We start from the raw sequence: 72089 nt of genomic DNA on the forward strand, positions 1-72089 counted from the left end.
GCAAAGCACCCCCACAGCATGATGCTGCCACCCCCGTGCTTCACAGTTGGGATGGTGTTATTCGGCTTGCAAGTGTTCCCCTTTTTCCTCCAAACATAACGATGGTCATTATGGCCGAACTGTTCTATTTTTGTTTCATCAGACCAGAGGACAATTCTCCAAAAAGTACGATCTTTGTCCCCATGTGCAGTTGCAAACCGTAGTCTGGCATTTTTATGGCGGTTTTGGAGCAGTGGCTTCTTCCTTGCTGAGCGGCCTTTCAGGTTATGTCGATATAGGACTTGTTTTACTGTGGATATAGATACTTTTGTACCTGTTTCCTCCAGCATCTTCACAAGGTCCTTTGCTGTTGTTCTGGGATTGATTTGCACTTTTCGCACCAAAGTACGTTCATCTCTAGGAGACAGAACGCGTCGCCTTCCTGAGCGGTATGACGGCTGTGTGGTCCCATGATGTTTATACTTGCGTACTATTGTTTGTACAGATGAACGTGGTACCTTCAGGCGTTTGGAAATTGCTCCCAATAATGAACCAGACTTGTGGAGGTCTTGGCTGATTTCTTTTGATTTTCCAATGATGTCAAGCAAAGAGGCACTGTGTAATGTAAACTTCCAACTTCAACTGTATATCAACATGCTATTAAAGATGGTTTCAGTCTATTCACCATACTGGATGTCTCCTGTCTTCTGTTCTGCAGTATATCAACATGCTATTAATAATAATATGCAATTTAGCAGACGCTTTTATCCAAAGCGACTTACAGTCATGTGCGCACACATTTTTACGTATGGGCAGTCTCGGGGATCGAACCCACTACCCTGGCGTTACAAGCTCCATGCTCTACCAATTGAGCTACAGAGGACCACGACTATTAAAGATGGTTTCAGTCTATTCACCATAGTGGAGGTCTCCTGTTCTTTCCCTCTATTGCGCAGTATGTCTGGGTGTAGTACACACGACTTTCTATCACACTGTATCGGAATCTGTTAAGAGAATTTCTATCTCTAATTCAACCTAAGCTTGAATCATTACCAGAGGTTGTAAGGCTCTGGTTATAATCATAAATGATTCAAGGTCCACAACCAGCAAGAATGATCTGTATTTTTATTCATGGAGAGCTCTCGCGCCAAAACCCATACCCTCCTGTTTTATACCTCTTGACACACAAAGGCACTTTGCTCCGCCCACCTTTAGGAGGCTTTCTTAAACAGTTTCCACCTTTCTCCTTCACCCTGGAATGTTTAGTCCCGCCCCCCTCTGTTAGTGGGTTGATAATTCTAACACAGTTTACACATTTATACTGTATTTGGGGTGAAATCCTTTAGTCATTATTCTTAAAATACAAATTAATCTAACAGAATCAGAATCACCTTTATTCGCAAAGTACATTTACACATACCCAGAATGTGCCTTAGTGAGAAGGTGCTGCCAGCAATAGACAATATCCAAACTGAATACAGACACAAGATCACATAGTAGACATCATACAGAATATACAATATCGGAACAGTAAACCTAAAACTCTGGAGTATAGGCTGATTACATTGGGAATATACCATTTACAGAGGGGATATATCTATATAAGCAGAGGGAGGGATGCTGCCGTGGTGAATAAATACTGTGCATTTACCGTGTTGTGCAGAGGTGTGCATAGTTCAAATGCAGTATAGTGCAGATTAGTATTTTGAGGTCAATGATGACAAAGTGCAGTAATCGGCCCAATGCAAAGTCACTTAATCACTCTGAGCCCGATGGCCGGTTGGTGAGGGCCACAGCATGGGGGAAGAAACTGTTCTGGTGGGGGGCAGTTTTGGTCATGATTGACCTAAACCGTCTGCCAGAGGGGAGTCTTTGAAAGATGGGGTGTCCGGGGCGGGCAGGGTTGGCGATGATCTTACCTGCACTCTTCCTTGTCCTGAAGGCGTGCAGGTCCTTGATGGATAGCAGGTGACAGACAATGACCTTCTCCGATGCGCTGCAGTTTGCGCGTGCAGCGGTCAGACACAGACCCAAACCAGACGGGATAGAAGAGGTGAGGATGATGGATGTGTAGAACCGAACCAGAATTGTCAGATATAGTTTGAGTTTCCTCAGCTGCCGCAGTATGTGAGTAGGTATACTACACACAATTTCTATTCAACTGTATGTGAGTGACTATAATACACAAAATGTTCTAGTACTGTAAAATAAACCTCCAGTTCATTAGTTGAGTCTGAGAGATTTTCCTGACAACATGACCTGACCAGGAAAATCTAAGCAAATCAATTTTTATTTACATTTACATTTACATTCTAGTAATTTAGCAGACGCTCTTATCCAGAGCGACTTACAGTAAGTGAGTGCATACATTTTTTCATACTGGCCCCCCGTGGGAAACCTGCACAGGATCGGTACATCCGAACATCACACCTGCGGGACAGGTACAGGACCGGAGCTCTACTGGACCCCGGTGGAGCGGACTGCTCTGGCTCCAGAGTGGAGCCGCTGACCGGAGCTGGACTGGCACCGGTGGAGTGGACTGCTCAGGCGCCGGAGTGGAGCAACCGACCGGAGCTGGATCAGGCACCGGTGGAGCGGACTGCTCCGGCTCCGGAGTGGAGCCATTGACCGGAGCTGGACTGGGCACCGGTAGAGCGGACTGCTCTTGCTCCGGAGTGGAGCGGGCACGGGCCGTGCCGGACTGGAAACACGCACCACTGGTCTGGTGCGAGGAGCAGGAACGGGCCGGGCCGGACTGGGAACACGTACCACTGGCTTGGTGCGGGGAGCAGGTACGGGGCGTACCGGGCTGGCGACATACACCACTGGTTTGGTGCGAGGAGCAGGGACGGGCCGTACTGGGAACACGCACCACTTTTCTGGTGCGAGGAGCAGGAACGGGCCGGACTGGGAACACGCACCACTGGTCTGGTGCGAGGAGCAGGAAAGGGCCGGGCCGGACTGGGGACACGCACCACTGGCTTGGTGCGAGGAGCAGTCACGGATCTGGGAACTGACGCTGGAGGTCTACGACTGTTCCAGTCCTTTACTCTCCGCACCCAATCCTCCTCCAGTGAGGACTCCTCCGGGTGCGCCTACGAGTTAGGGAACAGAAACTCATCGTCGTCGTCTTCCTCCAACTCCTCAGTATAAAACTGTTCCCACTCTTGTTCCCTGTTGAGTCGTAGGGACTCAACCTGGAAACCAACCGGGTGCAGTGGTCGGGGCTCTTCTCTCTCGCTCCCCGACCACCCCTTTAGCCCCCCAAGTTTTTTTTCTTGGGGCTGCCTCTCGGGCTTCCTCCTCGGCCGGCGCCTTCTGTGTCGCCGTTGCTCCTCTCTAACCCGGGCCTCCACTGTCACCTCCCAAGGACGGCGATCCATCCCAGCCTGAATCTCCTCCCATGTCCAAGATCCCTTTCTGTCCAGGATCTCCTCCCATGTCCAGGATGTCTGCTCCTGGGCCCGCTGCTTGGTCCATTTTTGGGGGGATCTTCTGTCACGGTCGTTGAAGAACGGGTCAGACCAAGGCGCAGCGTGAAATGCATACATGTTTATTGAACTGAATAAACATACAAAACAACAAAAGGCAATGAAACGTGATGTCGGAAGGCTATACACTAACAAGCCCAAACTCACCGAACACAAACAAGATCCCCCAACACAGGCAGGAAAACTGGCTGCCTAAGTATGATCCCCAATCAGAGACAACGAGCGACAGCTGCCTCTGATTGGGAATAACACCCGGCCAAACATAGAAATGCAAACATAGAATGTCACCATAGAAAACACACACATGACTGTCACACCCTGACCTATAGGGCGGCAGGTAGCTTAGTGGGTAAGAGCGTTGTGCCAGTAACCGAAAGGTCGCTAGTTCTAATCCCTGAGCCAACTAGGTGAAAAATCTGTCGATGTGCCCTTGAGCAAGGCACTTAACCCTAATTGCTCCTGTAAGTCGCTCTGGATAAGAGCGTCTGCTAAATGACTAAAAAAAAAAAAAACTCTAGTTAGTTTGGTCAGGGTGTGTATATCATGTGTGTGTTTTCTATGGTGACATTCTATGTTCGCATTTCTATGTTTGGCCGGGTGTGATTCCCAATCAGAGGCAGCTGTCGCTCGTTGTCTCTGATTGGGGATCATACTTAGGCAGCCAGTTTTCCTGCCTGTGTTGGGGGATCTTGTTTGTGTTCTGTGTAGGCTTGTATGTGTATAGCCGGAGGACGTCACATCACGTTGTTTATTGTTTTGTTGTATGTTTATTGAGTAATAAACATGTACGCTTTTCACGCTGCACCTTGGTCTGACCCGTCTCTCAACGTTCGTGACAATTGGATTGAGGTGTGACTAGTTTCTGGTCTGGGGAACATCAAATGTTTTTATGAAACTTTGTGAAGAGCTTTGACCTGTCATATCAAATTACTAGGGTATTCAAACAGGCTCATACAATCTCACATTAAGTTCACAATGCAAAACACTGCATAATAGTAGTTAAAAATTGTAAACAAAATATTTTGTTACAGAATGAGCTATACCGAATTGAGCTATTCAAAATCAGTTAGAAATGTGACTATAATGCATTATCTTAATGATCCAAACATTATTTGGAACATTTGTCAAGGACAACAAAATGTCAGGGACAACATACATTAACCTCAGTTTAAAAACATGTAATGTCATATTAAAAGTAACAATCATGCACACAATACAATTATTCTTACATTGTTTTGTAACAGAGTGCTGAAGGGTAACAAGAGTAGCCTACCTTATTTTTCTCCAACTAGACATTCTAGACACAAGTTCAAAACTAAACTTAAAAATAACTTTATCCATAATACTGAGAGCAAACACTCAAAACACTTGGCTAAAACCAAACATTTTTTAAAAATGAACAGCAATAACAGAAAATGCCATGGGTTAGTTTATGATGGCATTTGCTTAAGTTAAAAGCAGGTCTGAAATGTTTCCTCCTGCCTTTCTTCTGCTATGTCAAGTCTTCATCGAAGCTTGTTTGCACATAAATGCACATTTCCAGTTTTCCTCCAATTACAATTGCACTTCACTCCAGCATGGAGTGCTTTTAGTGCAATACGAAGAGAATGGTCGTGTCTCAACCCAAGCCCTATATCTAAGACTGTGGACCTATGTGCCAAACACCATTATGTTCTGGTCGATTCAAGTACATATCTATAGCTGTGACATCATATGCACACGTGTCTTGGCCAATCCGGCATAAGATCCTGATCTTCTCCTACTGAAGCATTTTCAACATTGTCACTTCTTCAGTAGGAATTTCATCCCGAGTCCTTTGAGTCCCTTGAGGAACCCACTAGATTCAGGGTTTGAGGCCAGATATTCTGCAGCTCTAAATTCAAAAAGCCCTTTGCCCCCTCCCTTGCGCAGCTCCTTGTCGTGGATGAAGCCGGCGAACATCTGTGTGTCCATGAAGAGCTGCAGGAACAGGCGGGCCCCGCGGGAGGGGTGGGACTTGCGGAAGCTCTCCCTCTGCAGCTCCCGAGCCCGGCTGGCACTGCTCTCGCCAATGTGGAGGGAGTAGTGGCCCACCAGCTCCACAAAGAAATGCACAAAGGCCTCCGACACCAGGGAGCTCAGCCCACACTGCTGGCCTCCTGTGCAGTCTCCTTCATCTTGCCGCAGTATCTGCTCTCTCTCCTCCAGGATCTGCAGCAGTGCAGCCTGAAGCTTACTTGGCAAGATACAGTCCTCATCACCAAGCTGTTTGACAAACTTGTCCGTGCATAAATCCACAATAAGCACCTCCTCTATGGGCAGCTCCAGAAGCTCGGGCAGGCAGGGCGCCAGTGCCCCCATGAGGAAGGGAGTGGGAGAGCAGCTAATGTCCAGCATGCTAGCGGGCAGCACGGGCACAAATGTATGCTGCCAGGTGAACGGGTAGAGCAGTGCCAGCGCGGCATGGCCACAACGAGACAGCACGCTGAGTTTGTCAGCAATGAAGATGACCCTCCTCTCCAGTAGCAGAGAGGCAAACACCTGTAGGAGTCTCCCAACGCTCAGGCACTGCAGCAGGTCCACGTGCGCCAGCCTTGAGTCTACCGGCCGATACAGCGTCAGCACCTCATTTCCTGAGCCTGCGAGGAAGCTCTTGAGTGTGATGGTGCATCCAGGGGCGGGAAAAGGAGCCTCCATGACGCTATGCATGAAGGGGGACACTAGGGCTGGACAGATCTCCCTGCACCTCTCTACCTCCTCCAAGATCTTAGCAAACAGGTTGTAGCAGCCCATCCTGCTTACAATACAGTGAACTTCTTTTCCCCTTTCCGCTTGGCAGGATCTTACGACAGTAACAAAACCACCGGCTGCCATCCTCTCCCGTCAAGACAAAAGAGAAGGTTTCACTGTGAAGGTCTCCAGAAGGCCGCCAGTCCTGAGAGTCTGGGAAGCAGAACTTGGGAATGGCCTTCAGCCGGTCTTCTGCTTCACGGGAGTGACAAGAAGACTTCTCAAACTTGTTGGGAAACTGTTGCATGATCTCAGGGGAGTAGTTGTTTCCTGAGAAACTCTTTCAGAGTGACACCACCACAAAGAACTGGAAGAGCTGCTGTTGCTGGAGCTGGATCAGGTCCTTCTCCATGGAGCGGTAGCCTGGCCTCCGCTTTAGCGTGGACTGGACATAGACTGAGCGCCTGGACCCTCCTTTAGTGTTGTCCTGTGGGTCACTCTCAGTTCCACTGGTCTCCTCTCGAGCTGAACCTCCCTGGCTCTTCACTCTCTTCTTCCCTCGCTTGGTGTCAAAGATCAAATGAATCCTGTTGACATACTGAGGCAGTCTGTGTGTTTTATGGGTGGTTGTGGGATGCTTGGGTAAGGCAGGTCTAGGGGGGGGGGGCTTCTGTAGGGGAGGGTGGTGTCGCTGCCACCGAGGGTTCTGTCTCTGTGTCATGGTCCAGGGTTGGGGACGCCCGATGGGGAGACACATAGTAGGAGACGGCTTGACATCCTCATATGGGTTGTCTCTGGTCAGTGGTTCAGAGATAATGTCCTCATAAATGTTGTCGTCAGAGAAGGCGTGGTATAGGCCAGAGCGCTTGGCCTCACTTCCCAGTGTGTCCTGCTGCTCTGTCAACCGCACCACATCCTCAAACTCAAATGACTTCCTGCTATTTTTGTGTCTGGAAAACCCATTGCCACGGCTGACAGGACACAGGGGTGGTGGAGATCTAGGTGGGTGGGTTATGCCGTTGCTCTTGGTGTTGAACCCAGTGTGCTGGGGTGCTGTCTGCTCCTTGATACTGAAACGTCTGTTGTGGTTTCAGTGGCAGGTGAGTCACTGGACCAACAGCACTCTGAAGCTCTGCTGAGGTATTTCTTCCCTTCTCCCAGAACAACTAATCTCCCTCCAGCCTCCGCCAGAAGCCCCTTGAGGTGTAGAAATTCCCTGGGGGCAGGCTCTCTCCATGGTCATCCACTGACAGAGGTAGGGGTTTGGTCAACTTAACTTCCAACACACCACCCAACTTCAGTTCGCCATTGGTGGTGATGATCCTTTCTACTTGGAAGATGTTTGTAGTGTCTGTTGTAAGAGTTTGCGAAGGCGCTGTAAATGGCTTGGACTCTGATATTGCAGTTGAAGTCTTACTGAAACAGGAGTGATTCTGAGGGGGATCCGACTTTCTGCTGACGCCTGTGTGTATGCCCCGTGCTTGTAGGTTTTCCCTGAAATCTAAACCCAGGCTTTTGGCTTTAGAGAGGTTAGCTTTGCCGTGAGGTTCGCCTCTCCTACTGTCACTACATACTCCGTTACCCTGGAGATCCTCTGAAAGAGATCGGGATGCAACTGGTGCAAGTGCTTTGACCCTATCAGCCTTCCCACCGCTGTCTGGTTGACAGAGGCCTTCCCACTGAGAGATCTTCTGCTTGATGTTGAGGCCTGGTTTGTGGGTTAGAGGCCTCCCTGGGTCGTGGGTTAGAAGCCTCCCTTGGTCCTGGGTTAGAGGCCTCCCTTGGTCCTGGGTTAGAGGCCTCCCTGGGTCCTGGGTTAGAGGCCTCCCTGGGTCCTGGGTTAGAGGCCTCCCTGGGTCCTGGGTTAGAGGCCTCCCTGGGTCCTGGGTTAGAGGCCTCCCTGGGTCCTGGGTTAGAGGCCTCCCTGGGTCCTGGGTTAGAGGCCTCCCTGGGTCCTGGGTTAGAGGCCTCCCTGGGTCCTGGGTTAGAGGCCTCCCTGGGTCCTGGGTTAGAGGCCTCCCTGGGTCCTGGGTTAGAGGCCTCCCTTGGTCCTGGGTTAGAGGCGTCCCTGGGTCCTGGGTTAGAGGCCTCCCTGGGTCCTGGGTTAGAGGCCTCCCTGGGTCCTGGGTTAGAGGCCTCCCTGGGTCCTGGGTTAGAGGCCTCCCTGGGTCCTGGGTTAGAGGCCTCCCTGGGTCCTGGGTTAGAGGCCTCCTGGGTCCTGGGTTAGAGGCCTCCCTGGGTCCTGGGTTAGAGGCCTCCCTGGGTCCTGGGTTAGAGGCCTCCCTGGGTCCTGGGTTAGAGGCCTCCCTGGGTCCTGGGTTAGAGGCCTCCCTGGGTCCTGGGTTAGAGGCCTCCCTGGGTCCTGGGTTAGAGGCCTCCCTGGGTCCTGGGTTAGAGGCCTCCCTGAGGAGGGTGCCTGTCAGGCCACAGTAGCCTGGCCCCGTCGTTATTTGTCACATGTTCCAAACACAACAGGTGTAGACCTAACAGTGAAATGGTTACTTACAAGCCCTTAACCAACAATGCAGTTTGAAGAAAGAATACCCCAAAAAATCACACACAAAAATAAAAAATAAAATAATACGAAATAAAAGTAACAAATAATGAAAGAGCAGCAGTAAAAAAACAATAGCGAGGCGATATAAAGGGGGTACCGGTACCGAGTCAATGTGTTAGTCGATTTAATAATAGTAATAACAGTAGGGAGGCTATATACAGGGGGTACCGGTACCGAGTCAATGTGCGGGGGCACCGGTTAGTCCAGGTAATTGAGGTAAATGTACATGTAGTTAGAGTTATTAAAGTGACTATGCATAGATAATAAACAGAGAGTAGTGAACATTTGATTAGATGTTCAGGAGTCTTATGGCTTGGGGGTAGAAGCTGTTTAGAAGCCTCTTGGACCTAGACTTGGCGCTCCGGTACCGCTTGCCATGCGGTAGGAGAGAGAACAGTCTATGACTAAGGTGGCTGGAGTCTTTGACAATTTTTAGGGCCTAACACCGCCTGGTATAGAGGTCCAGGATGGAAGGAAGCTTGGCCCCAGTGATGTACTGGGCCGTACGCACTACCCTCTGTAGTGCCTTGCGGACGGAGGCCGAGCAGTTGCCATACCAGGAAGTGATGCAACCAGTCAGGATGCTCCCGATGGTGCAGCTGTAGAACCTTTTGAGGATCTGAGGACCCATGCCAAATCTTTGAGGGGGAAAGGCTTTGTCGTGCCCTCTTCACGACCCTCCTGGTGTGTTTGGACCATGATAGTTTGTTGGTGATGTGGACACCAATGAACTTGAAGCTCTCAACCTGTTCCACTACAGCCCCGTCGATGAGAATGGGGGCGTGCTCAGTCCTCTTTTTTTTCCTGTAGTCCACAATCATATCCTCTGTCTTGATCACGTTGAGGGAGAGGTTGTTATCCTGGCACCACATGGCCAGGTCTCTGACCTCCTCCCTATAGGCTGTCTCATCGTTATCGGTGATCAGGCCTACCACTGTTGTGTCGTCGGCAAACTTAATGATGGTGTTGGAGTCGTGCCTGGCCATGCAGTCATGGGTGAACAGGGAGTACAGGAGTGGACTGAGCACGCACCCCTGAGGGGCGCCCGTGTTGAGGATCAGTGTGGCAGATGTGTTGTTACCTACCTTTACCACCTGGGGGCGGCCCGTCAGGAAGTCCAGGATCCAGTTGCAGAGGGAGGTGTTTAGTCCCAGGGTCCTTAGCTTAGTGATGAGCTTTGAGGGCACTATGGTGTTGAACGCTGAGCTGTAGTCAATTAATATCATTCTCACATAGGTGTTCCTTTTGTCCAGGTGTGAAAGGGCAGTGTGGAGCGCAATAGAGATTGCATCATCTGTGGATCTGTTGGGGCGGTATGCTAATTATGGTGGGTCTAGGGTTTCTGGGATAATTGTGTTGATGTGAGCCATGACTAGCCTTTCAAAGCACTTCATGGCTACAGACGTGAGTGCTACGGGTCAGTATCCATTTAGGCAGGTTACCTTAGTGTTCTTGGGCAAAGGGACTATGGTAGTCTGCTTGAAACATGTTGGTATTACAGACTCAGACAGGGAGAGGTTGAAAATGTCAGTGAAGACACTTGCCAGTTGGTCAGCGCATGCTCGGAGTACACGTCCTGGTAATCCGTCTGGCCCTGCGGCCTTGTGAATGTTGACCTATTTAAAGGTCTTACTCACATCGTCTACAGAGAGCGTGATCACACAGTCGTCCAGAACAGCTGATGCTCTCATGCATGTTTCAGTGTTACTTACCTCAAAGCGAACATAGAAGTAATTTAGCTAGTCTGGTAGGCTCGTGTCACTGGGCAGCTCGCGGCTGTTCTTCCCTTTGTAGTCTGTAATGGTTTGCAAGCCCTGCCACATCCGACGAGCGTCAGAGCCGGTGTAGTACGATTAGATCATGTGACAGATCATGTGACACTAAGATTGCACACAGGTGGACTTTATTTAACTAATTATGTGACTTCTGAAGGTAATTGGTTGCACCAGATCTTATGTAGGGGCTTCATAGCATAACACACCACTTTTCCGTAATTTTTTGAAACAAGTTCTTTTTTTCATTTCACTTCACCAATTTTGACTATTTTGTGTATGTCCATTACATGAAATCCAAATAAAAATCCATTTAAATTACAGGTTGTAATGCAACAAAATAGGAAAAATGCCAAGGGGGATGAATACTTTTGCAAGGCACTATAGCCTATAACTAGTGCCAATACCCACTGGGCACACACTAGTTGAATCAACATTGTTTCCACATCATTTTAATGACATTACTTTGAACCAACGTGGAATGAACGTTGAATTGACGTCTGTGCCCAGTGGGTCGTTTATTCTGGTCAGGTTAGTAGAGGAGTAACTCCTGGCCCTACTCATAGATACTAACGAGTGGCTTCTCCCACTGTGTCCGTAGTTTTTTGTGTCCCAAACTGTGTCCCATGTTTTAGCAGTACTGGGAAGGAAATATCAGAGCTCTCTGCAGAATTTCGGCTGTTGTGGCTGCCTCACTAATATGCTAGTTATGTAAAAACACTAAATGGCTCTCACAATGCAACAGATAAACAGAGGAGAGATAAACAACTCTCCTCTGAGTGCATGTCTGTTCCATTTGTAGAGATTATTGAAGTTCAAGTGTATTGAACTTTTTGTGTTTTGAGAGACGGTAAACAGCTGGCATATCTGTGAAAAGGGAGGCTAGCATAAAAGAGTTGACACTAAGTTAAATATATTTTTGTGGTTTTGTTTGCTTTTATTGAACTGAAAGAAACAGAGCAATACCCAACCAAATCCCTTCTCATAGTACAGTCGTGGTCAAAGTTTTGAGAATGACACAAGTATTGGTCTTCACAAAGTTTGCTGCTTCAGTGTTTTTAGATATTTTTGTCAGATGTTACTATGACATACTGAAGTATAATTACAAGCATTCCATAAGTGTCAATGGCTTTTTTTGACAATTACATTAAGTTTATGCATATTATTAAGTATATTTGCAGTATTGACCCTTCTTTTTCAAGACCTCTGCAATCCACCCTGGCATGCTGTCAATTAACTTCTGGGCCACATCCTGACTGATGGCAGCCCATTCTTGCATAATCAATGCTTGGAGTTTGTCAGAATTTGTGGGTTTTTGTTTGTCCACCCGCCTCTTGAGGATTGACCACAAGTTCTCATTTGGATTAAGGTCTGGGGAGCTTCCTGGCCATGGACCCAAATTGTTGATGTTTTGTTCCCCGAGCCACTTAGTTATCACTTTTGCCTTATGGCAAGGTGCTCCATCATGCTGGAAAAGGCATTGTTCGTCACCAAACTGTTCTTGGATGGTTGGGAGAAGTTGCTCTCGGAGGATGTGTTGGTACCATTCTTTATTCATGGCTGTGTTCTTAGGCAAAATTGTGAGTGAGCCCACTCCCTTGGCTGAGAAGCAACCCCACACATGAATGGTCTCAGGATGCTTTACTGTTGGCATGACACAGGACTGATGGTAGCGCTCACCTTGTCTTCTCCGGACAAGCTTTTTTCCGGATGCCCCAAACAATCGGAAAGGGGATTCATCAGAGAAAATGACTTTACCCCAGTACTCAGCAGTCCAATCCCTGTACCTTTTGCAGAATATCAGTCTGTCCCTGATGTTTTTCTTGGAGAGAAGTGGCTTCCTCGCTGCCCTTCTTGACACCAGGCCATCCTCCAAAAGTCTTCGCCTCATTGTGCGTGCAGATGCACTCACACCTGCCTGCTGCCATTCCTGAGCAAGCTCTGCACTGGTGGTGCCCCGATCCCGCAGCTGAATCAACTTTAGGAGACGGTCCTGGCGCTTGCTGGACTTTCTTGGGCGCCCTGAAGCCTTCTTCACAACAATTGAACCTCTCTCCTTGAAGTTCTTGATGATCCGATAAATGGTTGATTTAGGTGCAATCTTACTAGCAGCAATATCCTTGCCTGTGAAGCCCTTTTTGTGCGAAGCAATGACGACGGCACGTGTTTCCTTGCAGGTAACCATGGTTAACAGAGGAAGAACAATGATTTCAAGCACCACCCTCCTTTTAAAGCTTCCAGTCTGTTATTCTAACTCAATCAGCATGACAGAGTGATCTCCAGCCTTGTCCTCGTCAACACTCTCACCTGTGTTAACGAGATAATCACTGACATGATGTCAGCTGGTCCTTTTGTGGCAGGGCTGAAATGCAGTGGAAATGTTTTTTGGGGATTAAGTTCATTTTCATGGCAAAGAGGGACTTTGCAATTAATTGCAATTCATCTGATCACTCTTCATAACATTCTGGAGTATATGCAAATTGCCATCATCAAAACTGAGGCAGCAGACTTTATAGAAATTAGTATTTGTGTCATTCTCAAAACTTTTGACCACGACTGTACAATTTTAGCGATGAGAAAAATAGTATTTTTAACTCATGTCTTGTATCTTTATATACAGTGGGGGAAAAAAGTATTTAGTCAGCCACCAATTGTGCAAGTTCTCCCACTTAAAAAGATGAGAGAGGCCTGTAATTTTCATCATAGGTACACGTCAACTATGACAGACAAAATTAGATATTTTTCCTCCAGAAAATCACATTGTAGGATTTTTTATGAATTTATTTGCAAATGATGGTGGAAAATAAGTATTTGGTCAATAACAAAAGTTTCTCAATACTTTGTTATATACCCTTTGTTGGCAATGACACAGGTCAAACGTTTTCTGTAAGTCTTCACAAGGTTTTCACACACTGTTGCTGGTATTTTGGCCCATTCCTCTATGCAGATCTCCTCTAGAGCAGTGATGTTTTGGGGCTGTCGCTGGGCAACACAGACTTTCAACTCCCTCCAAAGATTTTCTATGGGGTTGAGATCTGGAGACTGGCTAGGCCACTCCAGGACCTTGAAATGCTTCTTACGAAGCCACTCCTTCGTTGCCCAGGCGGTGTGTTTGGGATCATTGTCATGCTGAAAGACCCAGCCACGTTTCATCTTCAATGCCCTTGCTGATGGAAGGAGGTTTTCACTCAAAATCTCACGATACATGGCCCCATTCATTCTTTCCTTTACACGGATCAGTCGTCCTGGTCCCTTTGCAGAACAACAGCCCCAAAGCATGATGTTTCCACCCCCATGCTTCACAGTAGGTATGGTGTTCTTTGGATGCAACTCAGCATTCATTGTCCTCCAAACACGACGAGTTGAGTTTTTACCAAAAAGTTATATTTTGGTTTCATCTGACCATATGACATTCTCCCAATCATCTTCTGGATCATCAAAATGCACTCTAGCAAACTTCAGACGGGCCTGGACATGTACTGGCTTAAGCAGGGGGACACGTCTGGCACTGCAGGATTTGAGTCCCTGGCGGCGTATTGTGTTACTGATGGTAGGCTTTGTTACTTTGGTCCCAGCTCTCTGCAGGTCATTCACTAGGTCCCCCCGTGTGGTTCTGGGATTTTTGCTCACCGTTCTTGTGATCATTTTGACCCCACGGGGTGAGATCTTGCGTGGAGCCCCAGATCGAGGGAGATTATCAGTGGTCTTGTATGTCTTCCATTTCCTAATAATTGCTCCCACAGTAGATTTCTTCAAACCAAGCTGCTTACCTATTGCAGATTCAGTCTTCCCAGCCTGGTGCAGGTCTACAATTTTGTTTCTGGTGTCCTTTGACAGCTCTTTGGTCTTGGCCATAGTGGAGTTTGGAGTGTGACTGTTTGAGGTTGTGGACAGGTGTATTTTATACTGATAACAAGTTCAAACAGGTGCCATTAATACAGGTAACGAGTGGAGGACAGAGGAGCGTCTTAAAGAAGAAGTTACAGGTCTGTGAGAGCCAGAAATCTTGCTTGTTTGTAGGTGACCAAATACTTATTTTCCACCATAATTTGCAAATAAATTAATTAAAAATCCTACAATGTGATTTTCTGGAAAAAAAATTCTCAATTTGTCTGTCATAGTTGACGTGTACCTATGATGAAAATTACAGGCCTCTCTCATCTTTTTAAGTGGGAGAACTTGCACAATTGGTGGCTGACTAAATACTTTTTTCCTCCACTGTAGGGCTACTTCATACAGTACATTATTGAACACGTTTTGTTTCATTTCATTCACTATTACACCATTTGGACTCACAGAATAATATTTACAGTTCAACACTATTGAAAACAAACATACAATATCTTAACATAAGGGCCAGTTATAAACATTTAAGAAATGTTACTATATTGTACAAACCGTTATTTATAGTACAAACTGTTATTATAACTGTTACATCAAACGCTAAACTGGTGAATGCTCCCTCTAATGAATATGTACCGTATACTGCATCATAGAAGAAACAGCCATAAAACATTAAAATAAAAAATATATTTTTAAATGTATTCAGATACTTTATAAAATGCTTTGTATTTGTTCGTAAGCTGAAGTGGGCCTCAATGACTTTGCATAGATCATTGTTTGAAGAAGTAGGTGTCACCTTATGAATTGTATACAGCAGCATACAATAGAAGAAGAAAATATTGTATTGTTCAATAATATTGTCCATTATATTATGTGACCATTCAGTTCCAGAGGATACATATGGAATGGATGCATTTTGGCCAGGGCATCTCCCATGATGCCTTTCTCTGTTTGAATATTGGGGTGTATTCATTAGAGCAAGACCGTAGCAAATAGTTGCAAAACGTTTCACAACAGAAATCGTTTACTCCTAACAGAAACAATAGTTTCTATTGGACAAATTCAGGTAGGTCACTCCCCGTTTCAGTCTGTTTGCTTCTGTTGGGTTCCGTTTGGTTAGTTTGGTTCCTAGTGAATACACCCCTGTGTTGACTAGGTGTCCGGCGCATTCAGGAATTCTGGGTGGAAGTTGTCTGTAGGCACAAATCTAGGATCGGTTTACCCTCCCAAAAATCCTCATCTTAACCATTAGCAGGGAAGCACTAAACTGACCTTAGATCAGTGCCCAGGGGTCAACTGTATTCTATTCCCAGTTAGACGGCGGCTTCGCCCACACTTCCTGTGTGTGAATTCTGGTGTGTGACGGCAGCATGTTCCCATGGTGCGCTGGTGGTCATCTTGTGCCAACGCTGTTCAGGACAGACAGGGAACCAGCAATGAGGGATACTTTCAACTACAGTTTAAAGGTGATTTCTCATAATACTTTCAACCAGAGCTGGGTTCAAATAGCCTTTGAAATCTTTAAAATATGTTGAGGGTTTCTTTCAGCCCACCTGGAATTCCAGTTGGGTAGTGTTTGCCCATCTTTTGGGACTATTCTATTGGTTTATTGTGCCAGGCAAGCTCAATCATGCACAAATGCCATTTGAACCCAGGTCTCCTTTTGACTACAACATAAAGGTGATATTTTCCATTATAATGGGGCTGTTGTTTGATATTTGACGTTTCATAGCTAGAGCAATTTATTTATTCTTCTCATGTGTGAAAGAGGTAGAGTGAGGGGGAAAATGGAGAGAGAGGAAGAGGTGTATACAGAGATGAAGGTCGTGTTTGAGAGCATCAATTCTACTCAGTAGCTGATCACCAACTAAGCAGACTGTCTGATCTACAAATCATATTGAAAAGTTATTAAGGATCCAAGGTGATTTGTAGATCAGTCAGTCTACTTAGTCGGTGATCAGAGACTGAGAGTGAGTGAGTGAGCAGACAGAGAGAGAGAGAGAGAGAGAGAGAGAGAGAGAGAGAGAGAGAGTGAGTGAGGGGACAGAGAGAGAGAGAGACTGAGTAAGAGGACATAGAGAGTGAGGGGCAGAGAGAGAGAGAGTGTGAGGGGACACAGAGATGGGGGGGGGGGCAGAGAGAGAGGGGGGGGCAGAGATGGGGGGCAGAGAGAGAGTGAGAGAGAGAGGGGGGCAGAGAGAGAGAGAGAGAGGGGGGGGACAGAGAGAGAGAGTCATAGAGGGAGATAAAAATAATAATAATAATAATAATTGGATCAGAGTGAGAAAGAGACAGAAGGAGAGAACAACTGAGAGAGGAAGAGATGTCTAGCCAGTCCCCAATCTCTCTCTCTACCCCTTCCCCTTAGCCCCAACCCTCGATATTTGCAGATCTGTATAGTGGAAGCAATATGGTGCAAGCATCTACCTATCCAGACATTACAGACATGCTAATATCGAGGGGTTAGGGCCAAAGGATATGGAGCAATGTGGGATCTGCTGGTTGACTGTGTACCTGTTTGATGCCGCCCTTGGAGGTGCAGAACATGTAGATGACATAGCCCGGCACCAGAACCATGGATGACAGAGACATGACCCAGCCAATCCCCTGCCCCCATGCCGGGTACACGTACTTCCCCAAGGTCAGGGGGGTCATCTCAATGGCACTGAAGGTAAACACTCCCTGCACACACAGAAACATTTACCTCACATTAAAATAGGTGATGCTCCAGGCCGACTGCATCGCAGCCAGATCTCCCAACACCGGCCGGCGAGATAGGACAAGCCGATCTGGCCGGCTGGCCAGGATAAGTTTGGCCGTCTGGCCAGATAGGCCAAGTCAGTCAAATAGGACAAGTCAACTAGATAGGACAAGTCCGACGGCTGACCAGATAGGCCAAGTCAGTCAGATAGGACAAGTCAACCAGATAGGACAAGTCCGACGGCTGGCCAGATAAGACAAGCCGGCCAGATAGGACAAGAGGTTATCCTATCTGGCCAGTCAGATAGGACAAATTGGCCAGGTAAGACAAATCAGCCCGGATAAGTTTGGCCGGCCAGTCAGATAGGACAAGTCAGCCAGACAGGACAAGTCAGTCCGGACAGGTAGGACATGTTCGGCCAGCCGGCCAGATAGCATAAGTTCGGCCAGCCGGCCAGATAAGAGAAGTTCGGCCCTGTTAGTGAGCATTTCTCCTTTGCCAAGATAATCCATTAACCTGACAGGTGTGGCATATCAAGAAGCTGATTAAACAGCATGATCATTACACAGGTGCACCATGTGCTGGGGACAATAAAAGGCCACTCTAAATTGTGCAGTTTTGTCACACAACACAATGCCACAGATGTCTCAAGTTTTAAGGGAGCCTGCTATTGGCATGCTGGCTAAAGGAATGTCCATCAGAGCTGTTGCCAGATAATTGAATGGTAATTTCTCTACCAATGTCGTTTTAGAGAATTTGGCAATATGTCCAACCGGCCTCACAACCGCAGACCACGTGTATGGCGTCGTGAGCAGTTTGCTGATGTCAACGTTGTGAACAGAGTGCCCCATGGTGGCGGTGTGGTTATGGTATGGGCAGGCATAAGCTACGGGCAACGAACACAATTGCATTTTGTCTATGGCAATTTGAATGCACAGAGATACTGATATCCTGAGGCCCATTGTAGGGCAATTCATCAGCCGCCATCACCTCATGTTTCAGCATGATAATGCACAGCCCCATGTCGCAAGGATCTATTCACAATTCCTGGAAGCTGGAAAAAAATAAATACATAATGCACAATATAGGAAATCGGATGCCATTTGGGACGCAACCAGTGTTTCTGAGATGCAGGGTTTGGTATGATTTCCCTGGGGATTTAAACACATTGTCAACCAATGAGAAGCCTGAATGGAAATGGCAGTTACCAGGCAGATTGCCGGAGTGAAGAACTTCCAGCAGAGTTTCCACCAGCCACAGGGCCGATAGCCGATCATCTCTTCAATGTCCCCATAGAACTTATCAGCTCCTAAGAGAGAGAGAGAGAGAGAGAGAGAGGAGAGAGTGCATTGAACAAACTACACAAGGTGACGATTTATAGATTATGTCAAGACATCCCAAAAGTTATCTGTAGGCTATATCCCAAGTGGGACTGTTGATGTGATTTCGAGTTAGCTCGGTAGTTAACCTTTGTTGTCTCGGTAGTTAACCTTTGTTGTCTCCGTGTGAGACTTGGATGAGCAATAACTTTTTAAAACTAAATTACGACAAAACTGAGATCATGCTCATGGGCTCTAACTCCCTCATCAAGAAACTGGGTCAATCCACAGGGTTAGTGGAAAATAATTAAGGAAAATATATTTGATAAAGATATGTATATCATGCATTATCATGCTGAAAAATATATTTTCCTTTATTATTTTCCACTAACCCTGTGGATTGACCCAGTTTCAACATATTCAAACTTCAACTGAGTCCTCACACACACCAGACCTTGGGGACCACATCACCCCCACCCTCATCAAACTCCACTGGCTCCTAGTTCAATACAGGATCATCTTTAAATTGCTCATGCTCACCTATAAAGGCACTCAATGGACTGGCGCCCACATACCTTACTGACCTCCTGCACCCTTACACTCCCACCCGGCTCCTCTGACACTGGCCTCATCACCATCTCTCACGCCAGACTCCGCTCCGGTCCATGGGAGACCCGGCTTTTAGCAGTGCAGCTCCCCAACTCTGGAACTCCCTCCCTTTCCATGTCAGAACCTCACAATCCATACACATATTCTAGTCCCACTAAAGACACACCTCTTCACACAGGCTTACCTGGATTCTCTGTTGTCTTAGCTTTTATCCTCTGTCTAGTTCACTTCCCTGGTCAGTCTGTCATCATGTTTAGTGTTCTCCATGGTCAGTCTGGCATCATGTTTAGTGTTCTCCCTGGTCAGTCTGTCATCATGTTTAGTGTTCTCCCTGGTTAGTCTGTCATAATGTTTAGTGTTCTCCATGGTCAGTCTGTCATCATGTTTAGTGTTCTCCCTGGTCAGTCTGTCATCATGTTTAGTGTTCTCCCTGGTCAGTCTGTCATCATGTTTAGTGTTCTCCCTGGTCAGTCTGTCATCATGTTTAGTGTTCTCCATGGTCAGTCTGTTCTTATGTTTAGTGTTCTCTCTGGTCAGTCTGTCATCATGTTTAGTGTTCACCCTGGTCAGTCTGTCATCATGTTTAGTGTTCTCCATGGTCAGTCTGTTCTTATGTTTAGTGTTCTCCCTGGTCAGTCTGTCATCTGGCAAGTGTCTTCACTGACATTTTTAACATGTCCCTGACTGAGTCTGTAATACCTACATGTTTCAAGCAGACCACCATAGTCCCTGTGCCCAAGAACACTAAGGTAACCTGCCTAAATGACTACTGACCCGTAGCACTCACGTCTGTAGCCATGAAGTGCTTTGAAAGGCTGGCTCACATCAACACCATTATCCCAGAAACCCTAGACCCACTCCAATTTGCATATCTCCCCAACAGATCCACAGATGATGCAATCTCTATTGCACTCTACACTGCCCTTTCCCACCTGGACAAGAGGAACACCTACGTGAGAATGCTATTCATTGACTACAGCTCAGCGTTCAACACCATAGTGCCATCAAAGCTCATCACTAAGCTAAGGACCCTGGGACTAAACACCTCCCTCTGCAACTGGATCCTGGACTTCCTGACGGGCCGCCCCCAGGTGGTAAAGGTAGGTAACAACACATCTGCCACACTGATCCTCAACACGGGGGCCCCTCAGGTGTGCGTGCTCAGTCCCCTCCTGTACTCCCTGTTCACACATGACTGCATGGCCAGGCACGACTCCAACACCATCATTAAGTTTGCCGACGACACAACAGTGGTAGGCCTGATCACCGACAACGATGAGACAGCCTATAGGGAGGAGGTCAGAAACCTGGCCGTGTGGTGCCAGGATAACAACCTCTCCCTCAACGTGATCAAGACAGAGGAGATGATTGTGGACTACAGGAAAAAAAAGAGGACTGAGCACGCCCCCATTCTCATCGACGGGGCTGTAGTGGAACAGGTTGAAAGCTTCAAGTTCCTTAGTGTCCACATCACCAACAAACTATCATGGTCCAAACACACCAAGAGAGTCGTGAAGAGGGCACGACAAAGCCTTTCCAACTCAAAGATTTGGCATGGGTCCTCAGATCCTCAAAAGGATCTACAGCTGCACCATCGAGAGCATCCTGACTGGTTGCATCACCGCCTGGTATGGCAACTGCTCGGGCTCCGACCGTAAGGCACTACAGAGGGTAGTGTGTACGGCCCAGTACATCACTGGGGCCAAGCTTTCTGCCATCCAGGACCTCTATACCAGGCGGTGTCTGTCATCATGTTTAGTGTACTTTTATATACTTACTTATTTTAATATGTGATTGTATTACTTTCTATCCTGCTGATCTTCTTGTAAAGATACTTTGGGGGTCGTGAAAAGCACTTAAAATAAAATTTATTATTATTATTAACTGTAGCAGTACAAATGGATAGTGTTTAAACGGGATGTATGCTTGTAGAAAATAAGAAAAGTGCATACAACGATAGATCCTATATTCTCCTAATAGTATAGAAGCTGACTGTGTCCTACCATAGAACCAGGAAATGGAGACGGTTTCAAAGAAGACAAGGAAGAGGAGGCACATCCCGCTGGCAGAGTAGTAATCAAACAGCTTGAAGACGTACAGACCACCCTGGGGAAGCATCGCAGCCGTAGAGGCTTGTTAAAAGGCTAAACACACACACACACACACACACACAGGCACGCCCTCATACACACACAAATATACACACAAAGACGCATAAACACATTCACTCACACAAACGCTAACCCTAAACATACAGTACATCCACACACACAATCCACACACACACACACACTGTGTTACCTGTGTGATGTTGGAGAAGCCGATGAGGAAGGAGATGAGACAGACGCCAAGGATGAAGACCTTCTTCCTCTTCCTCAGCACCATGGGGAACTCATCCATCAGAGCTGTGATGAAGCCCTCCACAGTACAGAACTACAGGCAGAGCACACAGGTTAACACACACACACACACACACGTTGGTTCACTCAGGTCTTGCACCAGAGACCTCTAACAGGCTCGCTAGCTTCTGCAGGGTCACCTGGACACTCACTTTTTGTGCATTCCGTTGAAAATTGAAATATCAGTGGGAATTCTATGCAACATCTACTCGGTAGCAACAAGCCACTTGTCACATGTCCACCTGCCGTTCTGTTTTCTCTTTGTTCTACTGTAAGGAATTGTAATGTTGGCTTGTCTGTTGTCTGTCTGGTTCCCACTAACACCTCTCTTCCCTTGGTAGTTATCTGGGAGTCACTTGACTCTAGGTGGGATCCTCACCTGGCTGTCCAGCCCCAGCATCATCAGCATGGAGAAGAACAGGATGGCCCACAGGGAGGACATGGGCAGCTGAGTCACAGCCTGGGGGTAGGCCAAGAACGCCAAGCCTGGGCCTAGAGTTAGACACCACCCCAAACACAGTGAGCTAAGTCTGGGCCTAGAGTTACACACCACCCCAAACACAGTGAGCTAAGTCTGGGCCTAGAGTTACACACCACCCCAAACACAGTGAGCTAAGTCTGGGCCTAGAGTTACACACCACCCCAAACACAGTGAGCTAAGTCTGGGCCTAGAGTTAGACACCACCCCAAACACAGTGAGCTAAGTCTGGGCCTAGAGTTACACATAACAGTACATCAGTGAGCCTCAGCCCACAGTGCATACTCACACTCAAATGGACACAGTACTGCACACCATAATAATTATTGTACCATATGAAATCTCTTCTGTTGAATAAAACGCTTATGTTTTGATGTTCCTGACAAAGTGATATAACTTCAGTCCTGTATTGTATCTTACATGTATCTAAGAAACCAATACTATACTTGGCTTCCTTTTTCAATTGATGAGTTGATTAGGAGCACTATGATCCCTTTTCTCTTATGTCAGAAGAAGTGCTGCTGATTTTCATTCTTCCCCTCTGATCAGGGACTTATTCAGACACTCAGGCAAAAGGTGAGTGGAGTCTGTGGCCAATCAGTGGCATTAATCAATTAATTACTTTTACTGTATCAAGAAGAAGATACCCAGTGCTAGATTGACACTAAAGGAAACGTGTCAAACTCATTCCACAGAGGGCCGAGTGTCTGCAGGTTTTCGCTCCTCCCTTGTACTTGATTGATGAATTAAGGTCACTAATTTGTAAAGACCTCCCCTCACCTGGTTGTCTAGGTCTTAATTGAAAGGAAAAACCAAAAACCCGCAGACACTCGGCCCTCTGTGGAATAAGTTTGACACCCCTGCTGTAGAGTCTGAACATCCTTTATATTTTATTTTGACATTGTCCTTTCCAGCACTGTTCCAGCAACTATGTTGGATGAGTAATTAGACCAGGGCAGTACAGCTCGGGTTGACTCTATAGTGTTAATCAGGAACAGCTGACTCTGATGCCAATAACAGTGAATGCTGCAGTAGGGTGAGTTAACTGTACTGTACCTGAGGCAGCTAGCTCCTGGACAGGCTTCTTGGTGATGTACGACATGAAGCCCACAATGGAGAAGATGACGAAGCCCGCAAACATGCTGGTGAAGGAGTTTATACAGCACACGATGAGGGAGTCCCTGACAGGAGAGAAAAACACAACCCATGTTTGGTATTGGTAAGGAGACAGGACACCATAATGGAACACCACGGAAGACAATAACAAGAAAAGGACAGAACAAATGAAAGCGAGAGGAACGATGGAGTGGAACCCAGAAGTATAGAATCAAAGCAAATAGAATGGTTCCATCATCTAGGTTTTTAACATGTAACAGAAGTCGTTTGATGAGCCTTACCTGAAGATGTGCGTTAGCTCCCTGAGAAAATGCACAGGCTTTAGCTCAGAGGGCTAACAGTCTTGATGCACACATGACAAGAGACCCAGGTTTGAAACCAGTGGGTCACTAACAGGGGCATAAGGCATAAAGGAGAAGCTGTGGGGGTTGCTTACCTGTATACATCGTTGTTGAAGGAGTTGTAACTTCCCAAGGCGATGAGCGAACCCAGACCCAGTCCATAGGAGAAGAAGATCTGAGTGGCAGCGTCCAGCCACACCTGGGAGAGTAGTCAGACAAAAACACACACACACACTCACAAAGACATACCGAAATACACACACACACACAAAGACATACCGAAACACACACACACTCACAAAGACATACCAAAATACACACACACACACATTTTTCAAGGACAGTTTTCACATTTCAAGACATTAAACATTTCTTATTTTTCCTGTTGACATTTGAGTGTGTGCCTAGACACATGGTCTGTGAGTGTGTGACTCTTAGGGGCTACCGTACCTCAGACTTGAGGAGTTTGTTGAAGTCGGGGGTGATGTAGAAGAGGATGCCCTCCTTGGCCCCAGGGAGAGTGACCCCACGGAAAAACAGGATAAACAGCATGAAGTAAGGGTACGTGGCGGAGAAATAGACCACCTGAAGAACAGATAGGGTACAAAGAAATAGACCACCTGAAGAACAGATAGGGTACAAAGAAATAGACCACCTGAAGAACAGATAGGGTACAGAGAAATAGACCACTTGAAGAACAGATAGGGTACAAAGAAATAGACCACCTGAAGAACAGATAGGGGACAAAGAAATAGACCACCTGAATAACAGATAGGGTACAGAGAAATATACCACCTGAATAACAGATAGGGTACAGAGAAATAGACCACTTGAAGAACAGATAGGGTACAGAGAAATAGACCACCTGAATAACAGACAGGGTACAGAGAAATAGACCACCTGAATAACATAAAGGGTACAGAGAAATAGACCACCTGAATAACAGATAGGGTACAGAGAAATAGACCACCTGAATAACAGATAGGGTACAGAAAAATAGACCACCTGAAGAACAGACATGGTGCATTGGTGAGGAGTGAAAAGGTGGGTAGTTGACTAACTTAAAAAAACTAATTGAGGGTGAACTTCCAGCCTCAATGGTACATGAGCAGACTGAAACATTCACCATTAGGGACTGAAACATTTTAATTCCTGCTCACCTGCCTCACCTTCCTCTCCTGTGCTTTGCGCTTTGTCAAATAATGATTGTGTTTAATTGGTCAATTCCATCAAGGCCAGGGCCTTGGGGGAATACATTTTCTGCTTTGTGCGGTTGACATTAAATTCCAATTACCCTCGGAGAAGAATATGTAGATGTGTTCTTTGCTCATACATTTATATTCTTAAAAAGTGAGCATTAATTTAACACCCCCCTAACTCAACAAAGTTGTTATTGCATTTGTTTGTTGCCAGGTTACAGTCATGGAAGGTAGCTGTGGCCTGCTGCATATATCAGGGTTGAACTATAGTATATGATGATGCTGAAATGGATTTAGCCATTCTATCAATTGTATTGTGGTTGATGTGTCTTCCAGATGAGGAGAATGTTTCATTAAATACCATGAGTGCCAGAGACAGAGAGAGAGATGGAAACAGAGTCACCCAGACATAAGGAGACAGAAAGAGAGACCGAGACTGTCACGGATGCCGCCGAGGCTGCTCCTCCTCCTTGCTCGGGCAGGCTTCGGCGTTCGTCGTCCCCGGAGTACTAGCTACTACCGCTTGATGTTTTCGATGTTTGTTTTGTCATGTCTAGTGGGTACACCTGTTGCGTATTCTGTATTGATTATGTCACGTATAAGTTCACCTGTTTTATGTTTTGTCTTTGTATGTTATTGTCCGCGTGTCTTGGATGCCTTGTGTCGGTGTTATACTCATTGTGTCATTTTACGCATGTGGTGTTTTTCCCTCCAGTGTTGGAGACGTTTATTTTCGTGCGTATTTCGTGTTCTAGTAAAGTCGTCTTTACTTATCCTCTGTGTCCTGCGCCTGACTCCACCACCGCATACACATCAGCCTCTGACAGAGACAAAAGCATCAAGATGGAAAAAGAGACGGAAAGAGAGAGAGAAAGAGACATAAAAGAAAAGAGAGAAGGAAAAAATAACGAGAGTAGAAATAAGAGCAAGAGGTCTGACCTTCCCTGTCCACTCCACTCCTTTCCAGATAGAGAAGTAGACCAGGATCCAGGACAGGGCCAGAGTTCCAGCCAGGGGCCAGCGCACCTCACCAGGCTCCTCCAGACCACTGGACAGCTGGTGCATGTTCCGCCTGGACGGGACACACACACCGGTCAGTGCAGTCACACACACACTGGTCAGTGCAGTCACACACACACTGGTCAGTGCAGTCACACACACACTGGTCAGTGCAGTCACACACACACACCGGTCAGTGCAGTCACACACACACTGGTCAGTGCAGTCACACACACACCGGTCAGTGCAGTCACACACACACTGTTCAGTGCAGTCACACACACACCGGTCAGTGCAGTCACACACACACTGTTCAGTGCAGTCACACACACACCGGTCAGTGCAGTCACACACACACTGGTCAGTGCAGTCAAACACACACTGGTCAGTGCAGTCAAACACACACCGGTCAGTGCAGTCACACACACACACCTGGGTCACACAGACACATGCATACATACTTTTGGACAGGTTATACACACATGAACACACACACACGCATACAGACAGACAGGCCACTCACACACAAACAAACAGTTATGCACACTCTCTGGTCACCCACACACACATTGTCAATACACACACACAAATGTAGTATACACACACACATTTTACATATTTTATCCCATGCTTTTCACACGACTCAGTGATAAATGATAGAAGTTTAACACTTGAAATGCCAGGCCTCGAGGGACCCCACTTCCAGCCAATGATGTGTCTTTTGGACGTCAACATTCTAACAGTCTAATAAATACATTTCATGTATGCTATCGGAAAAACAATCCTTTGGTTGTATTTATGAAAGTCTTTAGTATATTAATGTTTTTTTTCAAAGAACATAATAGCATTTTCATTAATTTATGATAATGTAGGCTAGATGTAAAAATGAAAAACCATTAGAAACACCACAATTAAAGTGTTAAAATAAAAATAAATGTTTTGACGTACTCCCAGAACTCAGTGACAGCACTGGTGAGGTTGGTGGTGTCTGTCAAACTGTAGTTGGAGAAACATTTCTCTGTGTTCCAGGGGTTATCACAACCCTCCCATGGCAAATCCTAGAGACAGATAGAGAGAGACAGAGATGGATGGAGAGAGAGAGAAGGAGATGGAGAGACAGAGGGTGAGAAAGAAAGGAGAGAGAGAGAGAAAGACCGACAGACAGACAGACAGACGGATAGATAGACAGAGAGAGAAAGAGAGAGAGAGAGAGAGAGAGAGAGAGGGGGGGGGGCGAGGGAGGGAGGGAGGGAGGGAGGGGGGGAAGGATTAGAACAACCAGGCATTAGCATTGTCCATTACCTAAAGGAGAACATTGGAGAGCAGAGAGCTATTTAACTCATACAGTAGCGTAGTAATCAATGATGTATGGTAGTAACCTCATCCCCAGGCTCAGAGCTGGCTGTTAGAGGACACTATTATGGTAGTAATCTAAAGCCTGGTTAGTTTTATGATGGAGTGAGCAACTTGTTTCCCCTATGTCCTGTCCTCTACTGCCTGTTAGATATTATTTGTATGTGCTGTTTGTTTGTGAAAGGAACCATTCCACACAAGAAGCTCCCTCACAAGAAAATAGAGTCATTTGAATTTAATTGAAGTCAATGAGTGCAGAGTTTTCATTGTCATATAGAAACTAAAGGTCTTTCCACCTTGTATCTAATTGCTGCACTATTGCTGCAAACAATCCTTTGGTTATATTTATGAAGGTCTTAGGTAACATTAGTATATTAATGATTTTTTTTCAAAGAACATAATAGCGTTTTCATAAATGTTGTTACTTTAGGCTACAAACCACTAAAAACACCATTCTCCCGTGGACAGACCATGTATCTGACCAAATTACGCAAGTTTGTAGTTCTGGGTTAACCGAGATTAAAGAACCCGTAATGGAGTCTCAGGTACTCTCTGTGCTTGGAACCATTTTATTTTCTTGTCTGCTCTCTCAGGTCATCATCATATATGTATTTCTACACCACTTCTGAGTGGAAAGCTCTTAGTGTCTCAGATTGTCTGCTTCATTTCAGTGATGTCTCTTTCTCTCTCTCTCTCTCTCTCTCTCTCTCTCTCTCTCTCTCTCTCTCTCTCTCTCTCTCTCTCTCTCCTACTCTCTCTCTCTCTCTCTCTACCTCCACCTCCCTCTCTCTCTCTACCTCCACCTCCCTCTCTCTCTCTACCCCCTCTCCCTCTCTCTCTCGCTCTCTCTCTCTCGCTCTCTCTCTCGCTCTCTCTCTCTCGCTCTCTCTCTCTCTCTCTCTCTCTCTCTCTCTCTCTCTCTCTCTCTCTCCCCTCACACTCCTGACCCATCTCTTTGTGCTCCTGTCTGGTGTGAGGAGACTGGTGATGGAGAGCGTCTGTACAGATATAATAACTCTGTCTCAGGTCTTTGTGTAGAAACAAAATGAACAGCCACAGTGAACCACAGGAATCAGAACACTATTAAGTGAACTACTCAGAAACTCTATTGACTAAGTCTGACTAAGGCCTGCGTATTTCTTAGAGCATTTGTTAGTTATAGCCTATAACGTATTCAACCCACACTTATTTCTGGTCAGGTCACATAGTTATAATAATATAATAATATAATATGCCATTTAGCAGACGCTTTTATCCAAAGCGACTTACAGTCATGTGTGCATACATTTTTACGTATGGGTGGTCCCGGGGATCGAACCCACTATCTTGGCGTTACAAGCGCCATGCTCTACCAATTGAGCTACAGAGGACCACAGTAAGTTAAGCTATGAAGTCACAGCAAATAATATACTCCTGCTTATTCCATAGCCTGGTTCCAGATTTGTTTGTGCTTTCTGCTGAGTCAGCAACAGAGCACAAATAGATCTGGAACCAGGCTATGACCATAGGAGTCAATGACCGTGGAAGTTGGCAAGACAGCACAAAGATTTGGGACAGATATTTTACTGCATTGTTGAGGAGAGTTAGCAAGCAAGAATTTCACTGTACCGTGTGCACGTGACCAATAAATGTTGATTTGATTTGACTGGGCTACTGCTTTCTAGTGTGGTGATGTCACCTACCGCTCTGAAGGAGTTGAAGAGGTAGCAGAGGGCCCAGGCGATGATGATAATGTAGTGTGATTAGTGTGGTGATGTCACCTACTGCTCTGAAGGAGTTGAAGGGGTAGCAGAGGGCCACGATGATGATAATGTAGTGTGTTAGGTGGTGATGTAGCTAAAGGCAGAGGGCCCAGGCGATGATGATAATGTAGTGTGATTAGTGTGGTGATGTCACCTACCGCTCTGAAGGAGTTGAAGAGATAGCAGAGGGCCCATGCGATGATGATAATGTAGTGTGATTAGTGTGGTGATGTCACCTACCGCTCTGAAGGAGTTGAAGAGATAGCAGAGGGCCCATGCGATGATGATAATGTAGTGTGATTAGTGTGGTGATGTCACCTACCGCTCTGAAGGAGTTGAAGAGATAGTAGAGGGCCCAGGCGATGATGATAATGTAGTAGATGTTGAGCCAGAAGGAGAGCACCACTGAGGCCAGACCAACCCCTATAGGGGAGAGAGAGAAAGAGGTCAGTATTAACAAACAAATAGTTAACTAACTATGAACTGCTATAGCTAACTATTATTTGTCTTTGGGATATGTGTATATCTATTCTGTTAGAATTTTTTATGAACTACAATGAGCTTGACTCCTTAATGATTTTGAATGTGTTGCATTTGTATGTACAGTTGAAGTCGGACGTTTACATACACTTAGGTTGGAGTCATTAAAACTTGTTTTTCGACCACTCCACAAATTTGTTGCTAACAAACTATAGTTTTGGCAAGTCGGTTAGGACATCTACTTTGTGCATGACACAAGTAATTTTTCCAACAATTGTTTACAGACAGATTCATTCACTGTATCACAATTCCAGTGGGTCAGAAGTTTACATACGCTAAGTTGACTGTGCCTTTAAACAGCTTGGAAAATTCCAGAAAATTATGTCATGGTTTTAGAAGCTTCTGATAGGCTAATTGACATCATTTGAGTCAATTGGAGGTGTACCTGTGGATGTATTTCAAGGCCTACCTTCAAACTCAGTGCCTCTTTGCTTGACATCATGGGGAAATCAAAAGAAATCAGCCAAGACCTCAGAAAACATTTTTTAGACCTCCACAAGTCTGGCTCATCCTTGGGAGCAATTTCCAAACGCCTGAAGGTACCACGTTCATCTGTACAAACAATAGTACGAAAGTATAACCACCATTGGACCACACAGCCATCATACCGCTCAGGAAGGAGACGCGTTCTGTCTCCTAGAGATGAACGTACTTTGGTGCGAAAAGTGCAAATCAATCCCAGAACAACAGCAAAGGACCTTGTGAAGATGCTGGAGGAAACAGGTACAAAAGTATCTATATCCACAGTAGAACAAGTCCTATATCGACATAACCTGAAAGGCCGCTCAGCAAGGAAGAAGCCACTGCTCCAAAACTGCCATAAAAAAGCCAGACTACGGTTTGCAACTGCACATGGGGACAAAGATCGTACTTTTTGGAGAAATGTCCTCTGGTCTGATGAAACAAAAATAGAACTGTTTGGCCATAATGACCATTGTTATGTTTGGAGGAAAAAGGGGGCACTTGCAAGCCGAAGAACACCATCCCAACCGTGAAGCACGGGGTGGCAGCATCATGATGTGGGGGTGCTTTGCTGCAGGAGGGACTGGTGCACTTCACAAAATAGATGGCATCATAAGAAAGGAAAATGATGTGGATATATTGAAGCAACATCTCAAGACATCAGTCAGGAAGTTAAACCTTGGTCGCAAATGAGTCTTCCAAATGGACAATGACCCCAAGCATGCTTCCAAAGTTGTGGCAAAATGGCTTAAGGACAACAAAGTCAAGGTATTGGAGTGGCCATCACAAAGCCCTGGCTACCCGAAACGTTTGACCCAAGTTAAACAATTTAAAGGCAATGCTACCAAATACTAATTGAGTGTATGTAAACTTCTGACCCACTGGGAATGTGATGAAAGAAATAAAAGCTGAAATAAATCATTCTCTCTACTATTATTCTGACATTTCACATTCTTAAAATAAAGTGGTGATCCTAACTGCCCTAAAACAGGGAATTTTTACTAGGATTAAATGTCAGGAATTGTGAAAAACTGAGTTTAAATGTATTTGGCTAAGGTGTATGTAAACTTCCGACTTCAACTTTATATGCATTCTTTAATTGTCTAATTAATGTAATCAAACCATCAACCACAATCAATCACTTACCTAGACTATCTGTCAATATGTGGGTGGATTTTCAACATACAGTGGGGAGAACAAGTATTTGATACACTGCCGATTTTGCAGGTTTTCCTACTTACAAAGCATGTAGAGGTCTGTAATTTTTATCATAGGTATACTTCAACTGTGAGAGACGGAATCTAAAACAAAAGTCCAGAAAATCACATTGTATGATTTTTAAGTAATTAATTTGCATTTTATTGCATGACATAAGTATTTGATCACCTACCAACCAGTAAGAATTCCGGCTCTCACAGGCCTGTTAGTTTTTCTTTAAGAAGCCCTCCTGTTCTCCACTCATTACCTGTATTAACTGCACCTGTTTGAACTCATTACCTGTATAAAAGACACCTGTCCACACACTCAATCAAACAGACTCCAACCTCTCCACAATGGCCAAGACCAGAGAGCTGTGTAAGGACATCAGGGATAAAATTGTAGACCTGCACAAGGCTGGGATGGGCTACAGGACAATAGGCAAGCAGCTTGGTGAGAAGGCAACAACTGTTGGCGCAATTATTAGAAAATTGAAGAAGTTCAAGATGACGGTCAAACACCCTCGGTCTGGGGCTCCATGCAAGATCTCACCTCGTGGGGCATCAATGATCATGAGGAAGGTGAGGGATCAGCCCAGAACTACAATGCAGGACCTGGTCAATGACCTGAAGAGAGCTGGGACCACAGTTTGAAAGAAAACTATTAGTAACACACTACGCCATCATGGATTAAAATCCTGCAGCGCACGCAAGGTCCCCCTGCTCAAGTCAGCGCATGTCCAGGCCCGTCTGAAGTTTGCCAATGACCATCTGGATGATCCAGAGGATGAATGGGAGAAGGTCATGTGGTCTGATGAGACAAAAATATAGCTTTTTGGTCTAAACTCCACTCGCCGTGTTTGGAGGAAGAAGAAGGATGAGTACAACCCCAAGAACACCATCCCAACCGTGAAGCATGGAGGTGGAAACATCATTCTTTGGGGATGCTTTTCTGCAAAGGGGACAGGACGACTGCACCGTATTGAGGGGAGGATGGATGGGGCCATGTATCGCGAGATCTTGGCCAACAACCTCCTTCCCTCAGTAAGAGCATTGAAGATGGGTCATGGCTGGGTCTTCCAGCATGACAACGACCCGAAACACACAGCCAGGGCAACTAAGGAGTGGCTCCGTAAGAAGCATCTCAAGGTCCTGGAGTGGCCTAGCCAGTCTCCAGACCTGAACCCAATAGAAAATCTTTGGAGGAGCTGAAAGTCCGTATTGCCCAGCGATAGCCCCGAAACCTGAAGGATCTGGAGAAGGTCTGTATGGAGGAGTGGGCCAAAATCCCTGCTGCAGTGTGTGCAAACCTGGTCAAGACCTACAGGAAACATATGATCTCTGTAATTGCAAACAAAGGTTTCAGTACCAAATATTAAGTTCTCCTTTTCTGATGTATCAAATACTTATGTCATGCAATAAAATGCAAATTAATTACTTAAAAATCATACAATGTGATTTTCTGGATTTTTGTTTTAGATTCCATCTCTCACAGTTGAAGTGTACCTATGATAAAAATTGCAGACCTCTACATGCTTTGTAAGTAGGAAAACCTGCAAAATCGGCAGTGTATCAAATACTTGTTCTGCCCACTGTATCTCACCTTTCATCATAGGCATTAGTTTGGTCCACACCCCCAACCCCCCAACCGAGGTGAATTGGCCCAGTGAAGTCTCCAACAGGAACAGAGGTATGCCAGCAAACACCAGGGTGAGGAAGTACGGGATCAGGAAAGCCCCTGTCACATGACCAGGGCACAGTGTGACACAACAGAAAGTGTGTTTCACATTTACACCAAAGATATCCTCTTTCATCTGTGTTTACACTTTTACTTACAGACTGCATCCCCATTCTCCATCATTCTCTCAAAGTGTGCAATCACTATCATGGATTTTAAAAGCATTAAAGGATTGGTGGAAGCACTGTCTGGAGCCACAGGAGGCTGCTGAGGGGAGGACGGCTCATAATAATGGCCAGGAAGGATGATGCATTTGAATCCGTTCTCCTCCAGCTATTACCACGAGCCCGTCCTCCCTAATTAAGGTCCCACCAACCTCCTGTACTGGAGACAGTTTTTACCACAGGAGGTTGGTGGCACCTTAATTGGGGAGGAAGGGCTCGTGGTAATGGCTGGAGCAGAATCAGTGGAATGGTATCAAATACATCAAACACATGGTTTCCATGTGTTTGATGCCATTCCATTTGCTCCGTTCCGGCCGTTTTTATTAGCCGTCCTCCCCTTAGCAGCCTCCTGTGGTTTTTACCATGGGGCGTGTGCAAGTGCACACTTTGAGAGAAGGTTGGAGGATTGAGACTCAGATGTGGTTAAGACATTAAATGGCCAGTATTCAATCAGTTTTAGATAGTGTATTTATGGATAGGTGATTTCAGAAGTGTGTGATTTGTACAGCAGCTTCATCACATGTGATTAACAAACTAGCAGTCCCATCCCACTGAGGACAGAAGTCAATTCAGCGTCTATTCCACGTTGGCACAACGTTATTTCATTGAAATGATGTGGAAACAACGCTGATTCAATCAGTGTCTGCCCAGTGGGATGACATGACCCGTTCAGTTTTGACGGTAAACTTGGCTGACAAATCATCCAGTGCACACAACCAAACTCACAATTTCTATATCAAGTGTCAACTCCCTGCACAGGGACACGCTGCTGTGCAAAACAAGCATACTCCTGCAAGGGCTATATGGATATCCATATTGAATTGAATTCAAAACACTTAATTGATCTCCAAAGGAGAAGTTGGATGTAGGACACAGACAGTAACATATGCATATGCTTACATATAGACCTGAGCCCTGATGGATGGTGGAACTAGTCAAATATATGACGTCTACAGAAACCAATAGAATGAACTATGCATGAAAACAAGGGGACTGTGCAATACAACACATTATCAACATATTACATCAGTGTTTCTCAAACTCGGTCCTCTGGACCCCAAGAAAGGTGGTATTCGTTACACTTTAAGGATATTTTACCTTGAAAAACACTGTCACATTTTTTAGTTTCTGTGAACACTAACACTGTTGATGTTATGTATCTAGTCCTCATGAAAAATATATTTGTAATTATTTGCTCACTAACACAGAAAGTGACCTCAATAGTCCATAAATATGATGCAGCTTACTAGCACAGTGTACATTGTGATGAAATATAGATGTTTGCTAATGTCAATTTCATTATTAACAATATGCTAATCAATAATAAATCAAGGTTGGTCATTAAATAATCATCATGGTACATTCCATGCAGTTGTTTTAATGACATGTTTAGATTTTCTCTCACTCAGGTTGCATAAAACAAAATAAGATGGATAGCCAAGTGTATTAATTGAAAGCTTCCTTTTTTGCAATGTCTGTTCATTTTCTATGTCATATTACACATCCTACAAGTTCCATGTACAGTAATGTAAAAACTGTCTATGGAACATTATATCTAATTCAGTAAGGCCTGTGACCTTAACAGCAGAGCAGAGCTTGGGACCTACAAAACCAGGTCAGTGCCATACAGCATTTGACACACAACCCACATAAAAGCAATGGACAGAGCTGCTATCTCCTTATGTTGGAAAATGTGAAGCTAGGCAGCCATCTTGGTGCAGTTTTGGCATTCAACTGAACTGGTTAGTTCATCAAGTCCACATGAATTAATGAGCCCTTATTATAATATCAGGGGTTCTCAACCACTGGGACTCTAGAAAAATCCAGCGCCCCATAATTCACATTAAAGCAAATGTGGACTCTGGACACCCACAATATTAAATAGCATGTTTCTTAAAAACAATTTTTGGGCACAATGTGTTAGTTCATCAAACAGTGCTCAATATGTTGTGCTTTATACTGATGATATTTTTAAATTTGTAGTTTCAAGGGGTGCCAGACATTTAAGAGGCACCCTTGAAATCTCACTATTTCAAAGCCTGTAACAATGATTTTTCCCAGACGCCAAAATGGCCTACCTCCCCTCACTGTTTATTTTACCTCCTCCATTCTTGCCGCACAGGTAAGGGAACCGCCAGACATTCCCCAGGCCGATGGCATAGCCCACGCATGACAACAGGAAGTCAAACTTGCCCTTCCAAGAGCCCCTGTCAGGGAGTACTTCCTCCTTCTCCTCGCCATCTGTGGGCGCCACCGTCTCCATGACCTCGAATGGGACTGCCTGTTTGACCTCTGTCGGGGAGTTGAGGTCCACGGTGCTCTTACCAGTCTTCCCCATAGGGTGGGACCACGGTTCACTAGACCACGGTTCACTCAAGTCGAACCGCCGGTCCTCATAATCTGATAGGGTCCACTACGTACGGTCCACCACGTATGGTCAAATGATGTATGGTCAAATTGAGCCTCAGTTAGTACGTTTGGTCCTTTTGGTCCTTTTGGTCCTTTGCCAGTTTACTTCGCAGGGAGATGGAGACACTGGACATGAAGTGGAGCTGTGAAGCAACAGAGTTTAATCTCATTGACTGGCGAATTTATGGTAGATGTATGACACAGAAACAGATAAGTAGTTAGCTAGCCTATAGATAGATAGATAGATAGATAGATAGATAGATAGATAGATAGATAGATAGATAGATAGATAGATAGATAGATAGATAGATAGATAGATAGATAGATAGATAGATAGATAGATAGATAGATAGATAGATAGATAGATAGATAGATAGATAGATAGATAGATAGATAGATAGATAACTGTGAGTTGTAGTGCATTCATGCTAACTCTGAACCCTCAATGACGACATACACTAATGTGTATTCGTATGGGGGCATAATCAATTCAAAGATATTGAGTTTGGCCATTAGTGCCCCCTCGTATGTCTATGTGTAATGCACTATGTATGTAAGGTTTGTGACATACTGTAAGTCTGTCTACAAAGATGCAGAAATACGTAAAAAATATATATTTTCTTAATGGATTCAATTGCTTACTACATCACATATGTGCAGATATGCGCACCACATGATTGCTCTCTCTCGCTCACTCTGCTGTGTGTACATATTGCTATCTGTCACTCAAATGGCGAAGGGTTGAAGCTCATTGGCTAGAACTCGAATTGCTAGGAGGCTGGCACACGTGGGGAATAGGTAGGGAAAATGCCGCGGCACAGCTTCCAGAAAAACAGTCATTTTCCAACTAGGGATTTTGTAAAACAGTAATTCTGCTCATAGATTATGCATGTATGAACTCCACATTGACACATCCAGCCCAAAGCGGGAGGTTTAAAAAAGACTTAGTAGTCGCCAAAGTTCCGGAGCATGTCTTTAAACTTCAGTAGGCTATAAGATATGTTTGACTGGCTCAAATGTTCTACGGTACTTCTTGGAAATCCACTTTGGTTTGGTAAATGTGCATATTTTCATGGCAATATCCTTTGAAAATGGCCTAAAGTGTTTTTAAAAGAAATGTCCTTGATTTTTCATCTTATTTATACTTTACTTTCTTTCTCTATTCAAATGTAAAACTGTATGCTTTTTAGCGCATGGGCAATTTAGGCCTATCTGATCCTAGATTATCCTAGATTTTCCTAATGGATTCAATAAAGTCATCATCATGAGCAACCTCTCACAATGCCTCTATACAGATGGACTGATGATTGTAGTGGACATATGAGAGCTTCACTTAAACTTCAATAGGCTAATAGTTATGTTTGTCTGGCTCAAATGTAAATGTATTCAATTGCAAACTTTTGTCCTACGGTACTTCTTGGAAATGTTCTTTGGTTTGGTAAATGTGCATGTTTATTTTCATGGCAATATCCTTGGAAAATGGCCTAAAGTATTTGTTTGTTATATTTTTCTTTGCTTTATCATCTTTATGCCCTTCTTCATACTTTACTTTCTCTATTCAAATGTAAAACTCTTTGCTTTTTAGCGCATGGCCAATTTAGGCCTATCTGGGAGTTTTTAGCTCATGGGCAATTTGTCCTGTTGACAAAATGTTTTTTTCCAATTACCATTTCAAAGATACATCTTTTGTGTCACCTTGCTACTAATAATTTAGAACAGAAGTACGGCTGCTATTGGCACAATGGCACAATTATTCATCTGCGATTAAGCTAGTCTTTTGTATGAGTTGGATACACCAAACAAAATCACAGAAGAGAAAATAATGGTTCTCCACATTGTAAAAGAAACAGGGTAAAGAGAGGAGAAATTATGAAAATGCCATTTGTTTGGACCGTATGATCTCATTGGTTTGAAAAGCAAAACAAGATAGTCTTGTCATTTGTCATTTCAGTGCCACATTACCAAAGTGACCTTCCGATACTGCCTGAAAACTCTATATGAGCATAAATTGTATTTTTCTTATAGCCAGAGACAACTTTGGGGTATGAAAAGTGAAGTTTTGATATAGTTTCTTGTACAGTATCCATTGTTTTATCTTATTCTACACTCTTAGAAAAAAAGGTGCTCTCTATAACCTAAAAGGGTTCTTCGGCTGTCCCCATAGGATAACCCTTTGAAGACTCCTTTTTGGTTCCAGGTAAAACCCTTTTTGGTTCCAGGTAGAACCATTTTGGGTTCCATGTAGAACCCTCTGTGGAAAGGGTTCTACATGGAACCCAAAATGGTTCTACCTGGAACCAAAAAGGGTTTTTACCTGGAACCAAAAAGGGTTCTCCTATGGGGACAGCCGAAGAAAACCCTTTAGGAACCATTTTTTTCTAAGAGTGTATAGTACTCATCCTGGTATACAGTATATACTTTACTTTATATACTTTACTAGGCATTCTGTATCTGACAGCATTCAACCTTTATCTTAACTAGTCATTTTAGTATTGCTGAAACAGCAGCTACTCTTCCTGGGGTTAACTTAGAGCTCTGTGAGGAGGGGGAAGAGGATATAGGAAGATCTGTGGCATACCTGTGTCTGAAGTCGTAATGTCCCTTGTCATGTGATCAGGGTCCCTTCCTTATACCTTTATACCTGTAGCAAGAGGCAAAAGTAGTAAAACCATCCAATGGAGAAAGGATCCAGCTATCCCCTCTATGAAAAGCTTTCATCCGCTGCCCTACCCAAGGGAACTGTCACAATGTCAATGCTGCTGGAAAAAAAAGTTTAAAAAAATGTCTACCCCCTCTTTCTTTCTTCTCACCTTTAACTTTTTTCTCTGCAGCTGTTGGTGTCCCTTCATTTGGCTGCTATTGAGTGGCAGATAATAAAGTTCGACCTGTTGTCTGATCGTATTATTATTCTGCCCGGTGAGGCCCCAGGGCCATGAGGGAGAAGTCAATCGCCTGATTCCGGTAGGGTGTCGTGCATTGTGTGTTGCAGTGTGGGTGGGGATGGAGTGTGTGTGTGTGTGTCTCAATGTGTATGTGTTTGTGGGGGTGCGCAGTGTTTGTGTGTGTGTGTCACAGTGCGAATGAGTGTGTGGTGGTCTCACAGTGTCTATCGCAGAGTGTGGGTATATGTGTGTTTCCCAGAGTGTGCGGATACGTATCTTTGAATATGTGTGTGTTTGTGTTTGAGGGTCAGCCAGCTTTTGCCAGTGCCGTTACCATGGGATTTCCGAATAGAGGAGGGCCTAATCCGAGCAGTGAAAGGCATTTGGAAGTTTGGAAAATGAAACAACCACTGCTCACTGCTTACTGGCTCTAGGCCTGGAATATGAAGAGCACAGAACATAATGTGAAATCATACGACTCTGAGGGTGATCCCTATAATATCTCCTTTCTCCTGAACTGTACACTTGTTCACTACTTCCCACATATCTTCCCACAAAGCATTGCATTGGTGGAGGCATGGGCCCGAGGGTTTTTCCACCCCAATTTCCATTCAAATCAGTGAAGGGAAGTGAGCAAGTGCACACTTTGGGAGGAAGGAGAGATAATTAGGACATAACCTGAGTGGCAGAATATTTTACTGCAACCTTATATTTACATTCTAATCTCTGACCGTAATTCTACGTTGACAATCACACCACAGTTATTTCTGCAGATATCACAGAATAAAACACTTTCAAATCTAACCCAAACCACAAATATCTTCAAATGATACTGTGTGACCAACTCTGAAGAAAGCTGCATCTAGAGAATAAGTACCTTTAGAAAAAAAGCAGTCATCCACTTTTGTTCCTTTGCAGACTATGGCTGGCTGCAGTATAGTGTGTATGACTGTGTGTGGAGTTGGGTGAGAGCAACAGTCTCAGTAGTATATGTCTGCCATCTCAATGCTGGATCTGGGCCTGCGTCTCCAGGCAAATCCAGCTTCTGCTGAGATCCGCACTGCTGCCAAATGTCACCCTCCCACTGGGCACACGTCATTCCATTGAAATTACAACGTGGAATAGACGTTGAATTGACGTCTGTGCCCAGTGGGCTATTTCCTAAATAGTGCACTACTTTTGGCCAGGGCTCAAAAGTAGTGCGCTATAGACGGAATAGGGTGCCATTTGGGATGTACACGTAGACCCACTCTGCTGCCAAATGGGTGATTCTAGCCACACTCTAAAAAGAAAAAGGTTCCTGGAGTATCCTTTAGGGGTTCTTCAAATTGAAACTGTTGGGGAACCTCTATAAGTTCTTTGAAGAACCCTTTAAAATGGTTCTTCAAAGAACCCCTTTTAATGGATCCTCGAATAACCTTTTGAATAACCTTTTTGGGCACAATTTTGAACTCCCCCCTCCCCTATTATTAATAATAATATGCATAACAATAACAACAATAACACAATATTTCAGTTGTCAGTGTTTATTATGATTTTAGTGGCAAAGCAGAATACAAAAATTAAAAAATGAGGTAAACTCCAATGGGTATATCCTCTGGCGTGTTGATGTTAATGTGTTGATGTTCTCCGTATCCATAGCCAGAATGATTTTGCAGTGCATGGTGATCGAACAGGTTTCCTGTTATATTCATCAGAGATGTAGGGAGGGTGAAGTGTGTGAATCCCAAAAATTGTATTTATACAGATGATTTAAAAAAACATGCACATGGCAGTATTCATACCTTGGTTTTTGTGGTAAATGTGAATGAAAAAAAACTGTTCACTTTTGATAATGTTTTTTATACAAATACCTTGTCCATAATGTAGAGGCCTCTAGGATTTTCATTGAAGAGGTAAGGGAGGCTGCTGTGACTGAAACCTATAAGGTTTTAGAGAAACCAAAATTAACTGTAGATAATACATGTGATCTGCACAACATACCAATACCAATTGTACATACCTTTGTGTGCCTCCTGGTCAGTATACCTGCAGACACAGACACACACAAAAGTGATCAGTTCAGTGATCAGTTCAGTTCTGCACCCAATGTAGCTATACCCTTTAACATATTCTTACCTCTTTGTGAATTGATATCCATTGAATTGTGTCCATTTTCTGTTTTAGAAATAATTTTTAAAGGGAGAAAGTGTCAAACAATACTGCCATTTGTACAAATATGAAAATATAGATGGTATCATCATAAAACAATATCAATTTAGATCATACAAGGGAGAAACCTTACCTTAGATTGAGGAGATCTTACAATTTTTCAGTTAAGTGCCTGCACCTGCTGTCATCTCAAATTCTAATCCAAATGTTTCAGTTGGGCAGTTAGGTTCCTGCAAGAACCCCCACCAACTAAGGAGGTTCCTCGTTGAACCCCACCTCCTTTGGGGTTCTTGGAAGAACCATTTGGGGGCATTTTTCAGAGCCAAGAACCCTAAGGTTCTTCAAGGAACTTTTATGATCTTAGAAGAACCCTTGTTCGACCCAACATTTTTTTTAGAGCGCAGCGCTGGAGGCCCAGATCCTACTTCCTCTATCACTCTCTCACTAACTGGGGGAATCCAAAGATTTTGATTATAGAGAAAAACAGAGAGAGGGAAAGAGAGCGAGAGGAAGAGGGAAGAGGGAAAGACGGACAGACAGACAGAGACAAGAGAATAAAGGATAAGAGAGAGAGAGACAGAGAGAGAGAGAGAGAGAGAGAGAGAGAGAGAGAGAGAGAGACTGTCCTTCCTTGTCCACTTCACACTCTTCCAGGAGGAAATGGAGAGAGAGGGTGGAGGAGAGAGACTGACTAAGCAGCACTCTCTCTGCAGTGTGAGCTGAGTGTGTATTCCAGACACACAGTGTGTTGTTCAGCAAGGCTTGTCCAGAACTCTCTCCCTCCATCTGAAAGTGCTCATATAGACTGGTAGCAGTTCTGAGTTTTTTACAGTTATATGTAGGGCCAGGATTTCTTCCTGACCAAGTAACATGGTGAACCTCATGGAAAATTCAATGGTGATATAGTGGGATATGGTGCAGCTTTGCAAGACTGTTGATGATACTGATGGTTTGATTACCAATTTGCCATTAGATCATAAGAATTAGAAATAGTAAAACAATTTCTTCATCTATCATCTATCCATCCCAAGGAATTAAATTACTTTCACATAAGGGCCTCAGAGACGCCACTATCTCTCCTGAACCATCTTCACTCCAATATATTGTCCGCCATATCCAATTATACAAGACAATTAGAGCTAATTGAACATTAATACACGCCAAAACAAAGCGTTTGCATTGACGACCAGCTCTGCAACCCTTGTTTATCCACAGGCTTTTATTAAAAAAGGAGAGATTCAAATCATAATGGAAGCCTAATAATGCCCACAGTGAGCCTGCATCCCAAATGGCACCCTATTCCCTATATAGTGCACTGCTGTTGACCAGGGCCCTTCAAAAGTAGTGGACTATATAGGGAATATGGTGCTATTTGATATGCAGCTCCTGTCGATAGCGGATCTGGAGTTGGGACTCTCTGGGTGATAGCTGGCAGAATTAGTGTTGTCAGAGCTGGTTTTCATCAATCTGCTTCTGGTGGCCCATGTGATCAATGGAGGCTAATTATCCTGCTAGAGTTAGCAAGGCCAGCGAGTCGCTCTGAGAATAATGAATGAGAGAAATAGATGGGGGGGGGGGGACAGAAAGAGAGAGCGAGGGGGAGAGTTAGTTGAAGAAACACTTAACACCCTAACATCCAATTAAACAGCATGGTGCTTGGTGATTGGTTGTATGTGTCTTTGAATGGTCCGTGCTCTCCGGAATCCTTGGGACGTCCCTACCCCAAGTTGACATTTAAAATGGTTAAGGTAAGGTTTAAGATTAGGGTTAGGTAAGGGTTTTGGCTATGGTTAGGGTTAGGGTAAGGGTAGGGGTTAAGGTTAAGGACATCCCAAGGATCCCTAATAGCACTGGCTGTCTTTGAATGAGAGAGAAAGACAGAGGAAAGAGAGGGAGAGAGTTAAACAAAATCATTACTTCAATGCTAAAGTAAACTTTGCCCGAACTCCAGACAACCGCATGACGCTTGGTGTTTGGTTGTACAAGTCTTCTTGTTCTCCTGACTGACATCTGTCATCTGAGTACAAAGCGGTGTTTACTGAGAGTTTATCCTAGTACCATACTTTGTTTTGCTCGTCAATATTTCAGAGGTTCTCTTCTTATCAAGGAGTGATTGTGAAAGCCTGCGTCATACATATGGTTGGGTCTTTGAGGACAGGACAGTAAACAAATACAAACTGTAAACGATCGTAAACAAAAACTAGTCAGATGTGAACAATGATGTCTGTGAACAAAACAAATTTTGGCCCTGAAGTGAAATCCCCAACAAAAAACACGTCTAAAGACTTTTTGTAAAAAGCAATTGTAAACACAGTGAAGCTTTTGGAACAGCTTATTTTCCCATTGCCTCTGACTTCGGCTTCAGAGCAGAAACATTTAACGGTTAAGGAGTTGATTCACAACATTATCTAGGTACAAGACATAGGAGATATTGTCTCTCCCAATAGATTTATAGACCTCATATATTGATATGTAGATCTCTCGATTTTGTGTTATAGCTAGATTCTTATTGTGTTGTTGTTGTTATAGATTATATATGTATTGTTATCATCCGTATTTTACTATCTTCCCATTAGTGTCCAACTGACTTAGTCAAGGTGCTGTGACCTTGCACTGAACGGGGCCAGTCAGAAATAGGCCTGGGTTGTGTTAGTCACCAAATTGAAGAAAACTGAGTGAAACAGGGAGTGGCTACCTTGACTTGTCCAAAGAAATGCTCATTTTTGTTTTTCGTTGCAAAAAGTTTTGAAGCGTTTAGCCTAATGAACAGGATGTATGTGTCAGCTTATTAAACAGCACAACCAAACTCAAGGAACTAACTAGTAATAATGACTTGGATATGACGTGCAAAGTAAATGCAGTTATGCAACCGAGTGCAATACAGTGCAATACAGAGCAATACAATGCAATACAGTGCAATACAGAGCAATACACTGCAATACAGAGCAATACAGAGCAATACAGTGCAATACAGAGCAATGCAGAGCAATACAGTGCTATACAGTGCAATTCAGAGCAATACAGTGCAATACAGTGCAATACAGAGCAATACAGTGCAATAACTGGGGTCCTTTTTTCCTCTTGTAATTTCAGCCGTAATAGCGTTTATATTTTTACATAACGACCTCGCAACGAGACAATCACTATGGCAACGCGTTAACAGGCTTATTTCTCAAACACAAATAACTCTCCACATTAACATTTCAACAATAAAACTCTTATAAATACAGCTCTCCAGTTCTGTCTGTGACTTTGGAAAACAGAAAGTGTGTGAAAAGCGATGTCTTTGCAGCATCCTTGTGCCCTTGCGTTAATTCAGGTCACGTACTGCCCTGGCCAAGAATCAATGCCGTCCACACACACACACGGGCTGATTGGCATGCATAGATAAAAGGATAATATTGAGGAGGTTTCATCCAGTAATGCAGGGGACACTGGGCCTAGCAGAAGGGACACCTCAAGTACAGAGGGGAGAGAGGGAGAGGAAGGTGGAGAGAGGGAGCGGGAGAGGGAGGTAGAAAGAAAGGTAGTTCTAATTTTAAAATAACCTTTTAATAGAGAGTGAGAGAGAGAGAGAGAGAGAGAGAGAGAGAGAGAGAGAGAGAGAAAGTGAGAGAGAGAGAGAGAGAGAGAGAGAGAAAGTGAGAGAGAAAGTGAGAGAGAAAGTGAGAGAGAGAGAGAGAGAGAGAGAGAGAGAGAGAGAGAGAGAGAGAGAAAGTGAGAGAGAGAGAGAGAGAGAGAGAGAAAGTGAGGCCGTGAGCAGGCAAACAGGCCCAACACCCACTCTTACACTAGCCCAAGCCATTGGCATGTACCAGCTGCTCAGCAGGCTCTGCTCAGAATTACTGGCCTGATGCCAAACCACACAACCAACAACATTAGACACTTTATGGAACACAAAGCCTTCACTATTTCATCCTGGAATATCCAAGGCCTGAGGTCATCTGCCTTTGGCCTAAAGAGCAGAAATCGGAAATACAGACATAGTCATCCTACAAGAAACGTGGTATAGAGGAGACGGACCCACTGGTTGCCCTACAGGGTACAGAGAGCTGGTAGTCCCATCCACCAAACTACCAGGTGTGAAACAGGGAAGGGACTCAGGGGGTATGCTAATTTGGTAACAAAACAGGAACATTTTACATTTGGTTAGAAATTCAAAAGGAAATGATCTCAACAGAGAAAAATGTCCTCCTGTGTGCTACCTATATCCCCCCACTAGAATCCCCATACTTTAATGAAGGCAGCTTCTCCATCCTGGAGGGGGAAATCAATCATTTCCAGACCCAGGGATATGTACTTGACCTCTCAGCTTCCCTATTGTAACACCCTGGCTCTGGGACTCTATATGTTGAGCCAGGGTGTGTTCTTTCTATGTGGTGTATTTCTATGTTGGGAGTTCTAGTTTGTTTATTTCTATGTTGGCCTGAGTGACTCCCAATCAGAGGCAACGAGTGTCAGCTGGGGCTGGTTGTCTCTGATTGGGAGCCATATTTAAACTGTCTGTTTTTCCCTTTGTGTTTGTGGGTTCTTGTTCCGTGTTGGTCTATGTTACCTAGGACGTTACGAGTCGTTTGTTGTTTTTGTTTACTGTCTGTGTTTATCGCTAATGATAAATAAACATGTTCGTTCATCACGCTGCGCCTTGGTCCTCCTCTCTTAACGACGATCGTGACACCTATCAAATCTAAAAATCTCTAACAGAAAACCGAAGAAAAGTAACAACAGTGATAAATGGTTTGATAAAGAATGCAAAAACCTAAGAAAGAAATTGAGAAACCTATCCAACCAAAAACATAGAGACCCAGAAAACCTGAGCCTACGCCTTCACTATGGTGAATCACTAAAACAATACAGAAATACACTACGGAAAAAGAAGGAACAGCATGTCAGAAATCAGCGCAATGTAATTGAAGAATCCATAGACTCTAACCACTTCTGGGAAAATTGGAAAACACTAAACAAACAACAACACGAAGAACTATCTATCCAAAACGGAGATGTATGGGTAAACCACTTCTCCAATCTTTTTGGCCCTATAACAGAGAACAAACAGCAAAAAAATATACATGATCAAATGCAAATCTTAGAATCAACTATTAAAGACTACCAGAACCCACTGGATTATCCAATTACATTGAATGAACTACAGGACAAAATACAAACCCTCCAACCCAAAAAGGCCTGTGGTGTTGATGGTATCCTCAATGAAATTATAAAATATACAGACCACAAATTCCAATTAGCTATACTTAAACTCTTTAACATCATCCTTAGCTCTGGCATCTTCCCCAATATTTGGAACCAAGGACTGATCACCCCAATCCACAAAAGTGGAGACAGATTTGACCCCAATAACTACCGTGGGATATGCGTCAACAGAAACCTTGGGAAAATCCTCTGCATTATCATTAACAGCAGACTAGTTCATTTCCTCAGTGAAAACAATGTACTGAGCAAATGTCAAATTGGCTTTTTACCAAATTACCGTACGACAGCCCACGTATTCACCCTGCACACCCTAATTGACAAACAAACAAACCAAAACAACGGCAAAGTCTTCTCATGCTTTGTTGATTTCAAAAAAGCTTTTGACTCAATTTGGCATGAGGGTCTGCTATACAAATTGATGGAAAGTGGGGTTGGGGGGAAAACATACGACATTATAAAATCCATGTACACAAACAACAAGTGTGCGGTTAAAATTGGCAAAAAATACACACATTTCTTTCCACAGGGCCGTGGGGTGAGACAGGGATGCAGTTTAAGCCCCACCCTCTTCAACATATACATCAACGAATTGGCGAGGGCACTAGAACAGTCTACAGCACCCGGCCTCACCCTACTAGAATCTGAAGTCAAATGTCTACTGTTTGCTGATGATCTGGTGCTTCTGTCACCAACCAAGGAGGGCCTACAGCAGCACCTAGATCTTCTGCACAGATTCTGTCAGATCTGGGCCCTGACAGTAAATCTCAGTAAGACACAAATAATGGTGTTCCAAAAAAGTTCCAGTTGCCAGGACCACAAATACAAATTCCATCTAGACACCGTTGCCCTAGAGCACACAAGTAACATCACAAGTAACTTCCACAAAGCTGTGAACGATCTGAGAGACAAGGCAAGAAGGGCCTTCTATGCCATCAAAAGGAACATAAAATTTGATATACCAATTAGGATCTGGCAAAAAATACTTGAATCAGTTGTAGAACCCATTGCCCTGTATGGTTGTGAGGTCTGGGGTCCACTCACCAACCAAGAATTCACAAAATGGGACAAACACCAAATTGAGACTCTGCATACAGAATTCTGCAAAAATATCCTCTGTGTACAATGAAAAACACCAAATAATGCATGCAGAGCAGAATTAGGCCAATACCCGCTAATTATCAAAATCCAGAAAAGAGCAGTTAAATTCTATAACCACTTAAAAGGAAGCAATTCCCAAACCTTCCATAACAAAGCCATCACCTACAGTGAGGGAAAAAAGTATTTGATCCCCTGCTGATTTTGTAAGTTTGCCCACTGACAAAGAAATCATCAGTCTATAATTTTAATGGTAGGTTTATTTGAACAGTGAGAAACAGAATAACAACAAAAAATCCAGAAAAACGCATGTCAAAAATGTTATAAATTGATTTGCATTTTAATGAGGGAAATAAGTATTTGACCCCCTCTCAATCAGAAAGATTTCTGGCTCCCAGGTGTCTTTTATACAGGTAATGAGCTGAGATTAGGAGCACACTCTTAAAGGGAGTGCTCCTAATCTCAGCTTGTTACCTGTATAAAAGACACCTGTCCACAGAAGCAATCAATCAGATTCCAAACTCTCCACCATGGCCAAGACCAAAGAGCTCTCCAAGGATGTCAGGGACAAGATTGTAGACCTACACAAGGCTGGAATTGGCTACAAGACCATCGCCAAGCAGCTTGGTGAGAAGGTGACAGCAGTTGGTGCGATTATTCGCAAATGGAAGAAACACAAAAATAACTGTCAATCTCCCTCGGCCTGGGGCTCCATGCAAGATCTCACCACGTGGAGTTGCAATGATCACGAGAACGGTGAGGAATCAGCCCAGAACTACACGGGAGGATCTTGTCAATGATCTCAAGGCAGCTGAGACCATAGTCACCAAGAAAACAATTGGTAACACACTACGCCGTGAAGGACTGAAATCCTGCAGCGCCCGCAAGGTCCCCCTGCTCAAGAAAGCACATATACAGGCCCGTCTGAATTTTTCCAATTAACATCTGAATGATTCAGAGGAGAACTGGGTGAAAGTGTTGTGGTCAGATGAAACCAAAATGGAGCTCTTTGGCATCAACTCAACTCGCCGTGTTTGGAGGAGGAGGAATGCTGCCTATGACCCCAAGAACACCATCCCCACCGTCAAACATGGAGGTGGAAACATTACGCTTTGGGGGTGTTTTTCTGCTAAGGGGACAGGACAACTTCACCGCATCAAAGGGACGATGGACGGGGCCATGTACCTTCAAATCTTGGGTGAGAACCTTGGGCATGAGCCAAAACACACGGCCAAGGCAACAAAGGAGTGGCTCAAGAAGAAGCACATTAAGGTACTGGAGTGGCCTAGCCAGTCTCCAGACCTTAATCCCATAGAAAATCTATGGAGGGAGCTGAAGGTTCAAGTTGCCAAACGTCAGCCTCGAAACCTTAATGACTTGGAGAAGATCTGCAAAGAGGAGTGGAACAATATCCCTCCTGAGATGTGTGCAAACCTGGTGGCCAACTACAAGAAACGTCTGATCTCTGTGATTGCCAACAAGGGTTTTGCCACCAAGTACTAAGTCATGTTTTGCAGAGGGGTCAAATACTTATTTCCCTCATTAAAATGCAAATCAATTTATAACATTTTTTTAAAAAACCTACCATTAAAATTATAGACTGATCATGTCTTTGTCAGTGGGTAAACGTACAAAATCAGCAGGGGATCAAATACTTTTTTCCCTCACTGTACAGAGAGATGAACTTGGAGAAGAGTCCCCTAAGCAAGCTGGTCCTGGGGCTCTGTTCACAAACACAAACAGACCCCACAGAGCCCCAGGACAACAACAACAACACAATTAGACCCAACCAAATCATGAGAAAACTAAAAGAGAATTACTTGACACATTGGAAAGAACAAACAAAAAAACAGAGCAAACTAGAAAGCTATTTGGCCCTAAACAGAGAGTACACAGTGGCAGAATACCTGACCACCATGACTGACCCAAACTTAAGGAAAGCTTTGACTATGTAAGACTCTGTGAGCATAGCCTTGCTATTGAGAAAGGCCGCCGTAGGCAGACATGGCTCTCAAGAGAAGACAGGCTATGTGCACACTACCCACAAAATGAGGTGGAAACTGAGCTGCACTTCCTAACCTCCTGCCAAATTTATGGCCATATTAGAGACACATATTTCCCTCAGATTACAGCGATCCACAAAGAATTCGAAAACAAACCCAATTTTGATAAACTCCCTTATCTACTGGGTGAAAAACCACAGTGTGTCACGATCGTCGAAATGAGTGGACCAAGGCGCAGCGTGATATGCGTACATCTTTTTAATAGTGTACTGGCAACACGATACAAAATACAAAACAACCAAACGAAACGTGAAGTCCTCGGTTAACATACACAAACCAACACGGAACAAGATCCCACAAAACACAAGTGCACAACAGGCTGCCTAAGTATGGTTCCCAATCAGAGACAACAAGCAACAGCTGGTTCTCGTTGCCTCTGATTGAGAACCACCCCGGCCAACCTAGAAAACACATGAACTAGAAACTGAACATAGAACACAAAACATAGACCCTACACACCCTGGCTCAACATATAAGAGTCCCCAGAGCCAGGGCGTGACAGTACCCCCCCCCCCAAAGGCGCGGACTGCGACCGCGCCAACATAAACCCAACAGGGGAGGGGCCGGGTGGGCATTCCGCCTCGGAGGCGGATCCGGCTCCGGGCGTGACCACCACCCTCTAACAACCCCCCGTAGCGCCCCTGGTCTGGTCCCGCTGGCTGGAGCTGGACTGGACATCGGTGGAGCGGATTGCTTAGGCTCCGGTGTGGAGCAGCTGACCGTACCTGACCAGGCACTGGTGAAACAGGCACGGGCTGTGCCGGACTGACGACGCGCACCACAGGCTTGGTGCGGGGAGCAGGAACGGGCGGACCGGGCTGACGTCGCGCACCACTGGCTTGGTGCGGGGAGCAGGAACGGGCGGACCGGTTGACGTCGCGCACCATTGGCTTGGTGCGGGGAGCAGGAACGGGCCGGGCCGGGCTGGCGACGCGCACCACAGGCTTGGTGCGGGGAGCAGGAACAGGCCGGGCCGGGCTGGCGACGCGCACCAAAGGCTTGGTGCGGGGAGCAGGAACAGGCCGGGCCGGGCTGGCGACGCGCACCATTGTCTTGGTGCGAGGGGCAGGAACAGGCCGGGCCGGGCTGGCGACGCGCACCACAGGCTTGGTGCGAGGGGCAGGAACAGGCCGGGCCGGGCTGGCGACGCGCACCACAGGCTCGGTGCGGGGAGCAGGAACGGGCCGGACCGGGCTGTGGAGACGGACTGGAGGTCTGGAGCGAAGAGCTGACACAACCCGTCCTGGCTGAATGCCTATTTTTACACACTCTGTGTGAGGCATCAGCACAGGACGTACAGGGCTGTGTACTCATACTGGCACTACAGCACGTGACACTGGCGCAGGATATCCGGGACCGAGGAGGGGTACTGGAGGCCACGAGCATTGAGCCGGCACACTCCGTCCTGGCTGCATGCCCACCTTAGCACGACACGTGCGTGGTGCTCGCACAGGACGTACCGGACTGTGCCGGACCACTCGCGGCACAGTACGCAGCTCCGCATACCTCGGAACCTGCCCAGTCTCACGCTGCCTAGCCTGAGTACGGGGAGTTGGCTCTGCTCTACCTCTAGGCTCCGCCAACCTCCCTTCCAGCCCCCCAAACCCGGTGGCCTCCTCTCCTAATCCCCAAACTCGCCCCGTAGCTGCCTCCAGCAGCCCCGTCGTCCATGCCGTGTGCCCCCCCCCAAAATATGTCTTGGGGTTGCCTCTTGCGTGTCCGACGTCGGCCCGGTTGGCGCCGCTGCTCCTCTCTATGGCGCGCCTCCACCGTCTCCTCCCACGGACGGCGATCCATTCCGGCCTGGATTTCCTCCCAAGTCCAGGACCCCTGCCCGTCCAAGATCTCCTCCCACGTCCAGGCTGTCTGCTCCTGGACACGCTGCTTGGTCCTTTGATGGTGGGATCTTCTGTCACGATCGTCGAAATGAGTGGACCAAGGTGATATGCGTACATGAGTGGTGATATGCGTACATCTTTTTAATAGTGTACTGGCAACACAATACAAAATACAAAACAACCAAACGAAACGTGAAGTCCTCAGTTAACATACACAAACCAACATGGAACAAGATCCCACAAAACACAAGTGCACAACAGGCTGCCTAAGTATGGTTCCCAATCAGAGACAACAAGCAACAGCTGATTCTCATTGCCTCTGATTGAGAACCACCCCGGCCAACCTAGAAAACACATGAACTAGAAACTGAACATAGAACACAAAACATAGACCCTACACACCCTGGCTCAACATATAAGAGTCCCCAGAGCCAGGGCGTGTGCCATCACAGCTCCAATATTTGTGACCTGTTGCCACAAGAAAAGGGCAACCAGTGAAGAACAAACACCATTGTAAATACAACCCATATTTATGTTTATTTATTTACCCATTTGTACTTTAACTATTTGCACATTGTTACAACACTGTATATATACATAATATGACATTTGAATGTCTTTATTCTTTTGGAACTTCTGAGTGTAATGTTTACTGTTAATATTTATTGTTTATTTCACTTTTGTTTACTATCTACTTCACTTGCTTTGGCAATGTTAACATATGTTTCCCATGCCAATAAAGCCCTTAAATTGAATTGAATTGAGAGATAGAGAGAGAGAGATAGAGATAGTGAGAGAGAGAGAAAGAGAGAGAGAGAGAGAGCGAGAGCGAGAGAGAGAGAGAGGGAGAGAGAGAGAGAAAGTGAGAGAGAGAGAGAGAGAGAGAGAGAGAGAGAGAGAGAGAGAGAGAAAGCTCACGGTGTAACATAACATAATGTATCCCTCCCACAGGACCCATCCACAGACCTCTCACTCACTCTCCACCTCTCAAAACGCTGAGTCATGTACAATCACTCCAGGTAACGTATTTCTATGCCTCGGAATATGCGTTGTTGTGTGCGTCAATGAAAAAGGTCCCCCCGTTTAACAGCCCCATCATCAGACATAATGGTTCCATATGGGAAGTATGGCTGTGAATATGTCCGTTGTTGACACTTGATCTGTGAGGAAAGGTTGTACTTCTGTGAGGAAAGTTTGTACTTCACTTTCTGTTCCGCAGTACTTTCATCAAAGCCTTTTCACACTCACTCTCTTTTTGATATTTTTCTTTGTCTACTATAAACTTTGCCATTTATTTTTTCACAGTCGCTCTTGTCGAACGACGTGAGGTTACTCAGAAATGTCCGGCAGCATATTCACGCTCCTTTTATTCCCTCCGCTTTCTGTGATGTGATTTCTTGCTGAGAGCAGCTAACAGTTTCCGTCTCCATTAAGCTTTGATGAAGATGTATAGGCGCCAAGCGCTATCAGCTAACTGAAGGACCACGGAGTGAAGTGTGTGTGTGTGTGTGTACATGGAGTATCGGCCGACTGAAGGATCACAGAGTGATGTACGTACGTCCTCTGACAAGATGATAGGACACTTTCAGACGCCGCTGAACACCGAATGAGAGTCCGCACTGTGTGGTGTTGTGAAGAAAAACACACACCAGCACTAACGGTGACCCTCACAGAGGCCATGTTCTCCCTAGTGTAAAACTATAAGGGGCCTGAAATGTAGACAAGCCTGTTTATTGTTGTGGCCCGCAAGCAAATGTGTTTTCCTGGTTTTTACATTGAGGATGAAATCTGGCATGTGTGGTACTAACTTAAGTTATGCAGAGTTTATACAGAGGTTACGCAGAGGTCTGGCAGTTGGTTGTCTGCCACAATGATACCGAGCCAGCTAACATCATTACTACTGTTGTCAGTGGCCTACAATTTCTAAATTCTTTATCACTAGACCCAATGACCCCAGCTGTAAGAGCATGTCATAGTGGTAATGTGTTGTTCACATCTTATATACAGTATGCAATGATCTATAATGGCTAATCATACTGAAATGGGGTGATCTGCATGCATACGTTAAATGTGGCGGACCAGGAAGAAAACTGGCCACATTTATCCTATGCGTGCAGATCACCCCATTATAGTTTGAATTAGCCATTATAGATTGTTTCATAGGACAGTATATAAGTTGTGAACAACACATTACCACTATGACAAGTTTGGCTTTAATCTATTAATGATGGGGGTTTTGACTCAGCACTTTTACATGGCTGCAGAGCATTTAAAAGCCTACCGATCTGCTAGGCTGGAAAATGGCCTAGAGAGAGAGAGAGAGAGAGAGAGAGAGAGTGCGTGTAGGTGTGTACTTCTCTCTGTGTGTGTGTGTGTGTGTTGTACTGTAGTGACTATAGACAGTGATGCTATCTATTTATGCTCAGCAGTGTCCCTGCGTAGCCTTATTAGAGCAGTGTTGGTCCCAGGAGTCTGGTCAGGATGTCATTGTCAATAATGACCTGTTATGTGAATTTCTATCTCTAATTCAACCTAAGCTTGAATCATTACCAGAGGTTGTAAGGCTCTGGTTTTAATCATAAATGATTCAAGGTCCATAACCACGAAGAAGGATTTTTTGTATTTTTATTCATGGGGAGCTCTGGCGCCAAAAACACAAACATACGGTTTTATACCTCCTGAACTTGACTCCTCCCACCTTTAGGTGGCTTTTCTAAACAGTTTCCGCCTTCCCCTTCACCCTTGAATGTTTAGTACCGCCCCCTCTGTTAGTGGGTTGACACTACATGATAATTCTAACATTTATACTGTATTTGGGGTGAAATCCTTTAGTCATTATTCTTAAAATCCAAATGAATCTAACATGACCTAACCAGCTCCAAATGATTATCCAGCCCCCTGTAGATAATGAGGTACAGAGAGCATTATAATATGGCCAGATCATGTATCTGTTGAGTGTACAATGCCGTTATATGCTTTTCAGTCTTTCAGTTGATTCTAATGACTGCATTTTCAGCGATTTTCTGTCATTCTACTTGGGAAATATCCCTTACATAAAACTATAGGATGATGGAGTATGAGGCTTGAACTGTTACACAATGTAATAGTCAAATCTATTTCTCATTTACAAATGAAAGTGTATGTGTGTGTGTGTGTGTTTGCATATATAGTGTGTGTGTGTGTGTGTGTGTTGGGGTGTTAGTGTGAGTGGTGTGGGAGTCCAGTGTGTGTGCATACAGGCAATGCAAAAAAGGGTAAATGCAGGTAGCCTGGGTAGCCAGTGCATCAAAGTAGCCTGGGTAGCAAGCGGTACCAGGGCACCAAGTCTGGAACCAACAGGACCCTGAACAGCTTCTACCCCCAAGCCATAAGATCCCCCGACCTCAACCCAATTGAGATGGTTTGGGATGAGTCGGACCGCAGAGTGAAGGAAAAGCATTCCAGGTGAAGCTGGTTGAGAGAATGCCAAGAGTGTGCAAAGCTGTCATCAAGGCAAAGGGTGGCTATTTGAAGAATCTCAAATATAAAATATATTTTTATTTAACAGTTTTTTGTTTACTACATGAACTAACACGTGGAATATACAGTGGGGGAAAAAAGTATTTAGTCAGCCACCAATTGTGCAAGTTCTCCCACTTAAAAAGATGAGAGAGGCCTGTAATTTTCATCATAGGTACACGTTGTCACGATCGTTGAATGGAGTAGACCAAGGCGCAGCGTGATGAACGAACATACTTTATTTAATGAGAGTAAACACTCGAACAAAACAACAAACGATACGTGCAGTCCTACGATACAAACCAAAAGGAACAAACCAACTGGAAACAAGATCCCACAACTATTGTGGGAAAACAGCCTGTATAAATATGGCTCCCAATCAGAGACAACCAGCAACAGCTGACACTCGTTGGCTCTGATTGGGAACCACTCTGGCCAACACAGAAATACAATACATAGAATATCGACATAGAAACACAACACATAGAATATACACACCCTGGCTCAACATATAGAGTCCCAGAGCCAGGGGTGTGACAGTACTCTCTAAAGGCGCGGACTGCGACCGCGCCTCAACATAGACCAAACAGGGAGGGCTGGGTGGGCATTCCTCCTCGGAGGCGGTTCCGGCTCCGGGCTCGCCCACCACCCTCCAATACTCCCCCGTAGCGCCACTGGTCCGGTCTGGCCCCGCTGGCTGGAGCTGGACTGGACATCGTAGAGCGGATTGCTTAAGCTCCGGTGTGGAGCAGCTGACCGGTACCTGACCAGGCACCGGTGACCCAGGCACGGGTTGTGCCGGACTGACGACGCCGCACCCCTGGCTTGGCGCGTGGAGCAGGAACGGGCCGGACCGGGCTGACGATGCGCACCCCTGGCTTGGTGCGTGGAGCAGCAACGGGCCGGACCGGGCTGATGATGCGCATCCCTGGCTTGGTGCGTGGAGCAGGAACGGGCCGGACCGGGCTGACGATGCGCACCCTGGCTTGGTGCGTGGAGCAGGAACGGGCCGGACCGGGCTGACGACTCGCACCCTGGCCTGGTGCGTGGAGCAGGAACGGGCCGGACCGGGCTGACGATGCGCACCCCTGGCTTGGTGCGTGGAGCAGGAACGGGCCGGACCGGGCTGGCGACGCACACCGTAGGCTTGGTGCGAAGGGCAGGAACAAGCCGGGCCGGGCTGGCGACGCGCACCCCTGGCTTGGTGCGAGGAGCAGGAACAGGCCGGACCGGGCTGGCGACGCACACCGTAGGCTTGGTGCGAAGGGCAGGAACAGTCCGGGCCGGGCTGGCAACGCACACCGTAGGCTTGGTGCGAGGAGCAGGAACAGGCCGGGCCGGGCTGACGATGCGCACCGTAGGCTTGATGCGAGTGGCAGGAACAGGCCGGGCCGGGCTGACGACTCGCACCGTAGGCTTGGTGCAAGGGGCAGGAACAGGCCGGGCCGGGCTGGCGACGCACACCGTAGGCTTGGTGCGAGTGGCAGGAACAGGCCGGGCCGGGCTGGCGACGCACACCGTAGGCTTGGTGCGAGGAGCAGGAACAGGCCGGGCCGGGCTGACGACTCGCACCGTAGGCTTGGTGCGAGGGGCAGGAACAGGCCGGGCCGGGCTGGCGACGCACACCGTAGGCTTGGTGCGAGTGGCAGGAACAGGCCGGGCCGGGCTGGCGACGCACACCGTAGGCTTGGTGCGAGGAGCAGGAACAGGCCGGGCCGGGCTGACGACTCGCACCGTAGGCTTGGTGCGAGGGGCAGGAACAGGCCGGGCCGGGCTGGCGACGCGCACCGTAGGCTTGGTGCGAGGGGCAGGAACAGGCCGGACCGGGCTGTGGAGACGGATAGGAGGCCTGGAGTGAAGAGCTGCCACAACCCGTCCTGGCTGAATGCCTACCTTCACACACTCTGTGTGAGGCATCAGCACAGGACGTACAGGGCTGTGTACCCGTACTGGCATAACAGCACGTGACACTGGCGCAGGATATCCAGGACCGAGGAGAGGCACTGAAGGCCACGAGCGCTGAGCCGGCACACTCCGTCCTGGCTGCATGCCCACCTTCGCACGACACGTGCGGGGTGCTCGCGACAGGACGTACCGACTATGCCGGACCACTCGTGGCACAGTACGCAGCTCCGCATACCGCGGAACCTGCCCAGTCTCATGCTGCCATGCCTGAGTACGGGGAGTTGGCTCTGCTCTCCATCCAGGCTCCGCCAACCTGCCTTCTGGCCCCCCAAACCCGTTGGCCTCCTCTCCAAATCTCCCAATTCGCTCTGTGGCAGCCTCCTGCTGCCCAGTCGTCCATGCCGTGTGCCCCCCCCTAAAAAATTTCTGGGGTTGCCTCTCGTCCGTCCGACAACGACACTGCTGACGCCGTTGCTCCTCTCTCGCCAGGGCCTTAATCTTAGCCCATGGCCCTTTGCCCCCGAGCATGTCCTCCCAGGACCACACTTTGCCCACCTGGGCCATCGCCAACCTCTCCAGCTCCTTTCCTGGCGCTTCCTCCCATGTCCAGGCTGCCTGCTCCTGGACACGCTGCTTGGTCCTGGTATGGTGGGATCTTCTGTCACGATCGTTGAATGGAGTAGACCAAGGCGCAGCGTGATGAACGAACATACTTTATTTAATGAGAGTAAACACTCGAACAAAACAACAAACGATACGTGCAGTCCTACGATACAAACCAAAAGGAACAAACCAACTGGAAACAAGATCCCACAACTATTGTGGGAAAACAGCCTGTATAAATATGGCTCCCAATCAGAGACAACCAGCAACAGCTGACACTCGTTGCCTCTGATTGGGAACCACTCTGGCCAACACAGAAATACAATACATAGAATATCGACATAGAAACACAACACATAGAATATACACACCCTGGCTCAACATATAGAGTCCCAGAGCCAGGGTGTGACACACGTCAACTATGACAGACATAATGAGAATTTTTTTTCCAGAAAATCACATTGTAGGATTTTTAATGAATTTATTTGCAAATTATGGTGGAAAATAAGTATTTGGTCAATAACAAAAGTTTCTCAATACTTTGTTATATACAGTGAGGGAAAAAAGTATTTGATCCCCTGCTGATTTTGTACGTTTGCCCAATGACAAAGACATGATCAGTCTATAATTTTTATGGTAGGTTTATTTGAACAGTGAGAGACAGAATAACAACAAAAAAATTCAGAAAAACGCATGTCAAAAATGTTATAAATTGATTTGCATTTTAATGAGGGAAATAAGTATTTGACCCCTCTGCAAAACATGACTTAGTACTTGGTGGCAAAACCCTTGTTGGCAATCACAGAGGTCAGACGTTTCTTGTAGTTGGCCACCAGGTTTGCACACATCTCAGGAAGGATTTTGTTCCACTCCTCTTTGCAGATCTTCTCCAAGTCATTAAGGTTTCGAGGCTGACGTTTGGCAACTCGAACCTTCAGCTCCCTCCACAGATTTTCTATGGGATTAAGGTCTGGAGACTGGCTAGGCCACTCCAGGACCTTAATGTGCTTCTTTTTGAACCACTCCTTTGTTGCCTTGGCCGTGTGTTTTGGCTCATTGTCATGCTGGAATACCCATCCACGACCCATTTTCAATGCCCTGGCTGAGGGAAAGAGGTTCTCACCCAAGATTTGATGGTACATGACCCCGTCCATCGTCCCTTTGATGCGGTGAAGTTGTCCTGTCCCCTTAGCAGAAAAACACCCCCAAAGCATAATGTTTCCACCTCCATGTTTGACGTGGGAATGGTGTTCGTGGGGTCATAGGCATCATTCCTCCTCCTCCAAACACGGCGAGTTGAGCTGATGCCAAAGAGCTTGATTTTGGTCTCATCTGACCACAACACTTTCACCCAGTTCTCCTCTGAATCATTCAGATGTTCATTGGCAAACTTCAGACGGCCCTGTATATGTGCTTTCTTGAGCAGGGGGACCTTGCGGGCGCTGCAGGATTTCAGTCCTTCATGGGGAAGTGTGTTACCAATTGTTTTCTTGGTGACTATGGTCCCAGCTGCCTTGAGATCATTGACAAGATCCTCCTGTGTAGTTCTGGGCTGATTCCTCACCGGTCTCATGATCATTGCAACTCCACGAGGTGAGATCTTGCATGGAGCCCCAGGCAGAGGGAGATTGACAGTTCTTTTGTGTTGCTTCCATTTGCGAATAATCACACCAACTGTTGTCACCTTCTCACCAAGCTGCTTGGCGATGGTCTTGTAGCCCATTCCAGCCTTGTGTAGGTCTACAATCTTGTCCCTGACATCCTTGAAGAGCTCTTTGGTCTTGGCCATGGTGGAGAGTTTGGAACCTGATTGATTGGTTACTTCTGTGGACAGGTGTCTTTTATACAGGTAACAAGCTGAGATTAGGAGCACTCCCTTTAAGAGTGTGCTCCTAATCTCAGCTCGTTACCTGTATAAAAGACACCTGGGAGCCAGAAATCTTTCTGATTGAGAGGGGGTCAAATACTTATTCCCTCATTAAAATGCTAATCAATTTATAACATTTTTGACATGCGTTTTTCTGGATTATTTTGTTGTTATTCTGTCTCTCACTGTTCAAATAAACCTACCAATAAAATTATAGACTGATCATGTCTTTGTCATTGGGCAAACGTACCAAATCAGCAGGGGATCAAATACTTTTTTCCCTCACTGTACCCTTTGTTGGCACAGGTCAAACGTTTTCTGTAAGTCTTCACAAGGTTTTCACACACTGTTGGTGGTATTTTGGCCCAATCCTCCATGCAGATCTCCTCTAGAGCAGTGATGTTTTGGGGCTGTCGCTGGGCAACACAGACTTTCAACTCCCTCCAAAGATTTTCTATGGGGTTGAGATCTGGAGACTGGCTAGGCCTCTCCAGGACCTTGAAATGCTTCTTACGAACCCACTCCTTCATTGCCCGGGCGGTGTGTTTGGGATCATTGTCATGCTGAAAGACCCAGCCACGTTTCATCTTCAATGCCCTTGCTGATGGAAGGAGGTTTTCACTCAAAATCTCACGATACATGGCCCCATTCATTCTTTCCTTTACACGGATCAGTCGTCCTGGTCCCTTTGCAGAAAAACAGCCCCAAAGCATGATGTTTCCACCCCCATGCTTCACAGTAGGTATGGTGTTCTTTGGATGCAACTCAGCATTCTTTGTCCTCCAAACACGACGAGTTGAGTTTTTACCAAAAAGTTCTATTTTGGTTTCATCTGACCATATGACATTCTCCCAATCCTCTTCTGGATCATCCAAATGCACTCTAGCAAACTTCAGACGGGCCTGGACATGTACTGGCTTAAGCAGGGGGACACGTCTGGCACTGCAGGATTTGAGTCCCTGGCGGCGTAGTGTGTTACTGATGGTAGGCTTTGTTACTTTGGTCCCAGCTCTCTGCAGGTCATTCACTAGGTCCCCTCGTGTGGTTCTGGGATTTTTGCTCACTGTTCTTGTGATAATTTTGACCCCACGGGGTGAGATCTTGCGTGGAGCCCCAGATCGAGGGAGATTATCAGTGGTCTTGTATGTCTTCCATTTCCTAATAATTGCTCCCACAGTTGATTTCTTCAAACCAAGCTGCTTACCTATTGCAGATTCAGTCTTCCCAGCCTGGTGCAGGTCTACAATTGTGTTTCTGGTGTCCTTTGACAGCTCTTTGGTCTTGGCCATAGTGGAGTTTGGAGTGTGACTGTTTGAGGTGTCTTTTATACTGATAACAAGTTCAAACAGGTGCCATTAATACAGGTAACGAGTGGAGGACAGAGGAGCCTCTTAAAGAAGAAGTTACAGGTCTGTGAGAGCCAGAAATCTTGCTTGTTTGTAGGTGACCAAATACTTATTTTCCACCATAATTTGCAAATAAATTCATAAAAAATCCTACAATGTGATTTTCTGGAATTTTTTTTCTCAATTTGTCTGTCATAGTTGACGTGTACCTATGATGAAAATTACAGGCCTCTCTCATCTTTTTAAGTGGGAGAACTTGCACAATTGGTGGCTGACTAAATACTTTTTTTCCCCACTGTATGTGTTATTTCATAGTTTTGATGTCTTCACTACTATTCTACAATGTAGAAAATAGTAAAAATAAAGAAAAACCCTGGAATGAGTAGGTGTGTCCAAACTTTTCACTGGTACTGTAGATGGTGTCATATGTGCATCTGTTGGGGCGGTATGAGAATTGGAGTGGATCCAGGGTGTCTGGGATGATGGTGTTGATGTGACCCATGACCAGCCTTTCAAAGCATTTAATAGCTATAAATGTGAGTTCTACGGGACGATAGTCATTTAGACAGGTTACATTGGCGTTCTTGGGTACGGGGACTATGGCGGTCTGGGATAGGTTGAAAATGTAATTGAAGACACTTGCCAGCTGGTCAGCGCATGCTCTGAGTACGCATCCTGGTATTCCATCTGGCCCCGCGGCCTTGTTAATGTTAACCTGTTTAAAGGTCTTACTCACATCAGCTACGGAAAGCGGGATCCCACAGTCGTCTGGAACAGCTGGTGCTCTCATGGATGGTTCAGTGTTGCATGCCGTGAAGCATGCATAGAAGGCATTTAGCTCACCTGGTAGGCTTGCATCGCTGGGAAGCTCATGGCTGGGTTTCCCTTTGTAATCTGTGATAGTTTGCAAGCCCTGCCACATCCGTTGAGCGTCAGAGCCGGCAAAGTAGGATTCGATCTTAGTCCTGTATTGACGCTTTGCCTGTTTGATGACTTATCGGAGGTCGTAGCGAGATTTCTTATAAGAGTCCGGATTAGTGTCCCGCTCCTTGAAAGCGGCAGCTCTAGCCTTTAGCTCATTGCGGATGTTGCCTGTAATCCATGGCTTCTGGTTGAGATATGTACGGTAACTGTGGGGACGACGTCGTTGATGCACTTATTAATGATGCCGGTGACTGATGTGGTAAACTCCTCAATGTTATCGGATGAATCCCTGAACATACTCCAGTCTGTGCTAGCGAAACAGTCCTGTAGCTTAGCATTCACTTCATCTGACAACTTATTGTTTGAGTTTTTGCTTGCAAGCAGGAGGATAGAGTTATGGTCTGATTTCCCAAAGGGAAGGTGAGGGAGGGCCTTGTATGTGTTTCTGTGTGTGGAGTAAAGGTGATTTAGAGTTTTGTTGCCTCTAGTTGCAGAGGTGACATGCTGGTAGAAATGAGGTAAAACGGATTTCTGATTCCCTGCATTAAAATCACCGGCCATGAGAAACGTCGCCTCTGAATGAGCATGTTCTTGTTTGCGTATGGCCCTATGCAGATTGTTGAGTGCAGTCTTAGTGCCAGCATCGGTTTGTGGTGGCAAATAGACAGCTACAAAAAATATAGACGAAAACTCTCTTAGTAAATAGTATGGTCTGCAGCTTATAATGAGGTAATCTAACTCAGGCATGTAAAAACTTGAGACTTCCTTAACATTAGAAAATGTGCCCCAGCTGTTCTTAACAAAGAGACACACCCCTCCTCCCTTCGTCTTATCCGAGTCTGCCGTCTAGTCTTAACGATGAATTGGAAAAACCAGCGAGATTGTGAGAGAAAAATTACGTATTTACCTGATTTGTTTAATATTAATAGTTAACAATGATATGCTTAACAATAGTAAGACATTTCTATTCTACCAATGCTGTGCTTCTGAGAAAGGATGGTTCCTCTCTTTCAAGTTCACTCCCCGCAGCTGGTCTGGGCATATCGTCAAGGACATGGTGCGACAACCTGTTATTGTTTCCAACCATCTGGGCTTCTGTTCAACTTGGTCACAAGCACAAGAGAAAGAGCCTCTGAGAGTGACTACAGTGTCTCAGTCTGTCCTGTTCTTTTCATATATTTCAAAGGCACAGCTGTGTGGAGATATGAGGTGAACAGAGGCTGGCTTGAACAGAGAGGAGTAACGGAACCAACGTCATCACTTGTTTGTGCGCTATGACCCGATACACATAGCCACAAGAAGAAAACAAGGTAGCTTATGATGCCCTGATCTGCCGGGAAGGGGTGGAACCAGCCATGACTAAACATTTTTAGGTCCACTATATAAGACCTCAGCATTTCCTGTATTGTTGGGCTCTCGGCGATCACCTACGGGGTGGTAGTTGACCAGCTCCATTATTGCAATAATTAATCGATATCAAATAAAGATGGTTCGTTTGAAGAAATGACAAAGTTTCTCCTTATTGGTTATAATTTCCACAACAACTCTGAGAAACATAGGACATAACAGTTTTTCAGGTCCCGTTGATAGGATAGTCTGGAACGGAGCTCATCCAGTACAACAGTATCACACTGTCCAAAACACAATTTGCACTTACAGTGGGGGAAAAAAGTATTTAGTCAGCCACCAATTGTGCAAGTTCTCCCACTTAAAAAGATGAGAGAGGCCTGTAATTTTCATCATAGTTACACGTCAACTATGACAGACAAAATGATTAAAAAATCCAGAAAATCACATTGTAGGATTTTTTATGAATTTATTTGCAAATTATGGTGGAAAATAAGTATTTGGTCAATAACAAAAGTTTCTCAATACTTTGTTATATACCCTTTGTTGGCAATGACACAGGTCAAACGTTTTCTGTAAGTCTTCACAAGGTTTTCACACACTGTTGCTGGTATTTTGGCCCAATCCTCCATGCAGATCTCCTCTAGAGCAGTGATGTTTTGGGGCTGTCGCTGGGCAACACGGACTTTCAACTCCCTCCAAAGATTTTCTATGGGGTTGAGATCTGGAGACTGGCTAGGCCACTCCAGGACCTTGAATTGCTTCTTACGAAGCCACTCCTTCGTTGACCGGGCGGTGTGTTTGGGATCATTGTCATGCTGAAAGACCCAGCCACGTTTCATCTTCAATGCCCTTGCTGATGGAAGGAGGTTTTCACTCAAAATCTCACGATACATGGCTCCATTCATTCTTTCCTTTACACGGATCAGTCGTCCTGGTCCCTTTGCAGAAAAACAGCCCCAAAGCATGATGTTTCCACCCCCATGCTTCACAGTAGGTATGGTGTTCTTTGGATGCAACTCAGCATTCTTTGTCCTCCAAACACGAGAGTTGAGTTTTTACCAAAAGGTTCTATTTTGGTTTCATCTGACCATATGACATTCTCCCAATCCTCTTCTGGATCATCCAAATGCACTCTAGCAAACTTCAGACGGGCCTGGACATGTACTGGCTTAAGCAGGGGGACACGTCTGGCACTGCAGGATTTGAGTCCCTGGCGGCGTAGTGTGTTGCTGATGGTAGGCTTTGTTACTTTGGTCCCAGCTCTCTGCAGGTCATTCACTAGGTCCCCCCGTGTGGTTCTGGGATTTTTGCTCACCGTTCTTGTGATAATTTTGACCCCACGGGTGAGATCTTGCGTGGAGCCCCAGATCGAGGGAGATTATCAGTGGTCTTGTATGTCTTCCATTTCCTAATAATTGCTCCCACAGTTGATTTCTTCAAACCAAGCTGCTTACCTATTGCAGATTCAGTCTTCCCAGCCTGGTGCAGGTCTACAATTGTGTTTCTGGTGTCCTTTGACAGCTCTTTGGTCTTGGCCATAGTGGAGTTTGGAGTGTGACTGTTTGAGGTTGTGGACAGGTGTCTTTTATACTGATAACAAGTTCAAACAGGTGCCATTAATACAGGTAACGAGTGGAGGACAGAGGAGCCTCTTAAAGAAGAAGTTACAGGTCTGTGAGAGCCAGAAATCTTGCTTGTTTGTAGGTGACCAAATACTTATTTTCCACCATAATTTGCAAATAAATTCATTAAAAATCCTACAATGTGATTGTCTGGAAAAAAAATATTTGTCATAGTTGACGTGTACCTATGATGAAAATTACAGGCCTCTCTCATCTTTTTAAGTGGGAGAACTTGCACAATTGGTGGCTGACTAAATACTTTTTTTCCCCACTTTAATATGTATCTCTTTCAGTGAAGTCACAGCTATCAGAGAGCAATGTATTTTGGACTGCAGCCTCCTCACTGTTAGCTTGGGTACATGTGGGAACAAGCATCCTCATTGGTGATTTGCAGACAGCAGTATGGCACAATGTTAAGGATTCAGAACTGACTTAAAGCTTGAATGTTGTTGGTGCAGGTGTAACGGAGTTAGTTAGCTTCATGCAATTTAGTTAGGGTAATGTTTAGTACGCTAGCCTCTGTAGTGCGAATTGCGTTGTTGACGCTAGATCAATTCCCGGGTTGGTTGTACCAGAACAGTCTATATTCCACAGGTTCCAATGTAGACACCAAAGTGATGTGGTGGCCTTATGAGAAGATACTATATTTAGCTTATGTTTTACTCCCAGTGCGCTGAAAGAATTGGGGATAGAATGACCAGTCAATGTGGATGAGCAGATACTGTAATTAGTTGGATTGACCTACTGGCCTCTTGTTCTCAGGGTTCCCTGATGCCCCTAGCGGCTCTTAACGGGAGCCAACCCACCCATCGATACCCAAAATTTAAAAATGAATTTAAATAACTCCCCCACTGTCACGACTTCTGCCGAGGCTGCCCCCCCTCCTGGTTCGGGCAGGCTTCGGCGTTCATCTTCACCGGAGTACTATCTACTGCCGATCCCATTCTCATCACTCCATTTGTCATGTCTTGTCAATCACACACACCTGGTGCTCATTCCCCTAATTAGTAATTGTATAAGTGTTCCCTCTGTTCCCCTTGTCTTTGTGAGTGATTGTTTGTTGTGGTGTGTGTAGCTCGGTTGAGCTACTATTTCACTGTGTTTATTCCAAGGTGGATGTTTTCCCTTGTAATAGTTTATTTTGACGCTTGGGGCGTTTGATTTATGTAACGGAATAAACTCTGGACTTCGGTATTTTACCTCCTTCATTCACACCTCATCACATAATCACTCACCTGATCTGATATGGAGTCAGCAGGACAAGACCGCATGCCTGGAGTTGTGGCAAGGGTCCAGGAGCATTCCTCGATGTTGGCCAGCTTGGGGGAAGCGATGGATTGGGTTCTTCATGTGGTAGAATGCCTGGAGAGGAGAGGATCCGATCTATCGAGACCAGCTGGTCAACCAGATCCAGCCACCTACACCCCAGCCCCTGGAGGGATCCAGATATCCCGGCCACCGGCATTTGATGGGACGGCAGTGCGATGTAAGGGATTCCTACTCCAACCGGAGTTGTATTTCTCCAGCATCAGGCCGAAGCCCCGGGAGCGGGAGAAGGTATCCGTCCTTGTTTCCTGCCTTTGTGGGAGAGCCCTGGAGTGGGCCAACACAGTGTGGATCGAGGGAGGTACCGCCTTGGAGGACTACGGGGAGTTTGCTCACCTCTTTCGGCCGTTTTTGACTGGTTCATCTGAGGCAGGGGACGAGGACCGCTTAGGACTACGCGCTGGAGTTCCGGACACTGGCAGCGGGGTCCGGGTGGAACGAGCGGGCCCTGATCAACCATTTCCGGTGCCACCTAAGGGAGGACATCCGACGGGAGCTAGCCTGCCGGGATGCCATGCTATCGTTCTCCCAACTGGTGGACATGGCCATCCGGCTGGACAATCTGCTAGCAGCCAGAGGACGTCCTGGAAGGGGTCTGCCCGTTCCCACTCTGGATGACTCTGACCCCGAGCAGATGGAGCTGGGGGGAGCCGCCGGTCGAGAGAGCGCAGGAGGACAGCAACAGTGCCACTCTGGTGGCACGAAGGGACAATCCACCTCATGTTGCAGTCAACGTTCTTTTGGGTCTGGAGGCGGTAGGCAGGGTACTCACACATCACCCCAGGTAACGAACACCCAAACGTGTTCAGAGCCCTTTGCGGCGCACTGTACTTTATCTATCTCCTTTCCCGATCACTTGGTAGGTTCCCAGTGTAAGGCGCTAGTCAATTCAGGTGCAGCTGGGAATTTTATGGACAGGTTATTTGCACGCCGTCAAGGCATTTAATTGGTTCCCCTAACCATTCAACTCCCTATCAGAGCACCTGATAGTCGACCATTAGGGTCCGGGTTGGTTAAGGAAGTTACGGTACCAGTCACCATGATTACGCAGGAGACGCATGTTGAGCAGATCACCTTTATGCTTATTGAGTCTCCTGCTTACCCTGTAGTCCTCCTCTGCTCTTGTCCTTCTAGACCTGTCTGCTGCCTTTGATACTGTGAACCATCAGATCCTCCTCTCCACCCTCTCCGAGCTGGGCATCTCCGGCGTGGCTCACTCTTGGATTGCGTCCTACCTGACCGGTCGCTCCTACCAAGTGGCGTGGCGAGAAGCTGTCTCCGCACCACGTGCTCTCACCACTGGTGTCCCCCAGGGCTCAGTTCTAGGCCCTCTCCTATTCTCGCTATACACCAAGTCTCTTGGCTCTGTCATATCCTCACATGGCCTCTCCTATCATTGCTACGCTGACGATACACAACTAATCTTCTCCTTTCCCCCTTCTGATAACCAGGTGGCGAATCGCATCTCTGCATGTCTGGCAGACATATCAGTATGGATGACGGATCACCACCTCAAGCTGAACCTTGGCAAGACGGAGCTGCTCTTCCACCCGGGGAAGGACTGCCCGTTCCATGATCTCGCCATCACGGTTGACAACTCTGTTGTGTCCTCCTCCCAGAGTGCGAAGAGCCTTGGCGTGACCCTGGACAACACCCTGTCGCTTCTCCGCTAACATCAAGGCGGTGACCCGATCCTGTAGGTTCATGCTCTACAACATTCGGCGAGTACGACCCTGCCTTACACAGGAAGCGGCACAGGTCCTAATCCAGGCACTTGTCATCTCCCGTCTGGATTACTGCAACTCGCTGTTGGCTGGGCTCCCTGCCTGTGCCATTAAACCCCTACAACTCATCCAGAATGCCGCAGCCCATCTGGTGTTCAACCTTCCCAAGTTCTCTCACGTCACCCCGCTCCTCCGCACACTACACTGGCTTCCAGTTGAAGCTCGCATCTGCTACAAGACCATGGTGCTTGCCTACGGAGCTGTGAGGGGAACGGCACCTCCGTACCTTCAGGCTCTGATCAGTCCCTACACCCAAACGAGGGCATTGCGTTCATCCACCTCTGGCCTGCTGGCTCCCCTACCTCTGCTGAAGCACAGTTCCCGCTCAGCCCAGTCAAAACTGTTCGCTGCTCTGGCACCCCAATGGTGGAACAAGCTCCCTCACGACGCCAGGACAGCGGAGTCACTCACCACCTTCCGGAGACATTTGAAACCCCACCTCTTTAAGGAACACCTGGGATAGGATAAAGTAATCCTTCTACCCCCCCTTACCCCACCCCAAAGAAAGAAAGAAATAAAGAAAAAAACATATTGTAAAGTGGTTATCCCACTGGCTATAAGGTGAATGCACCAATTTGTAAGTCGCTCTGGATAAGAGCGTCTGCTAAATGACGTAAATGTAAATGTAAATGTAGTCTTGGGTATCCCGTGGTATCCCTTCACAACCCCAATTTCTCATGGCCGCAGAGAGTTCTTACGGGGTGGTCGCGTGAGTGTCTGGGTAGGTGTCTATGTGTTTCCGTTGGTGCGACCACGGTGGAAAGTCCAGACGGTAACCCCACCGTGCGCATTCCCCCTGAATACCATGATCTGGCGCTCGTGTTTTCCAAGACGTAAGCTACTATAAATTACCACCTCATCGGGAGGGGAATTGCACGATAAACCTTTGGGTAGACGCTGTACCTCCCAGGAGTCATGTGTATCCCCTGTCGCAGGCTGAAACGGAGGCTATGGAAACATACGTCACCGAGTCCCTGCGCCAGGGGTATATACAGTGGGGAGAACAAGTATTTGATACACTGCCAATTTTGCAGGTTTTCCTACTTACAAAGCATGTAGAGGTCTGTAATTTTTATCATAGGTATACTTCAACTGTGAGAGACGGAATCTAAAACAAAAATCCAGAAAATCACATTGTATGATTTTTAAGTAATTAATTTGCATTTTATTGCATGACATAAGTATTTGATCACCTACCAACCAGTAAGAATTCCGGCTCTCACAGACCTGTTAGTTTTTCTTTAAGAAGCCCTCCTGTTCTCCATTTATTACCTGTATTAACTGCACCTGTTTGAACTCGTTACCTGTATAAAAGACACCTGTCCACACACTCAATCAAACAGACTCCAACCTCTCCACAATGGCCAAGACCAGAGGGCTGTGTAAGGACATCAGGGATAAAATTGTAGACCTGCACAAGGCTGGGATGGTCTACAGGACAATAGGCAAGCAGCTTGGCGAGAAGGCAACAACTGTTGGCGCAATTATTAGAAAATGGAAGAAGTTCAAGATGACGGTCAATCACCCTCGGTCTGGGGCTCCATGCAAGATCTCACCTCGTGGGGCATCAATGATCATGAGGAAGGTGAGGGATCAGCCCAGAACTACACGGCAGGACCTGGTCAATGACCTGAAGAGAGCTGGGACCACAGTCTCAAAGAAAACCATTAGTAACACACTACGCCGTCATGGATTAAAATCCTGCAGCGCATGCAAGGTCCCCCTGCTCAAGCCAGCGCATGTCCAGGCCCATCTGAAGTTTGCCAATGACCATCTGGATGATCCAGAGGAGGAATGGGAGAAGGTCATGTGGTCTGATGAGACAAAAATATAGCTTTTTGGTCTAAACTCCACGCGCTGTGTTTGGAGGAAGAAGAAGGATGAGTACAACCCCAAGAACACCATCCCAACCGTGAAGCATGGAGGTGGAAACATCATTCTTTGTGGATGCTTTTCTGCAAAGGGGACAGGACGACTGCACCGTATTGAGGGGAGGATGGATGGGGCCATGTATCGCGAGATCTTGGCCAACAACCTCCTTCCCTCAGTAAGAGCATTGAAGATGGGTCGTGGCTGGGTCTTCCAACATGACAACGACCCGAAACACACAGCCAGGGCGACTTACACACAGCCAGGGCAGCCAGGGCGGCAGGTAGCTTAGTGGGTAAGAGCGTTGTGCCAGTAACCGAAAGGTCGCTGGTTCTAATCCCCAAGCCGACTAGGTGAAAAATCTGTCGATGTGCCCTTGAGCAAGGCACTTAACCCTAATTGCTCCTGTAAGTCGCTCTGGATAAGAGCGTCTGCTAAATGACTAAAATGTAAATGTAAACTAAGGAGTGGCTCCGTAAGAAGCATCTCAAGGTCCTGGAGTGGCCTAGCCAGTCTCCAGACTTGAACCCAATAGAACATCTTTGGAGGGAGCTGAAAGTCCGTATTGCCCAGCGACAGCCCCGAAACCTGAAGGATCTGGAGAAGGTCTGTATGGAGGAGTGGGCCAAAATCCCTGCTGCAGTGTGTGCAAACCTGGTCAAGACCTACAGGAAACGTATGATCTCTGTAATTGCAAACAAAGGTTTCTGTACCAAATATTAAGTTCTGCTTTTCTGATGTATCAAATACTTATGTCATGCAATAAAATGCAAATGAATTACTTAAAAATCATGCAACGTGATTTTCTCGATTTTCGTTTTAGATTCCGTCTCTCACAGTTGAAGTGTACCTATGATAAAAATTACAGACCTCTACATGCTTTGTAAGTAGGAAAACCTGCAAAATCGGCAGTGTATCAAATACTTGTTCTCCCCACTGTACGTCCCTCCATTTCACCTGCCTCCTCGAGTTTCTTCTTTGTGAAGAAGAAAGATGGCGGTTTACGCCCTGCATTGATTATCGACCACTGAATAATGTGACGGTACGATTTAGTTATCCTCTTCCCCTCATTCCTTCAGTGATTGAGTCAATGCACGGGCCCGCTTTTTCACCAAATTAGACCTCAGGAGTGCCTACAACCTGGTGCGTATTCAGGAAGGGGATGAGTGGAAAACAGCATTCAGCACAACCTCAGGGCATTATGAATACCTGGTGATGCCCTACGGTTTGATGAATGCTCCATCCGTTTTCCAGTCCTTTGTGAACGAGGTGTTTCGGGACATGGTTGGTCGCGGTGTAGTGGTCTACATCGATGACATCCTGGTGTATTCCGCTACGCACGCCGAGCATGTGTCCCTGGTTCGCAAGGTACTGGTCCGACTGCTGGAAAATTATATTTATGCCAAGGCAGAGAAGTGTGAGTTTTTCCAGCAGTCAATCTCCTTCCTCGGATATCGCATTACCACCACAGGTGTGGAGATGGAGGGAGACCGCATTGCAGCCGTGCATAATTGGCAGACTCCAACCACGGTAAAGGAGGTGCAGCGCTTCCGTGGCTTTGCCAACTACTATCGAAGGTTTATTCAGGGGTTTGGCAAGGTCGCAGCTCCCATTACCTCCTTGTTGAAGGGTGGGCCGTCCCGGCTCCGCTGGTCTGCTGAGGCTGATTTGGCCTTCAGTAGATTGCGGGGTCTGTTAACCTCAGCCCCGGTCCTGGCTCACCCCGATCCATCACTACCGTTCGTAGTGGAGGTGGATGTATCCGAGGTAGGGATAGGAGCTGTCTTATCCCAACGCTCGGGCAAGCCACCCAAGCTCTGCCCCTGTGCCTTCTTTTCTAAGAAGCTCAGCTCGGCGGAGCAGAACTACGGCGTTGGTGAACGGGAGCTGCTGGCTGTTGTCCGAGCTTTGACGGTGTGGAGACATTGGCTCGAAGGGGCGAAACACCCTTTCCTCATCTGGACAGACCACCGTAACCTGGAGCACATTCGGGCAGCGAAGAGGCTGAATCCTTGCCAGGCCAGGTGGGCCCTCTTTCTTCACCCAGTTTGATTTCACACTCTCATACATTCCGGGTACGAAGAACGTGAAGGCAGACGCACTATCTCGGCTGTATGACACAGAGGAGAGGCCCAGAGACAACACCCCCATACTCCCGGCCTCATCCATTGTGGCGCCGGTAGTGTGGGCGATGGACGCAGATATAGCGCAGGCATTACGCACAGATCCATCTCCACCGCAGTGTCCAGCTGGGCTGCAGTACGTGCCTGCGCTTATCCGTGATCGTCTGATCTACTGGGCACACACATCACCCTCCTCTGGTGAACCAGGTATCGGTCGTACAATGCGCTGCCTGATCGAGAAGTACTGGTGGCCTGCCTTGGCTAAGGACGTGAGGGTGTATGTTTCCTCATGCTCAGTGTGCGCCCAGAGTAAGGCACCTAGGCACCTCCCAGCGGGTAAGCTACATCCTTTACCAGTTCCACAATGACCATGGTCTCACCTGAGTATTGATTTTCTCACTGATCTTCCCCCCTCCCAAGGTAACACCACTATCCTGGTCGTTGTGGATCGCTTTTCAAAGTCCTGCCGCCTCCTTCCTCTGCCCGGTCTCCCCACGGCCCTACAAACTGCGGAGGCTCTGTTTACTCACGTCTTCCGCCACTACGGGGTACCAGAGGATATAGTGTCTGACCGAGGTCCCCAGTTCACGTCTAGAGTCTGGAAGGCGTTCATGGAACGTCTGGGGGTCTCGGTCAGCCTGACCTCTGGATTTCACCCCGAGAGTAATGGGCAGGTGGAAAGTGTGAATCAAGATGTGGGTAGGTTCCTGCGGACCTACTGTCAGGACCGGCCGGGGGAGTGGTTGGTGTTCCTGCCATGGGCAGAATATGCTCAGAACTCTCTCCGCCACTCCTCCACTAACCTAAGACACTTACAATGTGTTTTGGGTTACCAACAGGTCCTGGCACCGTGGCACCAGAGCCAGACCGAGGCTCCTGCAGTGGATGACTGGTTTCGGCGCACGGAGGAGACTTTGGACGCTGCCCACGTTCGCCTTCAGCACGCCGTGCGTCGTCAGATAGCCAACGCTGACCGCCACCGCAGGGAGGCCCCGGTGTTCGTACTGGGTGATCGGGTCTGGCTCTCGACCTGGAATCTGCCCCCCCGCCTGCCCTACCGGAAGCTGAGCCCGCGGTTTGTGGGGCCGTTTAAAGCCCTGAGGAGAATAAACGAGGTGACATACAGGTTGTTACTCCCCCCTGATTACCGTATTAACCCCTCGTTTCATGTGTCTCTCCTCAGGCCAGTGGTAGCTGGTCCGCTGCAGGAGTCTGAGGTGCGGGAGGTTCCTCCACCTCCTCTGGACATTGAGGGGGCCCCAGCGTACTCAGTCCGTTCCATCCTGAATTCGAGGCGTCGGGTGGGGGGCCTTCAGTATCTCGTGGAGTGGGAGGGGTACGGTCCTCGATCCCTCCCTGTTGAGGGATTTCCACCATCGCCATCCGACTCGCCCTGCTCCGCGTCCTCCTGGCCGTCCCCGAGGCCGGGGTTGGCGCACTGCTGGAGCCGCACGTCGCAACTTCCGCCGAGGCTGCCCCCCACTCCTGGTTCGGGCAGGCTTCCGCGTTCGTCGTC

At 46.3% G+C, this 72089-nt stretch overlaps 1 protein-coding gene and 1 pseudogene across 3 annotated transcripts; both read right to left on the reverse strand.

The window, feature by feature from the left end:
• Window positions 1–5252: 5252 nt before the first annotated feature.
• On the reverse strand, window positions 5253–11072 carry LOC121548126 (annotated as a pseudogene).
• A 3653-nt stretch (window positions 11073–14725) lies between these two features.
• On the reverse strand, window positions 14726–38002 carry LOC121549834 (sodium- and chloride-dependent GABA transporter 1-like). Of its 3 annotated transcripts, XM_041861751.1 has the most exons (15): window positions 37695–38002; window positions 34808–35259; window positions 32409–32543; window positions 28930–29030; window positions 26461–26570; window positions 25453–25585; window positions 23765–23899; window positions 23410–23513; window positions 22914–23038; window positions 21759–21871; window positions 21282–21413; window positions 20984–21086; window positions 18261–18361; window positions 16866–17033; window positions 14726–15760 (listed from the first exon to the last, which is right to left on the reverse strand). In XM_041861751.1, exons 2-15 carry the CDS (start codon window positions 35043–35045, stop codon window positions 15665–15667), a joined length of 1794 nt encoding a protein of 597 aa, XP_041717685.1. In that variant the 5' UTR covers window positions 35046–35259; window positions 37695–38002; the 3' UTR covers window positions 14726–15664. The 3 variants fall into 3 exon arrangements, with proteins under 3 accessions (XP_041717685.1, XP_041717694.1, XP_041717704.1); XM_041861760.1 differs by lacking the exons at window positions 28930–29030; window positions 32409–32543; window positions 34808–35259; window positions 37695–38002 and adding an exon at window positions 28766–28783; XM_041861770.1 differs by lacking the exons at window positions 28930–29030; window positions 32409–32543; window positions 34808–35259; window positions 37695–38002 and adding an exon at window positions 28548–28566.
• Window positions 38003–72089: the final 34087 nt, after the last annotated feature.

Source organism: Coregonus clupeaformis, chromosome 2 (assembly GCF_020615455.1).
Source record: "Coregonus clupeaformis isolate EN_2021a chromosome 2, ASM2061545v1, whole genome shotgun sequence".
NCBI classification, from domain to species: Eukaryota; Metazoa; Chordata; class Actinopteri; order Salmoniformes; family Salmonidae; genus Coregonus; species Coregonus clupeaformis.

Bases quoted from the DNA above. Each gene is read 5' to 3' on its own strand.
- LOC121549834 (XM_041861751.1), bottom strand. From the start codon at position 35,045: ATGGGGAAGACTGGTAAGAGCACCGTGGACCTCAACTCCCCGACAGAG. The intron at 23,514-23,764 runs GTACGGTAGCCC...CTACTCTCCCAG, and splicing joins ACAAACTCCTCAAGTCTGAG to GTGTGGCTGGACGCTGCCAC. The intron at 21,872-22,913 runs GTACAGTACAGT...GTCTAACTCTAG, and splicing joins CCAGGAGCTAGCTGCCTCAG to GCCCAGGCTTGGCGTTCTTG.